We start from the raw sequence: 72,089 nt of genomic DNA, 5'->3' as shown, positions 1-72,089 counted from the left end.
TCTAGGGCCAGGGGTCTACTTCCTCACCCTCACCACCACCACCATCGCTCCAAGTTAAAGGTGGTGTTTCTTTTTCCATCTCAAAACAAACTAACAAAACTTTGGTGTTCTCAGTGCAGGCAGGCAGCAGAGCAAAAGGCAGAACAGGAGCAGTGTGGTCATCTTATAAAGTCAGATTGATCACTTGATTTGCATAATTTCCGGTGACATTGTAGAGCACCTAGCGCTCTGGCTTTAGTGATAATGTGAATTGGAATGATTCATAACATTTTTTACAACTTTCTATATTTCCTGTAAATTCTGGGATCAGAGGTTTCGGGCTGTTGAGCACAGGTCAAACCCCACCTCATCGCCCTCCCCTAAAAAAAACATAGCCTGTAAATGAATTTGGGAAGAGTTCCCAGGAGGGGTGAGTGCGTCATATGAGAAGAAATATAATAATTTAGATACAAATTAGATACACAAACTATTATGTACAGGATAATCTTTTCAAACCTATTTTCAGCAGATAAAGAGATAAAAATGTTGAAATATTTTTTTTAAGCTTCATTACTGGGTCTAATTTAAATAGCTAAGAATGGAAAGCTACTCAAATGTCAGTATGGACTTTTCAGGGCATCTGCTCCTTGAACTGAGCAATTAAATACCATTTATTTTTACTTTTTTTTTTACCTTATTCTTTTACATAAACCTGATATAAAAAGTTCAATGTTTTTTTTTTTTAATAGCTCGGCAAAAAAAATTGACTGAGTGAGTGATGCTTTCAATACTGTGTACAGCCTAAGTTACCAAAACACAAACTATACATGTTAAGGTGTGTGGATGGGCGACACACACAAGCAGAGAAAAGAATGTAACCTAGCAGACGAGATAGCTCACGTTTAAAACTGACCCATAGGGCATGTTTTGCCTATATCACTGATGAAGGCAGGTCATAAAGCCTGTATGCAAACAGTGCTGTAAACTCATCCACTGAAAAACAGGCAACATAAACTGCTCTTACTAAGCATTTGGCTGACAAACACCCCAAGCTCCACAAGGAGCTGGAAAGTCAATCAGTTAGCACAGTTACAGGGTACAAAGTGCAGCTGTTTGAGTTATTAATGAAATGTTCTTTTGAGAATTTAGTTTTTGTAACTGGGATAAGCCAATTACTTATCTTGTCACGTGAACTCACAAAGTTTACATTTACAATTTCCATCACAAATGGTGTAGCCAGCATGTAGCTAGCATGTAGCTATCATGTAGCCTACTTAATCATTAAAATAAATGTGAGCTCATTTTAACAGTAAAGAATTGGGTCTACAACTTAACCTTAAATTATGAATGTTACCTACCGATCAGTGCATATTTTACTAAAACATATCTGTGTATCTAGCTTTTAGGGGTGTACAGGTACATAATATTTATGGTTCGTTTCACACCTCAGTAAAAAAACATATTTTGGTATGATTTTAGTATGGTGGGTGGAGTAAAAAAAAAGAACGTTGTGCAACACACAGAATGCTCCATGTGCTATATGACAGCAAATTTAGTTGTAGTTTTGTGTTTTGTGTTAATGCATCATTTATACTGGGGTCTTTTATTTTGACATGGGATTTGATGGGAGTTTTGAGTTGTGTGGGGTGGTGCCATTGCAGGTCTCTGTGTGTTGTGTGGATTGCTCATGCTTGTAAACTGGATTAAAAAGTTGATAGTCCAGTTCATTTGCTCTAGTGTGATTTTTCGTTAGATACATCCTTTGGTACAAAGCAAGAGTTTATTTTAAAACTTTTCCCCCTCAATTAATATGGTCTGTACTGCAGTAAGCGGTGAAATGTAATCTGTGAACACACACTCTTACTTTTTTCTTGTCTTTTATGTTTATTGTTGTAAAACACAAATTTGAATACAAAATGAAGTAAAATAATAATAGTGTTATAAAGCTGTGTACTGTTTCAAATCACCAAGTGAGAGCATACATTAATATCTACAGTTGGCATGGCAGACTATAAGCGATTTGTAGTTACACTGGTGCACTGGTGTACAGCTACAGTTTCCGGGTGTGACTCACCTGTGGACTTTGGTTCCGCATTACCATCTATTGGTTTTCGCAGGTTTTTATAAACAGCATGTACCTTTACATATACATTTGTTAACAAGTTGAAGGGAAAGAAGCATGTGGACTGACATGGTAGAGTAATATTACAGAATTCTTCACAAATATAACTGTTCAGCTGTACATGAGAGCAGAGGTCTGCACTCCTGTGGGAATCCTGCGGGACTTGCTGGACCTCTCTGAATGTTTTGCGGTGTGGGACAGAATTTAATTGTTATTGGCGGGAGATGAGTTTAATCAATTCACATCGAGCGGGACCACATATACATGTGGAAAAATACAGTAAATTAATAAATAGTCTAGAAAATCATAATAATCATGCAAAAAATCCAATTTCAGCATCTCCAGTTCACCTGAAGGCATGTGTGTGAAGAAATGCGACAGGGCTATTTAGCGCTATATTGCTGTTTTGATAAACGCATAAGTACATTTTAAGCACTAAATTAAATTAATTCAATTCATATTAGGACTGCGGGTGGGAGCGGCAGAAATGTTTATGTGGAGGGCGGACCCCATTCAGTGTATATTAAATTTATTCTAAAGCAGCTATTTAAGTTTAAATGGCTACATAATATTGTTTTAGCATTGAAAATTAGGATTAAACTCTTTTGAACCTGCACTCATGCATTGTAATGTAGGGAACACAGAGCCACTGTTATTTTTCACCACAAATTTTAAAAGAAGCAATTTCATATTTCAGAGTGGCAAACTAAATTTACAGCACGCTCACTGCCAAAGCTTCCGAGACCTTAACTGCTTTTGATTGCTGGCTGTTCTTTTAGTGCTTTCTTTGGGCTCCTGTAACACACAAAATATTATATCTCTCAATAAAATTTTACAGCTTTATCCTGCCTATCATTTTAAAACTGAAGTTGATTTTCAGCTAAAAAACCCAACTTTACTAGAGTCTTGAAGGAGAAAAGGGAACACTGCCCTAATCTAGTAAGTGTCCTCCTGTTCAATCTGCTTCCATTAGTGGAAGTACAGCATAAATATGGCCCTGTGGCTCATAAAAGGGTCTGGCTGAGTGCCTGCTCTTCACAGGCCGTAAATTCGGCTGACATCGACGCACTGCTCTGTTCTCCTACTTTGTGCCAAGATCACTTTTTCCTTGAGGTGGGACATGCAGAAATCTGTTCTTCACCAAGCTGCAACATCAGTGTTACAGCCTTGTAAATGACTTACAATGATGGGCAGAACAGAGTTCCAATCAAGAGATGAATAAACCTAAACCTCAGGGATAAAAGACAGACAAGGACAGACAAGGACAAAAAAGGTCAACAAGTCACATTAGTAGTTAGCTTTTAGCTCTTAGCTCGTTCACGCTGAGGAGACTCTGCTATTGGCCAAAGTTTTCAAAGCACTTGCACTGATTGTACAAGGCATCCCCTATGAGGAACATGAAAAATGATACGTCTACAGCAACCTGAACTGGTCAAAAACACCATGTTTGGAGGTTTGAACAGGGCAGTAGCAGAACATTTTTGAGGCCGATGTTGTAAATGGTGCTGCACTGGCAGCCACTGCAGTAGAGATAGGTCCAGAACTCAACATGTGGCTTTGATATGCCTGTGGCTTCTGAGTTATGTAGAACTTGGGATTTGTGAGGAAATATCGGTTGGACCAGAGCAGCCCAAATACTTTCTCCGTGAGAAAGTGACCATGAAGGAAGAGTGAGCTTCACAATTTTTTCCCCTCTGTAGTAGGTTTGCATCCTCACATGGCCTAGAACATGTCCAGCATTAGCAGTGAACTCTTTCTTCTGATTCTACTCGGCGCAAAGTGTGTGATTTTCACCTCATATCAATGCAGTGGAGCTCTTGTGACGTTCACATTGCAAACTGAGACTCGTACAACTCACCAATTAAAATGTGCATAAGTTAAACCATATTTGTTTAAATGTGTTGATAATGTGTTGATATGAACATCATTAAACCTGAAATTAAACATTGATTCATCTTACCACAATACACATTAACACTGTGTGATAGAGATATATAGTAAGGAAGAACTACTTTATTACTGTACTTAAGTAGTAAAATGCTGTATCTGTAGCTATTGGAGTATTAATTTTACTTCACTACTGTACTTAAGTACTAAAATCCTGTATCTACTGCCATTGTGAAAAAGTTGTGTATTTAAATAGTGTACTATATGCAGAGTAATTAAAGTAGACATTTTCTACTTATCCTTTTTTTATACATTTTTACCTGCTTAATCTGTATTTCAGTTTACTTTGAAAAATATATACTTTATTTTGCTGTGCTAATTTTGTATTGGTGATGTACTTAATAAAAATATGTGCTTAGTATTATTTATAGAACTGTGCTTTTTAATGATAAATCTATACTTTTACTAAATGTATCTACAGGAGCCTATATTTCTGCAATAAAACTGTACTTCAGTAAAATTTGCTGAATTTTGCTGATGTTTGCAGCAATGAGCTTTTGTTTTTACCAGTTTATATACACTCCTCAAAATGAATAGGATGTTAAATGTTTTAATCACACCTTTAACATGTTTTTGATGTTCAGTTGGATAAGTCACACAATTATACTTAAAATGCATTAAACAGGGGCGAAAATAACATACGACTAGAATACTGAGTATAAATTTATTTAGTGCATATTTGTAGCATTTTAAATACAAATATTAAGTATATAAGTACAAATTAGTATATAGTACAAATTAGTGGTTCCTAAAATAACATAATTAAGTACAGACCTATTTCAGCAAAAATGAAGTATACTTTTTTCACAAGGGTGGAGTATTATTTTTTTTCCGACCTCCTTTACTTCCTTACACTGAAATTCCTCTTGATTCCTTGAATTGTTTATTGATATGCAGTGTAGAGGGAGAAAGTAGAAGTTAATTTCTTATGCAAAAAAACATTTTTTTAGGAGCGTTCAAAGAATTTTCAAATGCATTTATTGACAAACTGGAGATCCTCTGCTCATCTTTACTCATCAAGCACTCAGCTTTTAATGGGTACTTGTTGCAGGCCTGAAATGCTGGGATGGATGAAAGCATATATTGATTAATTAAATTAGAAAACATTGAGCAGACATGTAATGTATTGGGTTGATACTGTCTACAATCAAATAAAAGCGTAAGTAAGTGAGAGGAACCCTTTTTTATATTTGCATTTATCATACTATCCCAATTCTGATTTTGGGTTGTAGATGGAATCTGTAGACGGATTATTCTTAAAAATTGTGTTGAAATCGTATGATAGAGCATAGAAAGACCCATTGAAATGCCTTATATTTTTCCTTCTCATACCACTTTTGTTTAATCAGCAATGACATACTATATATAATGTGTGTGTGTAGTGTGTGGGTTTGTGTGTGTGTGTATGTGCTGGATGGCTGTACAGCAGGCTGTAGGCTGTGGTAAAGCCCCAGCTGGGCCGGGCTCAGGCTGTGTCCTGCTGCAGTGATGCCCTGCTGCCCGTGGGCTGGAGCTGCAGGTAGCACAGCCGTCCTGAGAGGGGAGCGAGGGGATGAAAGGCAGGCACACAGATGTTGCTCCTGCTGGGGTGCGATGGCCCAGCCAGGAAATGTCATGTTCAGCAGCTGGTGTGAAGCCTCTGCTCTTTTCTGTCCCTCCATTCCACCCCTCTCTCACACACACACACACACACACACGCACATACACAGGTATTTTAATATTCTGTCAGGATATGGGGTACATATCTGGGGTATATATACTGCTTGTCATTATATGTAATAACTTAATAAAATATAACATTAAAAAAATCATGTTTAATGAAAAAACATTGGTATATTTACACAGAAAGACATTTCAGAAGATAATTTACCATTTCTGGATATCTTCAAAAGTTTGTACATGGTGGTGAAAAATGGCCTTAAATATCATGTTTTGTTTTGGAATTGTGTGTGTGTGTGTGTCCTCAACCCAAAGTTCAGAAATTAGAATTACACTATCAGTATGTGCAGGTAAACCCTACATACAATCACTAAATACTGCATACATAATGATATACAGTACATTAAGTGTCTCTTGTACAACAACAGCTGTGGCTTTACACAGAACATGTTATATGTGTATATATATGATAAAACTGTATCTGTCCTTTCTGTGTTGACATAGCATTTACAGTTTACAGTACAGCAAAACAGTAAAATTATAAATGTAAATCCTGTCCAAACTTATGCAATTATACTCCTTAAAACAGTAATGTGTAACTTTGTACTTCTGAAATGAATAGATGCAATTTATTGAAAAGTGTAGCCTTTTCAATCTGTCATCAAAACATCAAACCTTTACAGACTGAATTTATACATAACAGCATTCGTGAGTGTTAGACTGTCTGTCCCATTATGTGGTGCTGTTTGAAGAAAATGTTCTGAGACATGCACACCCTATGGTTCAAATATTGATGATTATTTAAGTTTAAGTGATTTATTTTAAATGTACCAAAATGACTGAGGAAAAACTATAAAAGAAATGTTAAAAGAAAATAATTGACTTCCATTTAAAGTTTTTTTCTCTGTAAAGTTGCTTTTTTTTGCATAAAAGCAAATATCTACATAAATGTGCATATGTCTGCATGTACACAAACACACTCTGATCACATACTAATATGACACCAGGTTCTCAGCTGTGGCGGCTTCAAACTTGTGTTGTGTGAGCAGATGTGTGTATAGATGCACTGGCCTGCTGTGTGTGTGTGTGTGTGTGTGTGTGTGTGTGTGTGAGGGAAGTTTAGAGATGCTGTGTAGGTCATAGAGGAGAGTCAGTAAGTACCGGCGTCTGTGCTGCATGAGAGAGAGAGAGGGTGGCAGCTGCACCAAACGCACTCCACACCACCTCACCCACAGGGACAGAGATACAGAGAGAGAGAGAGCGAGGAAGAGAGAGAGAGAGAGAAACAGCATCTGTCTGACTTTCCCCACGGGCTCATGCCTCCTACTGCACCAGCCTGGCCGGCCTGGAATGCTATAGTAACAAGGTCACCTCTCTCTCTCTCTCTCTCTCTCTCTCTCTCTTTCTGCCCTGGCCCGGATATCTGTGGCCTCTGTTTAACTGTTTAACTGTTGCTACCAGAATCAGTGTGTGTGGCAGAGAACACAATGCAGGCAGATGTTTAAAAGCTACTGGGTTCAGTAAAAGGTGGCCTATTCCTTTTACTTTTAAGACTTTTTATAGTATTACTGAAAATACTTAATGCTCATAAAATTGTATACAAATGCTTTTCTCAGCACTGTATGTAATATATTGTATGATATATTGTGGATATATTGCTATGGACCTCAGCTAAGTATTTTGTTGCCGTACAAAGAAAAACAGGTCTTCAAAACAGCAACTTTACATTAGAGAAATAAAACCTTCTTAACTTTCAATATAAGTCAATGTAAAAGGAGTTTATTTCACGTCATTTTGGAGGGTTTCTATTCGTCCATTTATCAAGATTTCATTAAACAAAGTAACAGTTTGTGTGATAAAATTATCTATTAAATAAAAAATATACAAAAATAGAGATACTTGTTTTTCGACAATATACACTTTTGTTTCATTGTTTGTGGAGGTTAGGTGATTGGTCACATCTGGGCTTGTCTTTTGTTGATTACATCATCGCTATCATGCAAAAAAAAAAAACCCTTACATGTCAATTTTTGCAGTTTTGCAATCTGTGCCATTTATGCTGAATAGATCAATAGAAATGCATCAAAATAAGATTAGAATTTTCAATCAAGAAATCAATTAAATAGGACCTGCCTGACAAAGTAAAGTAGACCAAAAGTCACTATAGACTATATAGACTAGACATCATATTAGGAACAAATGAGAAAGAAAGTAAACAAGATCTGTTATAAAGCCATTATAAAGCCACATAAGACTCCTAACTCATAACAACATCCAAAGAACTGCAGGTTTTACTTGCCTCAGTTAAGGTCAGTGTTCATAAATCCACCATAAGAAAGAGACTGGGCAAAAGTGGCCTGCATGGCTGAGTGCCAAGCCCACAACCATAGCTGAGCAAAAAAACATTAAGGACTGTTTCAATTTGCAGGAAAACATCTTGATGATCCATGAGACTTTTTGGAAAGCAAATGTAGATTATATCTAGACAGATTTTTGATTGTCTGGAGAGTAAAAAACCCAAATGCAATTACACTATAATTTGTATTGATGCATCTCAGTCTGGATGCTCTGGGCATTCAAAAATATAATATCAATATAATATCATCAAGTCCAGAATGATGAACGTACAAGTGATGCTGTAGTATTGCTACGTGGTTACTGACACCTACATTGCTACCACAGCAACTCATACAAAAAGGTTTATGATGTCCAGACATGCAAATCCAGTCTGATTACTTGTCAGTAACAGTGCAGGCATTCACCTCAAATCATCTGATTTGAGAAACAACACAAATTTGCCTGCAGTCTGAACACAGCCCAAGAGAACAGTTCACATGCTTATGAATCCTGAATGAAGAACATTTTATATTTTGTATTCAAACCCATTAGCTAACATCAATACATCAGTGCAGCCAACCTAGACTGGTGCCAATTTGTCCTGCTATAATGATTTAATGGACCCGTGTTAAACAGTGATGGTGCATCAGGACTACAGATGCATGTTAAGAGAAGGTTTGTGTGGTGAGCAGACAGTAAGGCACTTTTCTCCCAGAGTCTCCCATGAGCCCCCATCTGTTACTGCAGTGCCACTACTGCTTCAGAGGGTACAGGGCCCAGGAACACACTCAGATACTGCTAACTTAAACAATAGCTTAAAGCGAATGTTCACAAAAATGGAAAAAAGTTTTCTTTTCACTACAAATGTAGTTAATCAACCAATACATGCATGCTTCTTTAGTTATGTACTGTAGCTATAAGAGGCTAATGGAATGGAAGGCTACCGTATACTGCACCAATTACCATTGTGCTGTTGTGCTAACTGCATGCTAAACCAGCACACACTGTGTCTGTAATCATGGAGTGGAAACAACTGTCACAGACAGAATAATGTTCCCTTTCCTATGTTAATAATGTTTCTTTACCTGATTAATGTTAGCCAGCACAGAGTTAATATAATAATATTGCTAAATAGGGTTCCCCTTTATGAACATTCAGCTGTTCAAAGATACTGTGCTAACGGAAATTGCAGTGGTTGGTATCCCATTTCTAGCTAGCACATGCTAGCTTCATTCTTCCAGGACTGGTGACAGGTCCTAGGAAAGGGTTGGAGGTTAAAAATACATGCATAAATAAAAAAAATCTAAGAAACAATGATTATATGAGAATGCAAAAATTTTGCTTACCAGTTGCATTTATTAGATAATAGTCGAGACCAGGGACAGTTGTAATACTTTGAATTCCTCCAATTAGAAACACGTTAAGAGGGCCCTCATTTTTCAAATGAGTTTATTTTTTTATATTTATTAATTTATTTATCAAATTACTTTTTATATTATTTTTTATTTTGATTCCCATGTTCTTCGTTTATTATTATTATTCTAATCATTTTATATTATCTTTTTCTTCATAAGAATTTTTTTCTTTTAAAAAATATTTTTATTTACTTTTTATGTCAATTTTTATGGTCTTTTTCTTTCTTTTTTTTGCATATTTTATTCATCTATATTAAATGTCGGTTCAAAATTTGGATTTCTTTTATTTATTTTTACTATTTTGTTCCTTTTTATTTCTAATTTCTTATTAAATATTTTCAATCCCTTTTAAACTGTAAATGCTAGTCAGCATTGTAAATGAGGGTCACCCTCAATGTATTAATACGTGAAAATAAAGGTTGATTGGTTGATTAATATTCAGTGTTGCAAACACAGCTTTTACAAGAACAATAAATAGAATAAAGAATAAATAAACAGACTCTTCGCTCTCTCGCCGCCCATGTTTCCGGCGGAACGTAATCTCGTTGCACTGTGTACCTGTACTCAGATGTAACGACAATAAAAGCCTCTTGACTTGACTTCCCGACTTCACTAAAGTGTGTTTTGTGTCTGAATTCAATCAGATCCTTCAAATAAATAAAATGTTCAAATATACAGTGTCTTCACAGAAGACTAGAGTTTGTTAAGACTCTTGATTTCAGAAGTTACATCAATGGTCAGTTTGGTGTACAGGGATTTTCCTTTCAATGTAAAATCTCCTTCCTTTAAAATGCTGTGTAGTCCAAGACTAGGCTTAATCTCTGTCTGGGAAATTATCCCTTGAGTGAGTAAGTGTCTACAAACAGAAAATAGTGTTTATAAGCACCTTCTAAAGCCTATAACCTTATAGAGCTTGTAAATGTTTCTGTCACATGTCTGAGCTCTGAGCAGTTCATGCTAGTGCACAGAGTGTACTCGGGCTGTTGGTGGGGTGGAATGTGGAGGTGGTTGAAGGCCGTGGAGGGAGGATGCAGGGACCAGTGCGCCTGCTTGTCTCCATCTGTAGCTAGAGCTGGTAATTATAGTTGGGAGAGGCGCCCGCAGCGTGATGCCAGCTGCCAGTGGGATGGCCTAGGCAGGCGCGAGCAGACTGGAGTGCGAGCCCAGAGCCAGCAGAGCTCCCTCGGCTTCGGCCGACAGGACCATCAACACCTGCCAGTGAGCCGCTGGGCCACAGATGGCCTGCGCTGCCTGAGGAGGGAAGAGAGAGAGACAGAGAGACAGACAGAGACAGACCGAGAGAGAGAGATAGAAAGAGAGATAGAGATGAACAGAGATAGGGAGCTGCTAGAGGATAAGCATGTGACCTGACACAGTTTAGTAATAGATTTACTCTAATATTTTGCAAACATATACAGTTTGTGTAATTACTCCTATTACTCCTACTCATCAAAGCTCCAGTAGCAGTCCTCCTAGTCTGATTGTTTAACAGAGACATTACAGCACTCACCTAGAGAGCTCCTTTGATATTGTGCAGCAGTTGTTCCCTCTTCTGGATACATGAAGGTAGTGCAGGTAATGTCCAGAAAGAACTCCAAAAGCCAAGGGTTCTCCATGCTGTTCCTGCAGTAACACATCTCATCATAGACAATATACAGTACCAGACAAAAGTTTGGTCACACCTTCCCATACAGTGTTTTTATTGTTTGTTTGTTTTTTTAATGAATACTGAAGTCCAGACTGAATACAGACTATGAAGGAACACATAAGAAATCATGTAGTAACTCAAAAGTGTTAAACAATCCAAAATACTCTCATTTAGGGTGGTGCTGTTAAGGTAGGCTGAGGTAACTCTTGGTCTTTATTTCCTGGGGCGATCCAGATGAGGGCCAGTTTTATCATCAGCACATTTTTGATGGTCTTTGCGACTGCACTTAAGGGTGCTTTCAAAGTTCTTGAAACTTTTCAGGATGACTATTTTTGTAGTGATTTTTTCACTTTATTTAGTTGAGGAGTTACATGGATTGTAATATGGATTATTGAAATTAGAACATTACTCAAAGAGTGCTAGTCACTGTATACCATCTCAACCTCTTCACAACACAACTAATGCTCTCAAACACATTAAGAGAACAAGAAATTCAAGTAATTAACTCTTGACAAGTTCAGCACAGCTGTTAACTGAAAGCCATTCCAGGTGACTCTACCTCAAAAAGCTGACTGAGAAAATCCGGACAAGATATGCACAGCTGTCATCTAAGCAAGATGTGATACTTTAAAATATTTAAAATATAAAACACATTCTGGTTTGTTTAACACTTTATTGTTTACTTAAAAAAATCATATGTACCAGATTGTTTGTAGATTTGGCCATTCGTAAACTTTCTCTTCTCTCTCTGTTGGACCTCATTTTGAGAGATTGCATGAAGGACTACCAAATACAAACATAACAGCTGAAATTAACTGGAACAGGAAACACCTGGCCATGAAACTGCTTATCACTTATTATTTATTATTTTAGTTTATGGAATTGGCCTGGTCTTGGACTACACAACATTTTGGATGGGTTACTTTCCAATGAAAGAAAAATATCCAGAAAACTGCCCCATATGCGATATTTTTACTAAACCCAGCAAGTTCAAGTTAGAGTCCACACTACAATCTACTCTACAACTACATTTTTGTTACTTAATGTAATATCTATTGAGATGCCATACAGAGACAAAATTTACAACAATCAAGCAAAAAGATAGACCTGGCTGTATATTGCCTTTTCAAATTGAAGCAAACAGCTACACACCCTTAACAGTGTTCTATCTGTTGCATTTGCAACATATAAAAGTAATAAAAGCTTGACTAATGTTCAAATACTGAAAATCGTACTTGTTATTAAGCAGAAAAAATGTACATAGGTATTAACAAAATATTAGATGAATATACAACACAAATATAAGATGTAGAAAGAAACACATTTATTTTTAATACTTACAATTACAGTATAGTAAAAAAATATTTATTTTCTTTTTTTATTTGTTTGTAATACTGTTACAAATGACAACTGCAATTTTAACTGCATTTGTCTGCATGTTCATCAGTGATTACAGCTTACCAATATGCTATGGTATATGTGTTGTTAAGTATTAACAGAGTTTTGGTATATGGAGCGCGCCTCAATTACAAGCTCCTCCCCTTGGCCATATATATACCTCCCTGTTTCCCCTCACCTTTGTGACGTTCAACCTCGCGTGACTGCCAAGTTACCTGTTTTCGAAGTTCACCGTCACTCACTCACCATGGATCTGGATCTAGTTGCCTCGGACTCGGAGTTGTTTTCCGGCTCCTCGTCCGTTGCTTCATCCCGCCCCACTTCAAGGTTGCGATCCGTCGTCTCCGTGCCCGATGCCCCTGCTATTTCGGCGGTTACCGGCTCCCAGGTTCGGCGAGGCCGTTCCCCAGCCCGACGTGATCGCTCCCCATCCCGAAACCACCGCTCCCAGGCTCGGCGTGGCCGCCCCCCAGCCCAGCGTGATCTCTCTCCGGCGCGGCCGCTCCGGCGTGGCCCACCCCGGCTCTGGACGTTCCCGCCGTTCATCTCAGGCCTCCCCTCCTCCCGCACGGCGCTCCCAGCGTGTATCTCGCCGCAGCAGCTCCCCTGTGGCCTCCACCTCCCGTGCGCTGCTTTCCCCATCTCCGGCTCCAGCCCGCTCCATGTCTGAGTGGACCGTCGCTGGTTTGCAGAAGGTCCTCAGGGACCGCAGGATCCATTTCTCCCGTTCCGCTCCTAAGAGGACCCTCTTTTCTCTCTTACTCTCCTCAGACGCCGCCATCCGAAGATCCCCTGCGCGGCTTCCGCGAAGCCGCGATGACGTCACCTCAACTTCACCCAGGCGGCGCGGCCGCCCCGCCCACACTCCCTCCAGCCGCTCCACCCCCCCCGCCGGTGAGGCGGGCCCCTTCCTTTCCACCCGGCCCATTACCACTCTTTCTTCTGTCTTTTCCCGCCTTTCTCCTCCCTTCGTTGCTCCTCTTCCTTCTCTCTCCTCTTTGCCCCCTCCTGAGTTTTCCGCTCTTCCCGCCAGTGGCCTCGTTTCTTCCTTTTTCCCCCCCGTTTCTGTTTCCGCCCCCTTGGTTCCCGTTCCCGCCCACAACCCCCCCGTCCACCGAGTTCCTCGAGTTCCCCAAGCCCCCCATGTTTCCCCCGTTATTGTTCCCTCCGACCCACCTGTTCCCCATGCTCCTGTTCCCTCCGGCTCACCTGTTCCCCAAATTCCACGAGTTCCCCAAGCCCCCCGAGTTCCCCAAGCCCCCCAAGTTCCCCAAGCCCCCCCTGTTCCCCCTGTTCCCATTTCCTCTGATCCCCCCCAGGCCGTTCAGCAGCTAACATCACTTTCTCTTCCTTTCACTCTCTCCTCAGGTGCTCCGAGTGTTCAAGCTGCCCAGCCTCTCCTCCCCACTCCTCAGGTCCACGACGGCTCCTTCTCCCTCTCCACCGCAGCTCCCGCCGGTGCCCGCTCCTTCTGCCCTCCTCTGGTTCAGCCATCTCTACGCCAGCGAATCCTGCAAGGTGCGGATGTAGACCTTTCCTCTCTCCTACGTCCATCAGCTGACGCTGCGGCGCCCCGCCTTCTCGATGTCGGGGCGTATCGCTCACGCTCGGATCTTCTGAATCCCGCGCCTCCAAGATCTTTACCGTGCCTGAGTTCGCTCTCACGTTTTCTACCTTCCGCGATGTTATCTGCGCTGTTTTCCCTGCCCGCCGGCAGGAACTCGATGATTACCTGTCCATCATCCTTGACATGGCTGTGCGATACGGAGGATCGGGATTTTATGAATACCATCGCCTTTTCTCCGCACAGGCAGCTGCGTGCCTGCAGCAATGGAACATCGCTACCTATTGGGGCACCCTGAATCTCGAGCTTTATTGCCGTATTTTCGCTGGCCGTCCTTCCCTCTCCTGCGAACTGTGCGGTCAGCCGTCACACCCAGTCTCAGCCTGCTCACTGGTGATCTCTGCTCCTGTCACCGCTCCTTCTCCTGCCCCCCCCTCTCTCCTTTCACTCCCCTTTGCCGGTGCACCTTCAGCTGCACCGCGTCTCACTACCTGGTTCTACCTAGGAACCTGGAACTACCTGGAACTACCTAGTTCTCGCGATTCGCGCGGAAGGCGCCTTTATTTTCTTGGAAATCAGGCCGTGTGCAATAATTTTAACGCGAACGGGTGCCGTGCATCTTCGTGTCGTTTCCTGCACATCTGCTCTTATTGCGCTCAGGCTCACGCCCGCCCTTCCTGCCCCCACCATCCCCCCAGGTTCGGGCTGACTGCTCCGCTATCTGTCAACCCCGGTAAACGTACCTGAACTCGCTGCTTGCCTGTCTTCTCACCCTGACCCTGTATCGGTACGCTACCTACTCGATGGTTTCACTTTCGGTTTTTCTCCTGGGCTCGTTTCATTGCCGGACTTTTCTTTCTCGGCTCCCAAACTGTCAGCAGAATCTGAACCCGACGTTGTCTTCTCTCTCCTCGCCAAGGAGGTTTCTGATGGTTTCATGGTCGGCCCCTTTTCCTCTCCCCCTTTTTCTACTTTTCGGATTAATCCCATCGGCATTGCCACGCGCAAATACTCGGGGAAGAAACGCCTCATCATTGACTTATCCGCTCCCCATGGCTCTTTTGTTCCTTCCGTCAATAGCCTGGTGCCCAGCGACGAGTTTTCTTTGTGCTATGCCCGCGTTGATGATGCGATTTCCCTCATCAAACTCGTCGGACGCGGCACTTGGATGGCCAAAGCAGATATCGTCTCAGCTTTTAAGGTCTTACCCATCCATCCTGACTTTTGGCACCTATTTTGCGTGCGCTGGAAGGGGCGTTACTACTTCGCCACCCGGCTCGTTTTCGGCTGTAAGAGCAGCCCCAAGATATTTGACTGTTTCGCTGAGGCACTGTCCTGGATCCTGCTCAACGTGTGTCGCATTCCCTATGTCGTGCACCTGCTGGACGACTTTCTGGTCCTCGACGCCACGTCTTCTCCGCCCGCTCGTTGCATCACCTCCCTAGCATCAGTTTTTCACCGCCTGGGCGTTCCGCTGTCCGCCGAAAAGACCGTTGGTCCGTCTACATTGCTCGAATTTTTGGGGATTTTGCTGGACTCTGTCAACTTACAGGCTTCTCTTCCCCGCGATAAGCAAACTCGCATCTCCCAAGTTCTCTCAGAGTTTCTGCAACAGCCTCGTTGCACCAAGCAGCAGCTCCTGTCGCTTCTCGGGCATCTGAATTTCGCCATGCGCATCATCCCACAAGGTCGCGCTTTTATTTCCCATCTCCTCCTCCTCGCTTCTTCAGCTACATCCTACTTTCAGTTCGTCACCCTGGATGAGGCTTGTCTAGCAGAGATACGTTTCTGGCTCCTACTCCTCTCTCATTGGAATGGCATTTCGTTTTTTCTTTTACGACGCAGTATCTAATCCTGTTGATATTCATCTCTTCACGGACGCCGCACCTTCCACAGCCTTTGACGGTTTCTACGACGGCAGATGGTTCGCCTCCCAATGGCCTGCCGAATTTTTTCAGCTCCCCTTGGATCTTTGTGATTCATCCGCGCTTCGTGAACTTTACCCCATCATCGTCGCTGCCCTGCTATGGGGACACGAATGGACGCGATGCGTCATTTTCACACACTCTGATAATCTAGCCGTAGTAAACGCAATCAACAAGGGTCGGTCAAATTCCCCGTCCTTAATGCCATTGCTCCAGAGGCTCACGTGGCACTCCATCATGCATCAGTTCATTCTCAAAGCTGTTCACATTCCTGGTTCATCTAACCCCATTGCTGATTCTCTGTCTCGTTTCCAATTTCAGAAATTCAGGACATTGGCTCCACTCTCAGACCCACATCCAACCCCAGTTCCACCTTATTTGGACACCATCTTCCCGCTGCACACGCCTTCTACAATTTGACTCTCCAATCCCAGGACCTCATTCTTAACGCCGTTTCCCCCAACACTCTTTCTACTTACTGGACAGGATACTCCTTTGATCTATTTAGCACGGCCAACTTCCTCACCTTTACCAGCTCCCGCCTCTACATTCGATCATCCTCCCTCAAAGTTTACCTGTCAGCTATCAACTTCTTTCATAAACTCCTCCATGGCTCACCTCATCCTTTCGTTAGTCATCCTCAGATCACACTGCTTTTAAAAGGCATTAAAAGGAGCGAACCTCCTCTCACTCACAAACGTCTTCCCCTAACCTCTCACATTCTCTCCTGCTGCCTTTCCACTCTACGTTCCGGACAATATTCTCCCAACATTTCTCAAACCTTAGAAGCTATGTTTTTTGCTAGCTTTCTTTGGTTTTCTCCGAGTTTCAGAATTTACCACTCCTTCCACCACTCATCATCCCTCTCTCCACCCCTGTCTGTCTGATATCACCATCCTGGACACCGACACCCTCATTTTCAACATCAAGAGAAGCAAAACTAACCAATTTGGTATATATACTCCAGTTTACATATTCAGACTTCATTCATCTCTCAGTCCTTACGAACCTCTCCAGCTCTACCTCCGGTTCCCCTGCTACCAGTCATTGGTTTCATTATCACCTCAAGAACGTACTCTCCCTCAGTGGATTTAACCCCGCACATTTCTCCGCCCATTCTTTCAGAATCGGAACAGCCACTACAGCTTCTCACCAAGGTTTACCTGACCACACCGTTCAGATCCTCGGCCGCTGGTCCTCCCATGTCTATCACAGCTACATCCGCACTCACGCTCGAGACCTGTTCACTGCCCACAAACTTCTAGCTTCTGTATTTCCTTAATTCCATTAACTTAATTCCAAACTATCCCCCACGCTGTTTCCTAGAGCGCGCATACACTGAACATTTCGGCAAGCGTGAGAAGGAACACATTTCAAAATAAAAGTCCCCCCCTTAATATCACGACATTATGCTATGGAGTGGTATTAAAAGGAATCCACATGATATCACATGTTATGTCTCATATCACATGTCAATTTCATGTAGTCCTGGTAGTACACAAAATAAAAGCCCTGTAAATTATAACAATTATGTTAATTAAATAATAATAATACTAATAATACTACTACTAATAATAATACTTGTATGTGTCACTCACTTAATAGCAGGGCATTATAATGTGTCATTTCAAAATAAAGCCCCTTTAAATTGTAACATTTATGTAATTTTACACAATGTTTAGACTGTTATTAAAAGAAATCTGTCTGATATCACAGTTCAATTTCATATAGTCCTGATAGTACACCAATTGTATGTTTCACTCAATATCAGAACATTTTGATGTGTCATTTCAAAATAAAGGCCCTTTAAGTTATAACAATATTTTATTTCAACACAATGTTTAGACTGTTATTAAAAGAAATCTGTCTGATATCACAGGTCAATTTCAGATAGTCCTGATAGTACACAACTTGTATGTTTCACTCAATTAATATCAGAACATTTTGATGTGTCATTTCAAAATAAGGGCCATTTAAATTGTAACATTTATTTAATTTTACACAATGTTTAGACTGTTATTAAAAGAAATCTGTCTGATATCACAGTTCAATTTCAGATAGTCCTGATAGTACACTACTTGTATGTGTCACTCACTTAATAACAGAACATTTTGATGTGTCATTTCAAAATAAAGGCCCTTTAAATTATAACAATATTTTCTTTCAACACAATGTTTAGACTGTTATTAAAAGAAATCTGTCTGATATCACAGTTCAATTTCATATAGTCCTGATAGTACACTACTTGTATGTGTCACTCACTTAATAACAGAACATTTTGATGTGTCATTTTAAAATAAAAGCCCTTTAAATTGTAACATTTATGTAATTTTACACAATGTTTAGATTGTTATTAAAAGAAATCTGTCTGATATCACAGCTCAATTTTATATAGCCCTGATAGTACACCACTTGTATGTTTCACTCACTTAAAATCAGAACATTTTGATGTGTCATTTCAAAATAAGGGCCATTTAAATTGTAACATTTATGTAATTTTACACAATGTTTAGACTGTTATTAAAAGAAATCTGTCTGATATCACAGCTCAATTTCATATAGTCCTGATAGTACACTACTTGTATGTTTCACTCAATTAATATCAGAACATATTGATGTGTCATTTCAAAATAAAGGCCCTTTAAATTATAACAATATTTTATTTCAACACAATGTTTAGACTGTTATTAAAATAAATCTGTCTGATATCACAGTTCAATTTCATATAGTCCTGATAGTACACAACTTGTATGTTTCACTCAATTAATATCAGAACATTTTGATGTGTCATTTCAAAATAAAGGCCCTTTAAATTGTAACATTTATGTAATTTCACACAATGTTTAGACTGTTAATAAAAAAAATCTGTCTGATATCACAGTTCAATTTCATATAGTCCTGATAGTACACAACTTGTATGTTTCACTCAATTAATATCAGAACATTTTGATGTGTCATTTCAAAATAAGGGCCATTTAAATTGTAACATTTATGTAATTTTACACAATGTTTAGACTGTTATTAAAAGAAATCTGTCTGATATCACAGTTCAATTTCAGATAGTCCTGATAGTACACTACTTGTATGTGTCACTCACTTAATATCAGAACATTTTGATGTGTCATTTCAAAATAAAGGCCCTTTAAATTATAACAATATTTTATTTCAACACAATGTTTAGACTGTTATTAAAAGAAATCTGTCTGATATCACAGTTCAATTTCATATAGTCCTGATAGTACACTACTTGTATGTTTCACTCACTTAAAATCAGAACATTTTGATGTGTCATTTTAAAATAAAAGCCCTTTAAATTGTAACATTTATGTAATTTTACACAATGTTTAGACTGTTATTAAAATAAATCTGTCTGATATCACAGTTCAATTTCATATAGTCCTGATAGTACACTACTTGTATGTTTCACTCACTTAAAATCAGAACATTTTGATGTGTCATTTCAAAATAAAGGCCCTTTAAATTATAACAATATTTTATTTCAACACAATGTTTAGACTGTTATTAAAAGAAATCTGTCTGATATCACAGGTCAATTTCATATAGTCCTGATAGTACACAACTTGTATGTTTCACTCAATTAATATCAGAACATTTTGATGTGTCATTTCAAAATAAGGGCCATTTAAATTGTAACATTTATGTAATTTTACACAATGTTTAGACTGTTATTAAAAAAATCTGTCTGATATCACAGTTCAATTTCAGATAGTCCTGATAGTACACTACTTGTATGTGTCACTCACTTAATATCAGAACATTTTGATGTGTCATTTCAAAATAAAGGCCCTTTAAATTATAACAATATTTTATTTCAACACAATGTTTAGACTGTTATTAAAAGAAATCTGTCTGATATCACAGTTCAATTTCATATAGTCCTGATAGTACACTACTTGTATGTTTCACTCACTTAAAATCAGAACATTTTGATGTGTCATTTTAAAATAAAAGCCCTTTAAATTGTAACATTTATGTAATTTTACACAATGTTTAGACTGTTATTAAAAGAAATCTGTCTGATATCACAGTTCAATTTCATATAGTCCTGATAGTACACCACTTGTATGTTTCACTCACTTAAAATCAGAACATTTTGATGTGTCATTTCAAAATAAGGGCCATTTAAATTGTAACATTTATGTAATTTTACACAATGTTTAGACTGTTATTAAAAGAAATCTGTCTGATATCACAGTTCAATTTCAGATAGTCCTGATAGTACACTACTTGTATGTGTCACTCACTTAAAATCAGAACATTTTGATGTGTCATTTCAAAATAAAGGCCCTTTAAATTATAACAATATTTTATTTCAACACAATGTTTAGACTGATATTAAAAGGAATCTGTCTGATATCACAGGTCAATTTCATATTTCATTTCATAATTTAAAGGGCCTTTATTTTGAAATGACACATCAAAATGTTCTGATATTAAGTGAGTGAAACATACAAGTAGTGTACTATCAGGACTATATGAAATTTAACTGTGATATTAGACAGATTTATTTTAAGAACAGTCTAAACATTGTGTAAAATTACATAAATGTTATAATTTAAAGGGCCTTTATTTTGAAATGACACATCAAAATGTTCTGATTTTAAGTGAGTGAAACATACAAGTAGTGTACTATCAGGACTATATGAAATTGACCTGTGATATCAGACAGATTCCTTTTAATAACAGTCTAAACATTGTGTTGAAATAAAATATTGTTATAATTTAAAGGGCCTTTATTTTGAAATGACACATCAAAATGTTCTGATTTTAAGTGAGTGAAACATACAAGTAGTGTACTATCAGGACTATATGAAATTGAACTGTGATATCAGACAGATTTCTTTTAATAACAGTCTAAACATTGTGTAAAATTACATAAATGTTACAATTTAAAGGGCTTTTATTTTAAAATGACACATCAAAATGTTCTGATAGTAATTGAGTGAAACATACAAGTAGTGTACTATCAGGACTATATGAAATTGAACTGTGATATCAGACAGATTTCTTTTAATAACAGTCTAAACATTGTGTAAAATTACATAAATGTTACAATTTAAATGGCCCTTATTTTGAAATGACACATCAAAATGTTCTGATTTTAAGTGAGTGAAACATACAAGTGGTGTACTATCAGGACTATATGAAATTGAACTGTGATATCAGACAGATTTTTTTTTAATAACAGTCTAAACATTGTGTTGAAATAAAATATTTTTATAATTTAAAGGGCTTTTATTTTAAAATGACACATCAAAATGTTCTGATGGTAATTGAGTGAATCATACAAGTAGTGTACTATCAGGCCTATCTGAAATTGAACTGTGATTTCAGACAGATTTCTTTTAATAACAGTCTAAACATTGTGTAAAATTACATAAATGTTACAATTTAAAGGGCCTTTATTTTGAAATGACACATCAAAATGTTCTGTTATTAAGTGAGTGACACATACAAGTAGTGTACTATCAGGACTATCTGAAATTGAACTGTGATATCAGACAGATTTCTTTTAATAACAGTCTAAACATTGTGTAAAATTACATAAATGTTACAATATAAATGGCCCTTATTTTGAAATGACACATTATAATGCCCTGCTATTAAGTGAGTGACACATACAAGTATTATTATTAGTAGTAGTAGTATTGTTAGTATTATTATTATTAGTATTATTATTATTTAATTAACATAATTGTTATAATTTACAGGGCTTTTATTTTGTGTACTACCAGGACTACATGAAATTGACATGTGATATCAGACATAACATGTGATATTATGTGGATTCCTTTTAATACCACTCCACAGCATAATGTCGTGATATTAAGGGGGGACTTTTATTTTGAAATGTGTTCCTTCTCATGCTTGCCGCAATGTTCAGTGTATGCGCGCTCTAAGAAACAGCGTGGGGGCTAGTTTGACCAAGCGTTTTGAAGTGGGGGCTGGCTTGACCGCAGTAGAATAATCTACCGCTCTGGCTTTAGTGATAATGTGATGTGGGTTTGGTTGGTGAGTATGGTTTGTAACATTTTTAGAATTGTAACGATGCAGCACATAAAACAATTATTAAAGTTAAAGTATTAAACTCACTGAAAATATATAATAAAGTAAAAGTGGAAGTAGGAGAAAGTTAATACTCCAGTAGAGACAGATACAGCATTTTAGCATTTAGGTAAAGTAGTTCTACTTGGTTACTGTACATCTCTGCCTAGAGCCGTTTATAGAATCTGCCGACTCCCTTCAAAAAACTATAAGACGTTTATAAACTATGATTTTTATGATATTGCTTCATTGCTTCATATAAACCCATTCATTTTAGACCTTCAAGTGGGTACCTTATTCTCCTCACAAGAGATACTTATGTTCTTGTGACAAAACATGCTTTTGGAGAGCAGCCAGATGAGTCAGCGAATTGTGGGCCTCATTTATACGTTTTTAATCTTGATTTAAGTATTAATATGCGTGAGGAAGGTTTTTACGCATGTACCTGCAGTTCCGTGCTTTAACACATGATGTCACTAATTCCCGCTCCCTCTGCAATCTTCTGAAGGGATACGCGTGCCTCAAATCTAGATTAAATGTACGCCCGTTTTTTACGCCATATATATTTTTTATAAATCACTGTTCTTGCGTGAGAGGTTGCGCACGCACATTTCAGCCCTGTTTTAATGCGTACGCACCCTCTCACGCAAGAACAGTGTTTTAACCCTTGTGTGGTGTTCGGGTCTGTGGGACCCGTTTACATTTTTTATCAAAGGAAAAATGATACCATCAAATACTAGCTGCGGTCCAATCTGAAGGGAGCTGCCTAGGTAGTCATTGCCTTCAAAGGCAGCTCCCTCGTTCGGCAGCATTTTCACCCATGAGGGATCTTATAAGGCAGCGCGTTCGGGACACGCAGCTACTATTTCTAACTCAAACTTATTGGCTTTGGGTCATTTTCTGTGAAGAACATATATCAGAACACATTTTTGATGAACACCCCCCCCTACACATTTAAACTACATACAGGATGTTCGGGTCTACTGGACCCGGGGCTAATAAAGGTGTTTACTCTGTTCTCCTCCTGTCTGGGTGTGTAGTTTGTGTGTGTTTTGTTTCTGCCCCTGTTGTTCCTGTACCAGCTTGTAATATTGTTGAAGAATTAAATGGATACCTGTCAGAAATTGAATGCTCTTTTGCCCAAAAAATGAGCCACCATGCATAGCTGCCCAGTGTGATAAGAATGCGACTAGGATTGGCGGATGGCAGTTTCCCCGGTACAGGACATCAAGTCTTTTTTTTTGAGCTTTTTATCCCAGATTCCATCCTAAACATTATTCTGAATTGCACTTATTTAGAGGGAAGGCCTGTTTTTAGAGAAAAATGGAACGGAGTTGGACCTATTCCATAATTTTGCAGAATTTAAAACATTAAAATGCAGCGGGTCCACCAGACCCATGAACACTGTCTGAGTAACAAAAATATGAACACCATACAAGGGTTAAACGAGCGTACATTTAAGCAAGGTTTGAGGCACGCGTATCCCTTCAGAAGATTGCAGAGAGAGCAATTACATGTGCAAGAGTCTCAGTGGTGTGTGGTTTGGTTGGAATACACGCACACAACTCCTCACATGCTATTCTCTTGAGGCTGTGATCTAGCCAACCTGAAGTGGTAACTTGCCTGAAGCAACAGAGTAAAACTAAACAGCAGTAGAACTAGACCAAACTGCACGTGAAGGGGGCGGGACTAAGATTCAATGCCAGAGTCTTTCTTACAGCCGCCCCCGAATTGCTGAGGCAATTCGCTCAAGAGAAAGACTCAGAATGTTTTCAGGTGGACGATGGATGATCTCCATTGCTGTCGGAGTCAGGAAGGGCAGGAAGGCAGACGAGCCGGGCCACTGGACGGGTGTAGACTCGGCCCTTTACCTGGACGTCTGCTGACCGCACCCGTCCATCTGCACTCTGATGAGCTGTGATGACTTTCCCAATAGGCCAGCTCGCTCTTGGTAGCTGTGGGTCTACCAATAAGACCACTGCGCCCACAGCGAGGTCCTCTGTAGTATCGTTCCACTTATGGCGACACTGTAGAGTGGGCAGATAATTGCGTATAAATCTTGCCCAGAATCGGTCAGCCATGACTTGACAATGCCTCCACCTCTTCCGCGTCAAACCTTTGTCCATTGGGTACACCACCTGTGGCAACGCACCATCGGGCCGCCCCATCAGAAGGACATTAGGTGTCACAGGGTCTTCATCAGCAATACTAGACGAGGTGTAGCCCAAAGGCTTAGTGTTCAGGATGGCCTCAACTTCTAGTAGAACTGTACGAAGCACTTCCTCGGACACTGACTGTGCACCTATCACGGTGTATAGAGCATACTTTGCCGATCTAATCTCCCGCTCCCAAACCCCACCGAAATGTGGGGATGCAGGAGGGTTGAAATGGAAGGCAATCTTCTGCTTTGCCAGGATCTTCTGCAGTTCTGGAGTCATGCTTGCAAAGGACTCGCGTAATTCCTTCGCTCCGGCCTTGAAATTGGTACCTTGATCTGAGTAGACCTCTGCAGGGGTCCCTCTGCGAGCGATGAACCTTCTGAGAGCCATAAGATAGGAGTCCACGTCAATGCTGGGTAAGAGGTCAAAGTGCACAGCATGGGTAGTGAGGCATTTAAAGATAACGCCCCACCTCTTTTCTGTTCGGCGGCCAATCTTGATCTGGAATGGCCCGAAGCAGTCAACACCAGTTGAATAGAACGGTGGCTGGAAGAGCCTTAGTCGAGCTGCAGGTAGGACGGACATTTTCGGCACTACTGGACGAGCTTTCCATCGGCGGCATTCTTGGCACTGGTGCTGTATGCGTCGGATGGCCTCTCTCCCACGCAGAACCCAGAAGGTGCGCCTCATCTCCGCAAATACGCGCTCAGGCCCTGGATGACATAAGCGGGAATCATAATCCTGAATCAGGAGCTTAGTAGCTGGATGGGATGGATCTAAGACGATTGGATGGATGGTGCTGGGATCCAGCGCCTCTGCTTGTCGCAGTCGTCCTCCCACTTTGATAATTCCGACTTCGGCATCCAGCTCAGGCGAAAGGGTAAGCAGCCGACTGCTCCTCTGGACAGGTTTGCCAGCCCGAAGAAGGCGTAGCTCCTCGGGGAAACAGTCCTGTTGCATTTGCATGATGATCAGCGTCTCCGCCTGCTGGTAGTCAGACACAGTTGGGACTATAGATGGGGCAGCCGCCCCATTAAGCCCCTGGATAGTGGAGTCAACCAGGTCCGTCCAGCAGGAGTACTGCCTAGCAGTGGTGACGCTGGATGGTTCAACTGTGGACGTCAGGCCACAGAAGGTAGACTTACGGTACTCTGCTGAGTCTGGCTCAGGTACTGTGTCAGGCCTCACTGGCCACTCCTCTGGGCCCTTCAGGAGGAAAGGTGGCCCTTGAGACCAACGGTTTGACTGGGCCAACTCTCCCAGAGTCTTGCCTCTGGTGATGTCGTCCGCGGGATTCAGGGCAGAGTCTACGTAGTGCCAGCAACTGGAGTCAGTAAGCTCTTGGATTTCGGACACGCGAGTGCCCACAAACACTTTAAAACGACATGACTCAGATTGGAGCCACGTCAACACTGTGGTTGAGTCGGTCCACAGAACGATGCTGTCGATGTGCAGCGTGAGCTCTTTCGCTAGCAAGCTGGCTAGTTGTGCTCCAGTGAGGGCTCCGCAGAGCTCCAGTCTTGGCATCGAGGTCTGCCGGCGGGGAGCGACTCTGGATCTGGCCACAAGGAAGGACAGTTGGACTCTCCCTCCGATGTCCTCTGACCGTAGGTATGCGACCGATCCATAAGCCCTCTCGGACGCGTCAGTGAAGATGTGGATCTGTCTTGCATGAGCGTTGGCTTGAGCTGTGACGTAGGGACGAGGCAAGGATATCTGTGGTAATAGCTGAAGCTCTGCTTCCCAGTCTTTCCATTCTTGCTGGGGAATGAACCAGGATTCACCCTCCGTCGAAAGGTCAGGGCCTAGTTTCTTCACTGATCCTGCTTTGACCAGCTTACTGATGTCCTCGCAGTATGCCTCCGCCTGCTGTGGATCTCTGGCCAGCCTCTTCTCTGTGTTCCTCAGGCTGGGCATAACCGCCTCCTTGGTGGCCTGAAAGAGGGGCATTTGGCGCTTCCGAAGCAGGGGGGTGGCATAGCGTAGGATGCCCTCGATTTCCACTCTGGTTGTCCTTGCTTCCAACAGAGCCACGGCCTCCGGGTCTTCCTTAGACCGAGTGACGACTTTGTCGCTACGGAATGGCAGCACATCCATCTGCCACAACTTCTGAACATTAGTCATCAGCTCCGTGGTCTGTGGAGAAACTGTGGTTAAGAGGCACTGCTGTTCTGGTAGAGTCTGCTGGACTAGCCTAGTGGGGCCTTGCAGGGTCCATCCAAGTCGGGTGTGGATAGCCGCAGGCCCCCCGGGTGGTCCCAATCTCACTGGCTCAATCGGTGTGAGTAAGTGAGGGTGGTCAGCACCTATGAGTACGAGGGGCTTAACCCGGGTAAACTGCTCAAGAGGTAGACCTACCAGATGCTTGTACTTCTTTTGAAGGGATGTGACTGGGTAGGAGCGCTCAGCGAGATTAAGGTGTGGTGATGTGATGGCATGTGTGACTTTGAAGCTCCTCTTATGCTGACCAGCTGGAGATAGGTGGAAGGAAACACAGGCTCCTCTGAGCACCTGGACATCCTGGACACCTGGACGTCTTATGGTGCGAAGATTGAGTTCTTCTGTAGAGCCCTCTATCCCCAGCTGTCTGGCGGCCTCTGGCAGGAGCATTGTGCGCTCCGAGCCGTCATCTAACACGGCATATGTCACCAGATTCCGGTTGCGATACCAAAGCACTACTTTGATGACCTTCAACAGGACCCTAGAGGACTCTGATGGGCGGTCTAGGTAGAGAACATCTGTGGTTGAGCTGTCTGCGCTGCTCCCATCCTTGGGAGGCTCATCAGTGTCTCTCTTGTTGACCTCATGAAGGACCTTTAAGTGTTTGCCTTGACACACGTCACACAGCTTCTTTAAATCACACTGAGCAGCCTGGTGGTTCCTTGCACAGCGCCAGCATCGCTTGTTTCCTTTAATCCACGCAGTCACTTGTTCCTTTGTGAGCTTTTGAATGGCTTGGCACCTATTCAGGAAATGCTCAGAGCTCTCACAGTACGGGCAATATGACTTAGCTTTGCCTTTTTTCTGTGGCGGCACATGCAGCCTAGGGGGGTCAGTGAGGGGGGATCCCTCGGCTCCATGTAACACTGACATAGATGATCGATTCTTCTTCTTCTCAACTCTTGAGCCAGACTGCCCCTGATATCTGCTCTCTGGCTGGACCTCAGTGTCTTGGCACCAGGACTCATATCTTAGCCACTCTGCTAGATCGATCAAAGAGTACGTGGCTTCTGGCTTCCGTATCATGGCACGGCGGAAGTCAGCTCTCATTTCAGATGGGAGCTTTGTAAGTAGACGAGCAACGTGTGTGCCACATCTGAGCTTCACCTCTCCTTCAGGCCCCAGGTTCTGGAGCATGCCAACGAGAGACTGGACTCGTAGAGCAAACTTCTCGAAGGCTGCAATGTCTCCACGCTTCACCTTCGGTGCCTCCATAACAGCAGCTATTATCTTGAGAACCACATGGCGGGGCTGGCCGAATTTCTCATCCAACGCTGCCATGGTGTCTGAGTATGGAGTAGGCGAATTTAGGTAAGAATCAGCTATCAGACAGGCCTCTTCAAGTTTCAAGTGGTCGATAAGGACCTGATATTTAAAGAGCTCTGTGCTGTCTTCAGGTAGCAAATTCTCTAGACTTATCTTAAGTCTTGCGTACTCCACCGGATCTCTACTCTTGAAAATTGGAATTTTCGGCTTGGGTCCCCTATACACCTTCTCCCCAAACGCAGATGATACAAAAGACTGCTGGGCACCCAGATGTGGAGATGATTGGCCTGCTCGTGGGCTAGGCGATGAACTGGAGTGTTGGCCAGGTCCATATCGGGCTCTGAAGTTTGAGGGACTGAAGACTGGGGAAGGCGTAGGCGTTCCCATGGTTGGCGGTGGCGGAGCAGCTGCGGGCCTGCCAGGGTGCTTGGGCCCAGAGAAATAGCCTGTTTGCTGGGTGGAAGGCGAGCTAGCCATTGGCGTTGATCTTGAGGCAGCACTCTGCTTTAGTAGCTGTAGCTCATTCATCATTCTGTCTATTGCTGAGACCATTTGACCTTCATCGTAGCCTTCTGACTGTGGTGGCCATGGTGTGGGAGGGGGTGGCCAGTCACTGTAGTCCTCTCCTTCTCTGTCTGTGGCACGTGGTGCTGGAGGTGGAGGAGGGGGTAGATCTGGCCACTCTTCCTGTCGATGCTCTGCTTGAGCATTACTGAGGGTTGTCACTCTCTCTGTAAGCGACTTCACTTTTCTAAAAACACCTTTAAGTTCAGCCATACTGTCTAGTATATGCTGATGAGATAGCTGAAGTTTCATGTTCTCAATGCGAATCTCCTGTAGTTCAGCTCTGCATGCATTGACTGAGTCACTGCTCACATCATACTCAGCGCTGGATGGACGGGGCATCCCAGGCCGTTCACGCTGCCTCTCATGTCCTATGGCATGCAAGTGGGGATGTTCGTCCTCTTGTTCGCCGAGGGATGAATCCCACTGGACTTGGCGCCTGGGATATGAGGTGTAAGGGCGTGTGGTGGGTGTCATCTCGACTGCTCCCTCCATGTTGGATGTCCACTCCCTCCCTGGTGAGTGCATCTGCATCGCTGTCGGTCCACTGGGATGTTGCCTATAGCTGGCTGCATCAAGCTCATAATCTCCGAGGTAGGCAGGGAGACGGGTCTGCCGCTTAGGACGAACTGCTTCACTGCTTTGTTGCATCTTGATCCCAAATCAACAAAGAATCCGGCTCGAAGGACCTCAATGTTGGTGAGGACCACTAAAGGACTGTATGTGCAGGTTCTAATGATGGGATGTGTGTTGTATGGGGGGTGTCGGTCAGAACACCATGAAGCAGTTGTCTCCTTTTCATTTCTTTATTAAACTTCACACTTCAATTAAATGTGCAAGAGTCTCAGTGGTGTGTGGTTTGGTTGGAATACACGCACACAACTCCTCACATGCTATTCTCTTGAGGCTGTGATCTAGCCAACCTGAAGTGGTAACTTGCCTGAAGCAACAGAGTAAAACTAAACAGCAGTAGAACTAGACCAAACTGCACGTGAAGGGGGCGGGGTTAAGATTCAATGCCAGAGTCTTTCTTACACTATCACCTCTGCAAGTTTGGGCAAATTTCACTGTATTGTTTATATTATTATTATTATTATTATTATTATTTTATTCATGTTTAAAATTAAATTTCTCATGATCTCATGATCTCTACAATTTGAAAGAGTCTGTCCTAAGCTATGACTCCTGCAAGTTTGGGAAAAATTCACTGTATTGTTTATTTTATATTATTTATTTATTTTTATTATTCATGCTTAAAATTAAATTTCTCATGATTTTTCCATAATGCCAAAAGAGGTCCACTTCCATATGAAAGAGTCCATCCTAGGTTAGCTCCTTGACAGTTTTTAAAACTGCCGGCGTACTGTCAGCAGGCTCCCTGACAGTTTTTAAAACTGCCGGCTTACTGTCAGCAAGCTCCCTGACAGTTTTTAATACTGCCGGCGTACTGTCAGCTAGTCCCCTGACAGTTTTTAATAGTGCCGGCGGACTGTCAGGAAGCTCCCTGACAGTTTTTAATACTGCCGGCGTACTGTCAGGAAGCTCCCTGACAGTTTTTAATACTGCCGGCATACTGTCAGGAAGCTCCCTGACAGTTTTTAATACTGCCGGCGTACTGTCATCTAGTACCCTGACAGTTTTTAGTAGTGCCGGCATACTGTCAGGAAGCTACCTGACAGTTTTTTTTTTTTGTACTTTATTTTTATTGGCACTTTAAAAGAACAAGCAGGCATACTCTACACCAGATAATTCCAAAAATTTAAAAAGAGAGAGGTTACATAACATCTACCTTCAGTCCTCATAATCTACATTATTAAGAAAAAGGTCCCATTTCCTCCAGAGTCCGTACATTCTTACTTTCTGCAGTCTCAAGGTTAGGGTCATACATTCCATTTGCTGAATCTCTTTAACTATTTCCATCCAGTGGATTATTGTTGGGGGTGCCACTTGAAGCCACATCCTTGTGATAGCTTTTTTGCTGGCAACTGTGAGAATTCTGAATAAGTATTTGTCCTTCTCTCGCCAGTCATCTGGGATAAACCCAGGTAAAGAGAGGTAAAGTTATGTGGTATGTCCAACTCTAAAACTGTGGAAACTGCATCCCTGACCTCTCTCCAATAAGGGGTTATCACTGGGCAGGACCAGAAAATGTGCGTATGGCCAGCATTTTTTTCACCACAGTTTCTCCAGCAAGCTGGGCTTCTCTTTGTTTGCTTCCTGGTTTGTTTGGGGGATATGAAAAAACGGATAATAGATTTCCAACCAAATTCCCTCCATGACCTTGCCAATGTTGTTCTAGGTTGGGAATTGCAAATCTTTCCCCATTCCTCCTCTGTAATGTTCATTTCAAGTTCTTTTTCCCAGCGTTTTTTAATATAGCTGGTTGAAGTTTTCATGGAAGACAAGACAGCCCCATATATTTTAGCAATCATTCTGTCCAGATTTCCTTTTTTATATACATCAACAAAAATCTTTACCAAAGGTGACACATCCTTATCTAACTTTCGAACTTCTGTTGCAAAGTAACTTCTAATCTGTAAATACCTGAAGAAGTCTTGTTTTTCCAAATTAAATTCTAATTTTAAGTCTTCAAAGCATTTTAAAGTATCCTTCTGCATCATAACGCATAATGATGTAATACCTTTAGTAGCCCAATGCTTAAATCTTTCATCTTGCTGGGCAGGTTTAAAATGTATGTCATATCCTGGCCAAGAAAGCCTTTTTATGTCTCTATGTAGTTTATATTTAATTATCATATCTGACCAAATCTTAAGTGGGACCCCAACCCATTGACTCTGTTGTTGTTCTAAAGATTTTATCATGTTTATACTACTCAGAACTGATTGCAGTGGAAAACCTAGTGAATCGGTCTCAATGTCTTTCCATTTGGCCTTATATATAGGGCTACACCAGCATACTATAAATCTCAACTGGGCGGCTACAAAATAATTCTTTAAGATAGGTAAGGCCATTCCTCCACTATCCTTTGGAAGTTGTAGAGTTGCATATTTGACCCTAGATTTTTTCGCATTCCAGATAAATGTGGCAATTTGCTTATCCCACCTTTTAAATTGGCATTCTGGAATTTCTACTGGTAGAGATTGAAAGAGATACAGTAACCTTGGCAGAATATTCATCTTAACCGCCTCAATTCTACTACTGAGATCCAAGGGTAACAAGGACCATCTACTCAAATCCTCTTTTATTTTAGCAATAATCGGGGTATAATTTATTTTATATATATATCTCCTAAGTCTTTTGGTAAATTAATTCCTAAATATCTAATTTGTGAGGAAGTCCAACTAAAATTAAATTTGGATTGGTAGATTTGTGTTAATGTACAATTATATAATAGAGCTTGAGTTTTATGCTCATTGATAACATAACCTGAACAGGATCCAAAATATTTTAGAAAATCCATAAGAATTGGTATGCTAATTTCTGGGTCCTGCAAGAACAGAAGTACATCATCTGCATACTTACATATTTTATGTTCCACCTTACCTATATGAATTCCCCTCAGATCTTTATTCTGTCTTATTGCTTGGGCCAGAGGTTCAATGTATAAGGCAAATAGTGAAGGGGATAAAACACATCCCTGGCGTGTGCCTCTTTCTAACTGAAGTCTTTTTGAGAAATGGCCATTAATCTTAACTATAGCAGAGGGCAATGAATACAGAGTTTGAATGCTTTTTAGACTTGCCTCATTGAATCCAAATTTCTCTAAAACTTGATAAAGATAGTCCCACCCAACTGAGTCAAATGCCTTTTCAGCATCAAGGCTAAGTACCACAGCCTTTAACTTCCTTTGATTAATAGAGTCTAAAATATGCAATGACCTTCTTATGTTGTCCTGTGCTTGTCTATTTTGTATGAAACCCGACTGATCATTATCTATTAAATCTGATAATATTCTTTGCAGCCTTTTGGCTAAAATAGAAGCGTATAATTTATAATCTACGTTTAAGACCGAAATCGGTCTATAGTTGGCTACATCTATTTTATCCTTACCTTCCTTCGGTATTACAGATATCATTGCCTCATTCCATGAGGGGGGGGATTCTGCTTTTTCTAGGACCCAATTGAAGCATCTAAGTAACAGAGGAGTTAATTGTTCTTTAAAAGTTTTATACCACTCCGAGGGGAAACCATCTGTTCCAGATGATTTATTACCTTTCAGATTACTAATAGCCTCTAAAAGTTCCTCAGGTGAGATTTCTGATGTTAAAAAAGAATTTTGTTCTTCGTCAATAGTTGGAAGGTCTATAGAGTCCAGGAAACTCCTCATCTTATCAATGCCTGCATTCTCTGGTTGGGTATATAATTTCTGATAATATCGCTCAAATGCCATTAAAATCTCTTCAGGTTTAGACGTTATTTTCTTTGTTATTGGTTCTTTTATCTTTAATATATTATTTAATGACTGTTGTTTCCTGAGTTTCCAGGCCAACATTTTAGTAGCTTTTGGACCCTGCTCATAATATCTTTGCCTGGTAAATCTGTACTTTTTTTCAATCTCATCCTCGTAAATTTGATTAATTTCTTGTCTTACTTTTTTTACTTCCAGGAGTAATTTAGAATCTTTGGTTTGACTATGTTCCCTTTCCAAATGTTTTAATGTAGTTTGCAGTTCATTCATTTTAGCCAATCTCAGCTTTTTTATTGTTGACATCCTCATTATTATTTTTCCTCTGAGCACAGCCTTTGCAGCATCCCATAATATTGTGGGTGAGACCTCCCCACTATCATTTTGCTCCAAATATACTTCTATCTCATCCTTAATAAATGATATAAATGATGATTCATTTAATATGCCTACATTCAGTCGCCATAGATGATTTTTAGCTGGGCTGTCAAGAGAAAGTGTAAGGTAAATTGGACTATGGTCCGACAAGTCCCTCTGACCTATTGTACATCCTTTAACCCTCCATCTATCCACACCAAACATAAAAAATAGTCCAATCTGGAGTATTCCTGATATCGTGTAGAGTAAAATGTATAATCTCTTTTTGAATAATTGACATCTCGCCATATATCTATCAGTCCTAGCTCTTGGGTTATTTTCCTAATCCTCGACATTTTTAATGGCTTACTCCTCTGTTTATTTGTACTATCAAGTTTCGGATTTAATGTTACATTGAAGTCCCCCCCACATACTAGTATTCCTGATGCCTCAGTAGCGATCAAGTTGAATACTCTGCCATATAAGGCCCACTGTTCATCTGGAGGAGCATATACATTACAAAGGGTTACCTCATTATTGTCAATTTTTCCTTTTACCATAACGTATCGCCCTTCTTTATCTTTGGATACCGAAATACATTCAAAATTGACCGAGTTTGAAATTAACGTTGCCACTCCCCGTCTGCCTTGCTTAAAGGAAGAGAAAAGGGTATTTCTATAAACAAATTTTTTTAATTTTTCATGTTCACTATCAATTAAATGTGTCTCTTGGATCATAATTACATCAATCTTTTCCTTCTTCATTTTAGCTAATATTTTTGCTCTCTTTATGGGACTGTTTAAACCATTAACATTCATTGATATTATCTTAAGTTGACGATGCATGTCCTCTAAAAATAAGAATCAAATATTTAAAGTTACCTGCGAAAAGTGCCATGAACAGAACATTTTTAAATTCAAACAAAATCTGAAAAGTAAATACACAAAACAATGAGATTTCCAATGTCAACTGACCATCGTGGTCTCTTGCCTCTGAGAGAGAAGTCCACAGAAAGGACCCCCTACAAGAGTGGTTGTGTAGGAAAAACACTCCTACAAGCTAACCAATGTTAAGAAACTCCCCAAACGACGACTTAGTTTATCAAAATAAATACCAGGATTAAGCGTTAAACTTTGTACTTCTGCGGAAAACCTTTTACGGCTTATGACGGAATCTTAGTTGAGTATTTAACACTTAATTATCATGTGGGTCCCGTCGGAAGCCTCTCAATTTTTCTCGAATAGTTGCTTCATGCAGGTCGTGGTTACCCTGCTGTACTCCTTGCTGGTGTACTGAACGGCGCTGTGACTTTTTCCCGTCCACAGTGGACCAGGGGAGAAGCTTTTCAAGTTTATTTTGTAAAGACTGAGGCTGTGTTTTTACCCGGTAACCCGACTGGACCCCTCTGTTTTCCAGGTCTTTTGCCGCTTCGTCTGCACTTTCGTATGTGGTTGCCCCATCTTCCCAGAAAACCCTCATACGTGCGGGGAAAGGAGTCTGAAAACGGATCCCCTTCCCTTTCAGCGCTTTTCTAATAAGGGTGTATTCTTGCCTTTTCTTTAAGACCTCCTTGGCGTAATCATGGTCGAAATATATGCGTTGGTTCTGATAGTGGAGTGGTTTTCTCCATGCTTCCCTCAGAACTCTTTCTTTCACTGTGTACTGGAGAAACCCGACCACGATTGATCTCGGAGGGGCACTTTGGGGCGGCCTTGGCGCTAAAGCCCGGTGAGCTCTCTGGATACCTAGCGGGGTCTCAGCTCCCTCCAGCAGCGTCGACAGGAACTCCTCCAGAAAAGCCTGTACAGAGGAACCTTCAGCCCCCTCCGGTATTCCAGATATGCGGATGTTATTTCGCCTCGAAAATCCCTCCAGCTCAGTTAGCCTGCTCTGTAGGACTCTCTGCTCTTTTAGCGTATGTAGCAATGCTTCTTTAGCCGCTACGTTCCATGTCTCGGCTTCCCCAATATGTTGTTCCGCCTCGGATATTCTCGCGGAGGCTTCCTGGGTTGCCTCCGTGGTCTCATTTAACTTCTGAGAGATATCCTTCTGTATTTCCAGCAGTTCCGCTCGCATATCTTTCTTGAGTTCATCTCTGAAGACGGTGAGTGCTTCACGAAGTTCACTGCTAATCACCTCCTTCATCATTCCCCTTAAGGGCTCCTCTGTTAGCTGCTGTGCGCTAGCTCCCACCTTAGCCTTCTCCTCCATCCGAGTATTTGTGTCTTCACTCACCGTCTTAGGATTTTGCTTCGAGGTGCTCTTTCCTTTATTTCCCCCCGACATTTTGCACGTTTACTCTTCTCTTTTTTCTTCACTTAATTTCTATATTTCAGGGGGGAAAAACACCCGTCGCTTGGGAGCTCTTTCTTTATGCTGCCATCTTAGATCCCGCCCGACTGGAAACGCCCTACCTGACAGTTTTTAAAACTGCCGGCATACTGTCAGCAAGCCCCCTGACAGTTTTTAGTAGTGCTGGCGTACTGTCAGGAAGCTACCTGACAGTTTTTAAAACTGCCGGCATACTGTCAGCAAGCCCCCTGACAGTTTTTAGTAGTGCCGGCGTACTTTCAGGAAGCTACCTGACAGTTTTTAAAACTGCCGGCGTACTGTCAGCAGGCTTCCTGACAGTTTTTGAAACTGCCGGCTTACTGTCAGCAAGCTCCCTGACAGTTTTTAAAACTGCCGGCGTACTGTCAGCTAGTCCCCTGACAGTTTTTAGTAGTGCCGGCATACTGTCAGGAAGCTACCTGACAGTTTTTAAAACTGCCGGCATACTGTCAGCAAGCCCCCTGACAGTTTTTAGTAGTGCCGGCGTACTTTCAGGAAGCTACCTGACATTTTTTTAATACTGCCGGCGTACTGTCAGCTAGCCCCCTGACAGTTTTTAGTAGTGCCGGCGTACTGTCAGGAAGCTCCCTGACAGTTTTTAATACTGCCGGCGTACTGTCAGCAAGCCCCCTGACAGTTTTTAAAACTGCCGGCGTACTGTCAGGAAGCCCCCTGTCAGTTTTTAGTACTGCCGGGTACGTGCCTGGCACTGCCGGGTCGATGAAAAAGTGGCTGGCGGGTGACGTCACGCAGACCCACCACTGCCGCCTGTCTCCCGGCAGGCAAAGATCCAACCCCAACTGTTTGGACGTTTAACTATGACCACAACTTGGAGGACAATATGCAGTTAAACATTTGATCTTCGGACTAGGTAACTTTTTTTGGACGTTATGGTGACAGGTGCAGGAAATTGACATTATTAAAGAATACATATCATTTTTTATTTATAATATATCAACATCATTGTTATAAATATTGTTAATCAGTATGAATATAGACTATTTGATTAAGCGTCATTTATTAATAATTATTTATTATTAATTATTTAGTAGATTATATTTTTGTATCTATTTAATTAATTAACGAATTTAGGTATTTATGTATGTATTTTTCTATTTGAAAATGCAATCTGTGCAGAAAATTGTTAGGTTGATTTTAACCAGTCAACACCACTCTGATTTGCTGAGACCGCACTGATCACAACCATAGACTGTATATAAGTATAGACAGCACGACAGGGGTTGAAAAGTGAAGCCACAACGTCTCTTACGCCCTCTGGTGGCTGGTTTCAGTACAGCTTTTAACCCTAAAGCCTATTTCCATTCAACTGAATGAAAGATGACGGAATTTTAATCTAAAATTACACATCCAGGATTTTTTTGGAAAGTTGATTTCTGTACATTCTGCAAGCCCCACTCCTTTGTTAATAACCCCAGTGTGTTTTTTTTTTTTTTTTACAGTACCCTCAGGAAAACTTTCTCTCCATTTTTTTTTGGTAAGTGGATCATTTCTCTCCATCAGTTCATTAGTATTCATACTGAAGATCCATGCGGTTCTTGACTCACTTTCCAACTCGCGTTTTAGGTTTCCAAACCAAAGATTTATTTCTTTACAAAATAATACACAAGAAAACTGAACAAAAAACGATTAAAATGCTTATAAACAGAAAACTAGGTACTTATATTCATGTTCCTAATTCCTAAATCCTAAAACTGCGGTCAGAAAAGGTGAGGCTCCTTTGGCTTTTTACTGCTTGTCTTGTTTTTTCTCCTGCCCAAAAAACACTGTAATTATCCGAATCTAACCACCTACAGGTGCCTAGTGGTAACACACATTTCTAATGCCGTTACTGTTATACTAATACTGTCCCTTACACATACTTCGTTCTTCTCCATAATTTTAGTATTTACGTTAGGTTTTTAACCTAGCCTTAGGTACTTAACGATAGTTAACTAGGTTAGCCAACTCAGGTTAGCTAAGTAAAGTAACTAAACTTGTTTGGTGAAAATTACGTGGAGTGACTTCCTGACTTTCCCAGGTAACTCAAATATGAGCATGCTGAGGTTTGTCTCATGGAATGTACGTGGAGCTGGTTCGGGGGAAAAGAGGGTAAAAATTGCCCATCGGTTAAATGATTTAAAGGCTGACATTGTGTTTCTACAGGAGATACATGTATCTAAAACATCTGCGCAAACATTCTCCTTTCCACAGTTTCCTCACACATACTCAGCCTGTTATAACTCCAAACAAAGAGGTGTAGCTATATTGATTAACAAAAAGTTAAACTTCACCATCAGAAACACTATATCAGACCCAGAAGGCAGATTTATAATACTTAATTTATGTATTCAAAATATTAATTTTTGCATTGCTAGTATATATGCGCCAAATGTTGATGACCCCTCCTTCTTTCATACCTTTTTCACTTCACTTTCTGATCACTCTGACACCACACTGGTGATAGGAGGAGACTTCAACTTGGTACTTAATGAAGAGATTGACAGGCTCAGTACAGCAGTGAGTCAAAGGAACTGGCAGTCTGCAGACATTCTTAAACAGTACATGAAGGATTTTGGTCTATGCGATGCTTGGCGTTCACATCACCCCACTCTGAGAGAGTATAGTTTTTTCTCACACGTACATAAATCTCACTCTCGCTTAGATTACTTTTTAGTTAGCCGCTCTATGTTGAGGGAAATCACAGACACTCAAATTCACCCTATCATTATTAGCGATCACGCACCAGTGTCTATGTCTTTGACACGGAAAAGAGTTATACCACCAGCTAGGAACTGGAGATTTAATACATCATTACTTAATGAACAAGATTTCATTAATTACTTCAAAAAAGAGTGGGCTATATATTTAGAACATAATGACCTTCCTGGAATATCGCCATGTGTTCTTTGGGAAGCAGGGAAGGCAGTAATGCGGGGTAAAATAATATCTTACTGCGCACATAAGAAAATTAAAGAAAAAACTCGTGTGTCAGAATTGGAACAGAAAATAAAATCATTAGAAACAGCCTATGCTGCTTCACCACAAGAACATATAATTAACACCCTGCGGAAATTAAGATTGGAACTAAATGAAATCATTGATAAAAAGACACAATTTATGTTGCAGAGGCTGCGTTTGGAAAACTTCGAGCATGGAAATAAATCTGGAAAATTCCTGGCAAACCAATTAAAACTAAATAAAGAAAAAACAGCTATTTCTTCAATTAAAGACTCTGTTGGTAACATTACTCATGACCCACAGGAAAATAATAAAAATTTTAAAGACTTTTATGAGGCATTATACTCATCACAGATTAATCCATCTGATGCTGACATTGAAGAATTTTTGAAAAATATAAATCTACCTAAACTAGATGAGGAACAGGTTATGACTCTTGATTCACCTTTTTCATCTTCCGAATTCTTTAAAGCAATACAGGATCTCCCAAATAATAAAGCTCCAGGTCCAGATGGCTTTCCTGCAGAGTTATATAAAGAATTCTGGTCTGTGTTAGAACCCATTTTTTTTAGAATGGTCACTCAAATCAAGAAGGACCGCATAATATCTCCAAACATGAACTCTGCCAACATTACCTTGCTTCTTAAACCAGGCAAAGATCCAACACTCCCATCCAGCTACCGCCCAATTTCGCTTATAAATGTAGACCTTAAAATAATTTGCAAAGTTCTTGCAAGGAGGTTAGAAAAAATCACTCCATCCATTATACATTCGGACCAAACAGGTTTTATCAAAGGCCGGCACTCAGCCGATAACACACGTCGACTAATAAATGTAATAGATTACTGTTCCATTAACAAATTAGAAACCATAGTTGTCTCTTTAGATGCAGAGAAAGCATTCGACTGGGTAAATTGGAAATTTCTGTTAGCAGTTCTAAATAAATTTGGATTTGGTCCATCCTTCATAAACTGGATTGAAACATTATATAGCTCTCCCAATGCACGGGTTAGGACAAATGATCTTATTTCACAAAGCTTTAGTCTGCAGAGAGGCACCAGACAGGGCTGCCCGCTCTCTCCCTCACTTTTTGTATTTTTTATTGAACCACTAGCAGCAAAAATACGACAAAGTATAGATATTAAAGGAATTCAAACAGAAAATACAGACCATAAGATAAGCCTTTATGCTGATGATGTATTACTTTTCCTTAGGGACTAAAGACAATCACACTCATAGATAAGTTCTCATCTGTATCAGATTATTCCATTAACTGGAGTAAATCAACAGTTCTACCTCTGAATTGTACATTTCAGAGCACTACGTCACTACAGTCGGGCAACATTAAATATTTAGGTATACATTTTTCCCCCAAGCTATCAGACCTGATACGATTGAATCATACTCCTCTACTAAAAACAATAGAGGACGATCTCACACGATGGAATTCTCTACCTATATCTCTTATTGGGAGAGTTGCTACTGTAAAAATGCTGATTCTACCTAAAATCAATTATTTGTTTTCATTAATCCCTAATAAAATTCCTGCTGCTTGGTTTAAGTCATTAGACTCAAACATTTCAAAATTTTTATGGAAAAATAAAACATCGAGAATAAGTCTGAAGACTTTACAGAAGCTAAAATGCCATGGTGGTCTAGAACTACCAAACTTCTATCACTATTTTTTAGCCAATAGATTGCAATATGTTACAAGTTGGATTAAAACAAACCCTTTAGGCAGCCCTTGGCTGGACCTAGAACAAACACTCAGTGGAAAAGTGAAAATCTCCGACTTACCTTTCATTAGCTCCAGTATTAAACACTATAGCTGCTTTAAAAGCCTAAACATAAACACCACTCTGACAGCTTGGTGGGAGTTTTTAAAGATAGCTAAGTCTTCACTAATACCATGTAAAAGGACACCCATTTGGAACAACCCAGATATATGTCAGGAAAAAACAGTTATTAATTTTTCGCAATGGCAAGAGAAAGGAATTAAGAACTTAGAACATGTTATACAGGAGGGGACCTTTATGTCATTTGAAGATCTTATTTCAAAATACGAAATTAGCAGTAGCAAATTTCTGGAGTATCTACAATTAAAGTCCATTATACAAGCACGATTTAATTTAAATAAGCTAACATTAGAAATCCCAGTATTGATAAAAGAGTTCATGAATCTCTATACTCCTAAATTGTTATCAAAAATATATAAGTTATTATCCAAAATTAATGATTCAATATCCCTCCCAATTACAAAATGGGATCGAGATCTCTCCATGAACCCAGATAAGAACTTTTGGACACAGATATGTTTAAACAATTTCAAAATGACGAAAAGTCCAAATTTACAACTCATACAATACAAAATGCTCCATAGAACACATTATACAGGGCATAGAATGTTCCAAATGGGCCTTAGAGAAACAAATATATGCACTAACTGTTCGGGCAATCATATTGAGAATTATATACATGCTATATGGTTTTGCATGCCTGTTCAGAGATTCTGGAAGATGATATGTGAAGACTTATCTACCTGGTTTAATTGCAATATCCCAGCTTCACCCAAACTATGCATTTTAGGTGATGTAAGTGAACTAAACATGGAAACAAATATATTGCACATAGTTCTCACTGTCTTATGCATCGCTAAGAAAACTATCCTCATGAAGTGGAAATCAAAAAATGATTTATGCATAAATCACTATAGAAATTTACTTTTAGACCACATTAGTCTGGAAAGAATGTCTGCAACCTCAAAAAACCAATTGGCTACATTTGAATCTCTCTGGTTCCCACTGATCAGCTCCATCACATGATGGGGGTGGGCGGCTATAGTCGTGTCTCCTGGTGCGTCCGGCAGGTGGCTGGGGGGGAATCGGGGGATTCGGGTGTCTGATGGCCCTTGGACTGGGGACGGTGGCTGCCGCTTGGTGATTTCTGTGTGCGGGCCCTGGTTGTTGGTGGGGGGGGGCTGGATGTATGCTCTTGTGGTCTTGGGGTGTGGGTCTGGGGGGCCCGTGGTGGTGGGTGCTGGCCCTGTCCGGTTGGCTGGGTTCCCCTGTGGCGGTCGGGGTGCGGAGTCCGGGGCCCTGGTGCCCGTGGGCGTCTGTCGCCTGTTTGGGTCCCTCCCTGCGCTGGGGAGGGTCTATGCCTCTCTTGGGCGCGCCGTCGTGGGGGGTGGTGGTTTGGTCCGTGTTGGGGTGTCTGGTTGGCATTCCGGGATTCTGGGTGCCCTCCCTGTGGGGAGGTAGGGGCGCTCAGGTGGGGAAGCGGCAGTCTCCCACTTAAGACCGGTTGGTCCTGGGCTCAGGACCACTGTGTGTGTATGAGAAAGAGTGGGATGTTGAGTGTAAATGTGTCTGTGTGTGTGTGTGTGTGTGTGTGTGCGTGTGTGTGCGTGTGTGTAATATCTGTTGTCTTTTGTATGTGAGTGGGGTGTGTATTTATGTTGTATTGCAGTGTGGGGATGGGGGCGCTGTCTTGCAGAGCGGCGGTGTCCTGGGGCCGTAGCCGCTCTACACCCTGGACTTGCCTTCCCTGTACTGCGGTTGGGTGTATGGAACTGGGTGCCTAGTGAGCCAGCAGTAGTTGGCTCTCTTCCTCCGGGGGGTAGTCCTCTGCCCCTCGGTCCTTTCCTGGCCCTTCCCCGACTCCTACTCAGTCTAACATCGCATTACACATACAAACTCATCATACAGCTTACACACATCATATTACACATAGGGTTTTGGGGGGCAGGTGCTCCCTGCTCCTCAATTTTATTTTTGCATTTTAGACATTGAGGGCCTTTGGGGGGGCAGTGTGGTTGGGTGCTGTTATTCAGTTCTCATATTACAGCTGTCCCTCCAATTTTAATAGCACTGTAGCTTTCATTCATTCTTCTCATTATACACATTCATATCACTGCAACATGCTGGGTGGGGGAAGGAGGGGGGTCAGGTCTTTTCACACCCTGGTTTCGTGCACCCTGCCTGGGGTGTGGGTCGGGTGGTTGTTCGGGGCCGGGCTGGCTGCTTCCCTAGGTTGCCGCTGGCTCGGTACTGGTGCCCGCATTAGGTGTCTATGTATGTTCTGTGTGTGTGACTGGGGTGTGTGACTGGTGTGCGTGTCTGGTGTGTGTGACTGGTCTGTGAGTGAATGTGCACGTGTGCGACGGGTGTATGTGTGACGGATGTGTGTGTGACGGGTGTGTGAATGTGCATGTGTGCGTGAACAGTTGGTCCTGGGTTTGGGGCTGACTGAGCATGGACACCTGTGGGACATGGTTGCGTAGGGCGGGTTTTTGCCCTCCCTACCGCTCCACGCTGCTCTCCGCCGATCGTCACTGCCGTTCCTGGGGGGGTGGGCGTCCGTGGGTCCATGGGTGCGTGGCCGGATGCCCTAATGTGGTCTCTGGCCCGCCCCCTTGGTGGCCGTGGCCTGGGGGTGGCTTGGGCCCCCTTGGCGTGGGAGGGGGGGCCTGCCGGGTGTCGGGCTGTTCCCGGGTGCTTGGGATCTCGCGGGCCGCATGCTCGGCTAGTGCAGGGGGTGCTGGCCTGCCGGAGGGGTGGGCTGCTTGCTTCCTTTGGCTCTCTGGACTCTTGCTCTTTGCCATGGGGGCTTCGTCTGGAGTCTCCCCCGTCCTCATCTGGGGTGTGCACATGGTTACCATCGGGATGTGTGGCCGCGGGTCTTCTGGGCTCCTAATGGGCTGTGGATGGTCTGGGTCCACTGGGTTCTTCCCTATCTGCCTCTGGATCGCAGGGGCATGGTGGCGGTTTCTTGCCTCCATTGTGGTAGGCATTTCATGACATAATCCGTAACACATGACATATTTTTGCAAAAAACAATAGAATAGAAGTAACTGTGCGTGTGTGTGTATGTATTTATGTGTATGTATTAATATGTATGTATATTTATGTATGTGTGTATATGTATAAGCATATGTATAGTTAGATATGTGAGTATGTGTATATATGTATGTTTGGTTATTTTATGTTTATTTTATTTTATTATTATTTTTTTTGTTTGTTTGTTTTTTTTTTTTTTTTTTTTTTTTCTCTTTTCTTTTTCTTCTTCTTGTACCCCCCTCCTGTACCTCACACTCCGATCCTTCCAACCCTGAACTCCCACAACTATATCCACACAAAATATATATATATATATATAAAAAAAAAATAATAATAAAAAAAAAAAAAAAATAATAATAATAATAATAATAATAATAATAATAATAAATAAAATAAATAAATAAAAATAAAGTATTAATTGTCCTCCGAAGAGGGGGGGTGGTGGTTGGGCCAAAAAAAAAAAAAAAATTACGTGGAGTGGGCGGGGTTTGAGCAGTCACACGGCCCCGCCCCCCGCCTCCCACCTCTGTCACGCCAGTTCTGGCTCCAATTTGCCTCGACTGCCTCTGCAAGCGCAGGCAAGATGGCAGCTTCCATTTCGGCCATATTTTGGCTTTAAAACGCCTTAATGAGAGTAAATGGGGACCGTCCAGTCCATACTTTTATACAGTCTATAATCACAACCCAAACTCCACAACGCGCCAAGCAGCACATTTTTAGTTGCTGCGGAAGCACAGCTCATTTAGGCTCAGCTCAGCTCACCTCAGGACTTGTTGTGCTACTAAGATATAAGGTAAGTTCGACCAGGTCCTTTATTTTATGATCATGTATGTGTTTGTAGTGTCTTACACCACCTGCACGTGCTGGCCTTGCCTCTCTTTCTAGGTAGTTAGCTAACGTTAGTTGTCTAAGGATAGCTAAACATTGCCATAGTTTAAATGTAATATGAATTGCATTTGAAAATGAGCAGATTTTTAAAACTGGTCTTATGAATAAGCTAATTTGAAATAGTTTTTTTGTGGGAAAAACCTAGATAAAATAGCTTAATGACGAAGTGTGAGAAAATTAAAACAGCACAATATTTTTCCTCAGGTGTAAGCTTAGCGCTGTTAGCTTAGCATTAGCTCAGTGTTCGTGTGAAGAATAAAAACGTTATATGTAAATTTCATATAAATAAGCCAACTTGTTGTTGAAATTGTTTTGTTAAAATACTGCACATATTTCTGGTCAGGTGTTAAAAGTGTATCCCCGCATTATATTAGCATTAGAAGTAACGTTAAGTAACTTACATGTAAATATTATGTAAATACGCCAATTTTAAATAGTTTGTTGTTGGAAAAATTCAATAAAAAAGCCTAGCGATTAAAAAAAAACCTTGCAAGATTAAAACTGCACATATTTCTCGTCTAGAGTTCAATGAATGTGTATTCCCACCATTAGTTTAGCATCAGCATGAAGAATGTAAATATTATATAACGTTAAATAAGCCAACTTTAAATAGTTTGCTATTGGAAAAACTTAATTAAAATAGCCTAGGGGTGAGACAAGGTCTGGAAAGATTAAAACAGCGGAATATTTCCAGTCCAGAGTTAACTGTGTTTTTGTAAAAGTGTATGGCTCCCCCGCTGCAAAAAGCCTGCAGTGTGTGGAGCGGTAGAGCTTAGATCGGGCCCAAAAATCCAGCCCGACCCGGCCCAAATCCATGCACTTTCTGCCCGAGCCAGACCCGACCTTCTTCTTCTTCTTCTTCTTCTGTTGAATTAATGGCAGCCAGCACTCCTGTCATTGGTGCATTACTGCCACTTACTGGATAGAACATGAAATGCTGAATTCTAAATCCTATTAATCAGCCCAGATAATTTAAGAAATTTAATCAACTTATATGTGTCCTGAATCATACTATGTATAGATAGATTCCCTACTGCCCGAACTCCTCCAAACACCTCTTCCCTTTGTATATCATAGGCCACACACTGTATTAAGACATGTTCTATAGTCTCTGGTTGAGAGCAATACAGACAATTGCCATCCGGATGTTTACCAATTCTGAACAGACTCTGATTCAGTCCACAATGTCCTATACGTACCCTGGTAAGAGCCAACTCTTCCTGTCTATTTTTACCTCTAATTATTCTCTGTCCTACTAACCTTTGAAACTTATAAAGATGCCTTCCTTTTTGTTCCCCATCCCACATACCTTGCCAAGTCCTAGTTACATATTTTTTAATGAGCAGCTTAGCCTCCTGCCTGCTTAAGGGCACTGAAACATTAATAAAGTCCAGCGTAAGGGCTCGCTTTGCCAACATATCAGCACATTCATTGCCCTCCACCCCCACATGAGCTGGTACCCACAGAAAGCCAACTGATAAACCCAAATGCTGTAATCTGAGAAGGATCATGAGGACGTCATAAATCAGACCCGACCTGAGCCATAAACTGTCCTTCTGAACCCGAGCCATTTTTTAGTAATTAGAGCGTTAAAATTGAGCTATTTAAAACATTTTCGGGCTGTTTGAATTAGCGAAATCTGTTAAGAATTATGTTAAATAACCTTGCGACGCTGAAGAAGCATAGACCTATTATTATTTCTTTTTTTTTATTCGCTTCTTTCTTTCTTTATTCCTTGTCTGTTGTACAGGCAGTGTGAGGTTGGTGGATGGTGGCAGTCGCTGTGCTGGGAGAGTGGAGGTTCTTCATAGAGGGCAGTGGGGAACAGTGTGTGGTGATGACTGGGATATGAGTGATGCTGCAGTGGTGTGTAGAGAGCTGGGCTGTGGAGAAGCTGTAGATGCACTGGGCAAATCTCATTTTGGATCAGGATCAGGACCAATCTGGATGGATGATGTGGACTGTAGTGGATCAGAGTCTAGACTGAAGAACTGTAGATCACCAGTATGGGGTAAACATGACTGCAATGAAACCCACAATTCTGGAGTCATCTGTTCAGGCAAGCTACACTATGTTCATATAATATGTGCACTGTATTGAATAGACATGTCCACTTCAATGTTATGTGTTCTAAACATTAGGTCATTTTTATTTCCTTCTGTAGTCACAATAATATACATTTTGATTAGGGGTGTCCTGTGCTGGAGTTATCTGTTCAGGTAAAACACTGTAAACAGGGACTGTACATTATCTGCCATGTAGGCAAAGTGTACAGCACATATGATTTTTCTTTTTAACCCACCCTAAATCCTTGTTGATTGCCAAGGTAAATTGGTATGTTTAAACTGAGCAATCACCAAACTGTGCTGTACACTGGAATTCTCAACCAACAATTAATTTACTGATTTTTTTTTTTTTTTACTGATTTCATAATTTTGCTGATCCATATTTATTTGTTTAATGTAATTCATAGCTTTACTGAACTTATTTTGAATCCTTATACTCTCTTTAGTTTTTTCCAATGCATTTATGAATCATTCATTGTGCAATATTTAGCATCATCATGCTTAATCATTTATCATTACTGATAAATAAGCTTTCTTTTTTTCATGGTAATTTTTAGGAGTCCTGCTGGTTAATGGCTCTCGCTGCTCTGGAAGAGTGGAGGTTCTTCATGGAGAGAGCTGGGTCACAGTGTGTGATGCTGACTTTAACCAGCAGGATGCAGAGGTTGTGTGTCGAGAGCTGGGCTGTGGTTCTCCTGTGAAGGTTCTGGGAGCAGCTGCTTTTGGTAGAGGGGAGGGTCCGGTGTGGTCAGAGGAGCTTCAGTGTAGAGGAAACGAATCACAGATTCACTTCTGTCCAAAATCATCTTCACTCAAACACAACTGCTCCCATGATGATGATGTGGGACTGGTGTGTGCAGGTAAGTGTTTTTCAAAAAAATGTTTCACATTTTTACTCTTACTAGTTCATAATTCGGTAAATTTTTCTTGTTCTTATTTTCTCTTACACAGACAGTGTGAGGTTGGCGGATGGTTTCAGTCGCTGTGCTGGAAGAGCAGAGGTTTTTCACAGAGGACAGTGGGACTATTTGTGGTGCTGGTGCAAATTTCATAGCGGGTTTTGTCATGTGTAAAGAGTTGGGCTGTGGAGAGCCGTTTAGGACTGATGCAGCTGTTCCAGGATCTGCACCGATCTGGATGAGTCATGTGAAGTGTACTGGATCAGAGTCTACACTGAAATACTGTGGATCATTAGGGTGGGGTGAACACAGCTGTAATCATAATATGGATATTGAGCTTACCTGTTCAGGTATGTTTTAATTAGACAAAAACTGTAATACGTACGTATTACATGTATTACATTTGTGAACTTTCTGAGAATGTTTCGACACATCATAGACAAAATCAAATCAGAGATCATATGATGGAATGTCACTGTTTTGTATACCTATTCCGTATTAAATATTCTATTACATAGTAAATTCTGACAGTTACAGCTAATGTGAGAAGCAGTGATGTTTTTTTTTAACATTTGCTTTGACTTTTATTTAATTGCTGAAAATATTAACCCAAGATATTGTCTAGTCAGTTTCATTTTGTTTGATAAAATTTAATTTAATAAAAAAGGGTCTGTAGTACTGATTTGCTAGAGCACAACATTTGTTTTCAAAATTATAACCTGAATGAAACAAAATGCATTAGTCCTTTCCACTTCAGACAACTTCTCAAACACTTTATGTGCCAAAACAAAACCAGTCAACACACTGTAATTAGAAACATAGTGCCATTTCCAGCTTAACAATTTAGTGCTGGACGATATGACAAAACTTATGTCACAATATATTAATTTTAGTCTATGTGTTATCGTTTTGATATAAATGTGTACAGCTCAACTGAACAACTTCCTGATGTGTACATTATCACACACTGAGATTGCCAGACTATGGTATTCTATACCACTCTGCTGTTTCGCTTAAAAAAAATCAGTCAGTAAAGATGCTGTAAATACTGTACATAGGCCTGGACAATAATTCGATATCGGTATTTATCGAGATAAGAAATGTTTCAATAACGGTGATATCATTTTTGTGGTATATCGATATGTATTATTTACAGATCTGTCACGGACATGCGATTTACTGGCGTCAGCTCGCCGCACAGCTGAACACAATCAGCTTCCGTAGCTGGACTATCTCTGTGCGTGATGACGTAATCACATAGGCACGTAGCCAGATAGGCTAGGCTAGGCTAGATTTGGCTAGGCTAGGCTAGGCTCGGGTCCGCTACGCATCTAAAATGCCTCGCGCTGGAGCCAAACGGAGCCGGCACGAGCGGATCCAAGGTTAAGGTAGGCTCGGTTTGCATCTGAAATGTTCCGCGCTGGAGTGGAACGGAACGGAACCGAGCCTAGCCTAGCCTAGCCTCGGGTCCGCCCACGGGTCCGCTCGGTCCGCCTACGGGTCCGCTTGGTCCGCCTCTGGTTCGCTCGGTCCGCCCACGGGTCCGCTCGGTCAGCGGTCAGTTGCGGGTCCTCTTTGTCAGCCGCGGGTCCTCTTGGCTCCCAGCGCGGGACATTTTTGATGCAAAATGAATGCCCCTGCCGCTTCCACAAGTGATTAATTGAAGGAGGGAGGTCTAATTCAGTGGTGAGGATTTGGTTCGACTCTCGGAAGGTCTGCTAAACTTCAGTTTGCTGCAAATTGTGCCGGAGAGTGGAGCCGACCAGCAGCGGTAACGTTAAAACATCTAATCTGTTCCACCACCTCAATCAGTTCCACTACATACAATATTTTCCTTATACTGGCTGAAGCACTTTTATAGCTTATGTTGTAAGTTATTTAAGTTATTTAAAGTTTATGAATCCTTTAGGTTTGTTTATTTGACGGGGATATCATGTTCCTTTTATGTTCATAAAGAGTTGTATTTTGGCTGAAGCACTTTTGTAGCTTATATTGTAACTAAGTTATTTATAGTTGATAAAGCCTATAGGTTTGTTTATTTGACGGGGAAATTTTGTTGCTTTTATGTGTATAAAGGCTTCTTGTGTTCTTTATCCTAGTTGGAACACTTTTGTTTTGATCTGTTAAATTTGTTTACAAAAGACTAAGAAGCTCTGCTTCTATCCTAATTTTAAGTTATTTTTTATTGGTAATAGTTATATTGGCTTATGTTTGATAGGGATGTCATGTTTTAATTTTGCTATATGCAAATAAAATTGAGCATTGATTTATCTTGACTATTGTTTATTTCTTAAGTATTATAATGTTTTCGTGAAAGGAGGTTTCAAAGACTTAAATTAAGTAGACAGTAGTAGGTACTAGGGGTGTGCCATATCATATATCACGATATTATACTCTGAAATATCGTGCCACATCACTCATCCCTAATTATCACATCAGGGTACTAATTTTTTTGCTGTTTTAAGCAAAAGGAAAAACTCACACATTTCTAATTTCCTATTAAATATTTACTAGAGACAGATTATATCTGTAAAGTGTCATTTATTTTACTTTAATACTGGATATATGGAGATATTTGGAGTGCATTATTATTATTAGTATCATGTAATTCTCAAATATTGACTTCTGTTATAAATCTTCTGAAATTATTGTTTTTTTAAAATATCTTAAAGGTGTGCAATATCATATCGTATACAATAATAAAAAAGTTTTTTGTTTTTTTGTCATATCGCCAAGAGTATCGTTATCGCGATAATACCATGAAATATTGTGACATTATTTTAGGGCCATATCGCCCACCCCTAGTAGGTACATATTTCCATTGCAGGGATTCTTAGCAGTTTTCTGAGGCCTTCTAAGTATTTATATCGATATCGGAATTATATCGTATCGACCGAAATTAAGGAATATATCGTGATATGAATTTTGGCCATATCGTCCAGCACTAACTGTACATATCTTAAAAAAAATGTTATAAATTGATGCTCCTTTATTCGTATGCAAATTACAAAAAATGTCACACATGCCAGATATTCTAGGCTACTCTAAAATAGTTGACATTTTTACATTTATTATTACAATAACAGCTTAAATGCTTTGCTGTGTAATAATAAAATATACCAGCCCTGCTTAAAATGATTAAAAATAATATGCAAATATGGACAGAATTAAGATATCAAATATGGACAGAATTTAGATATTTAATTATATTTTGACCAACAAAAAAAGTCAGAATAAAAAAAAAATATATATATTGTTTTTCTATAAATCTTTTGTTATGATTTTCAAAATGGCGGATTAGCCACTATGGCTATTTGGCGATGCCAACTGTTTTCCTAGCTAAATTAATCTGTATTATTAACATGGATGAATTGGATAGATTATGTGGTTTGATATGATATGTGAACTGGGATCTAGCGTCGGAGGTCAGAGGGCACAAAGTAGGGTAATTAATGAGCAGTATTTTTGTTATTTGTGTTCATTTTTTTTATTCATTAATGAAGTGAACATGTTAATTTGACAACTCTAGTATTTTTTCATCTCATTACTAGCCTTCTGTTTTGTTTAGCATTTGTCTATTATACAAGTCTTTATTTAATCTGATTGTGAGAGAGAGAGAGATTTGACATTTTTGCATTACACACAGATCACAGGACATCCAGACTTGCTGATGGTCCTCATGTTTGCTCTGGGAGAGTGGAGGTTTTTCATGGAGCGTCTTGGTTCACAGTGTGTGATGCTGACTTTGAGCAGCAGGATGCAGAGGTTGTGTGTCGAGAGCTGGGCTGTGGTTCTCCTGTGGAGGTTCTGGGAGCAGCTGCTTTTGGTAAAGGGAAGGGTCAGGTGTGGTCAGAGGAGCTTCAGTGTAGAGGAGATGAATCTGAGATTACTCTCTGTCCAATAACCTCTTCACACAAATACAACTGCTCTCATGGTAATGATGTGGGACTTGTATGTTCTGGTACAGCATAATATGTGATATTATCGTCTAACATTTCTATATATAATATACAGTATAGGAGAGAACTTGCTCTTTTACGAGTCTCTTGGTTGTAAATTCAGGTCACACTCAGGCTCGGCTGATGAACGGCTCAGATTCCTGTTCTGGTCGAGTGGAGCTCCAGTACCTCAGTGAGTGGGGTACAGTGTGTGATGTAAGCTGGGATATGAGAGCTGCCAGTGTCCTCTGTGCTCAGCTGAAGTGTGGGAGTTCTGTGGCTGTGTTGGGGTCAGACTGGTTTGGGGAGGGGAGTGGCCGGATCTGGGCTGATGTGTTTGATTGTCAGGGAAACGAAACACACCTGTTAAAGTGTCCCATTTCATCATGGAGTCGAACTGCATGCTCTCATGAACAGGATGTTGGACTCATCTGCAGTGGTGAGCTTTTAAGAATCTTAAACATTCTTATCAACGGGCTGTAAAGTGATTTTAGGAGGAAGTGCCCTTATAATGTTTTTATATATATATTTTTTTTACTTCACTTCAATTAATTTACTAATGTATCTCAGTTTTGAACATGTATATACATTTCCATAGACAATTTTGATTTCTGAAAATCAATTTCTAATTTTGCTCCATATATAGCTCAGCTAATGCAGCAGTACCTGTAAAAAAACAATGTGTTTAATTTCTAAATCTGATTTATTTCAAGTGCTGTAAAAACAATCTTATTAAGCCTGTAAAATCTAAAATATATTTGTGGTACTTTCAGGTTCTTCTCTGGCGTCTCATGAGGGTGTAGTGAGATTGACTGGAGGGATGGAGTGTGAGGGGGAGGTAGAGGTTTTCTTCAGGCAGGACTGGAGGAGAGTTCTGCTGGACTCCTGGAGTGAGTCTGAGGCCTCTGTGGTCTGCAGACAGCTGGGCTGTGGTTCTGCACTCAACACCTCCAGCTCCTCTTCATCCAGTCCTGAACACAGCTACATGTGTGTGACGGGTTTCAACTGCTCTGGGAGTGTAGCTCATCTGAGGAACTGCAGCAGCTCACAAGCAGTTAACTGCAGCTCCACAGTACAGCTCTACATCACCTGCTCTGGTACATTTAATTCAAATTATTTGGAGTTGTAGTGAATAATGCCTGTTGTTAGGGGGAAATTGTTTTATTTTGTTTTATTGTAAGGGTTATTATAATTATTATGAATCTGAAATGAACCAATCATCATGTGACTACGGGTGAACTAAGAAATCATACTTTGAACTGGTTTCTCTTAATTTTAGGCTACAGCTCCATCAGGCTGGTTGGTTCTGGGGGAGACTGTGCTGGAAGGCTGGAGGTTTTCCACAGTGGATCATGGGGGACAGTGAGTGATGAATTGTGGGATATTGAGGATGCGCAGGTGGTCTGCAGACAGCTGCAGTGTGGAGTCGCCCTCAGTGCTCCAGTACCAGTACCAGCCCGGTTTGGATCTGGAACTGGACCCATATGGCTGAATGAGGTGGAGTGTGAGGGGAACGAGGCGTCTCTGTGGAACTGCAGATATCAGCTGTGTGGAGAGGATGAATGTGGACACAAGGATGATGTAGGAGTCGTGTGCTCAGGTACAGTGTGCTGATTGCTGGTGTTCTTACATTGAACACTTCACCTGTCAGACCTCTAAATTTTCTTTTCAGTGCTGAAAGTGGGACTTAGTTAAACTGTTAAAATAAGACTTGTTAAACCAATCTAAAGTTGTTACCATGTGGGTCAGCCAGACCTCTTCCTGTACCTTTTTTTTTTCTTGTTTTTTTGAATGTGTCAGAATGTATCTAAAGGGCAAACTAAATTGTTTCAAATTGATCTGTATTTTGGTGTCTTTTTTTAGGTATTATGATAAAAGTGCAGTTTACTACAAAGTCAGCAGTAGAGTGCAGTAACACATTCTCTTCTAACTTTACTACAGACTAAGACTTAATTTATTCTTATTTTTGCGCCAATTTCCAAAGCTTTCTTTAAAACAAATATATTCAGGTTTTTTTTATTTATTTATTTATTTTTTATACAATATACACTTTTTTGGGATCCTTTTCTGTTTAAAGGCCCTGGCACTGCTAACTTTTGTACCATTTGAGCACACTGGATTTTGTACCATTTCAGGTTATGAACTGGGCTGGAGAGCTTAAAAAATGGCAAAAAATGGGGGTGTTCTAAAACTTTTAACTAATAGTGTAGATTCATTAAGTTTGTTTTAAACTACATGAAAACTCCAGGGTCTAACATAAAGCATTTTCTCTCATCAGAGTATAAAGAGATCAGACTGACTGAGGGCTGTGAGGGGAATCTGGAGGTGTTCTATAATGGACCCTGGGGGGAATGTGTGTAACAATGGGATGGATGTAGAAACAATTGGTCTCATCTGTCGGGAGCTGAACTGTGGAAGATTTAAGACTGAGAGAGCTACCAAAGCACGAGTGGAATCAGCTCCTAACAGGCTGGATGATGTAAAATGTAGGAAACATGACTCTACTCTGTTTCACTGTCCATCTTCATCCTGGAGTCAGAACAATTGTGATAGAAGCAGTGAGGTGAATCACATTACCTGCTCCGGTATGTTGTTTTTCTTTGTAGTAGATGAGCATGAGTAAAACAGTTTTTCATGGAAAGTTGTGTTGAAAGAAAGTGTTGTGGTGACCGGATCACCCTCACCTTTCCTCATCCTCTTTCCCTGTGTAAGTGTATACAACCTGAGTAAATATAAAATAATTTTTAAATAATCATTTTATTTATTAAGGGAAAAAAAATATCCAAACACCCCCTAAAAAATAAAATGTGATTAATTACACTTTTTGGATAGATGAGTATTCAATTTCACTTAACTCAACCAGGCCTGATTACTGCCAGACCTGTAGAATCAAGAAATTCTTTAAATTCCTTTATTCCTCATCATTTAAAATGAGGTTTTTTATGTTTACTCAGGTTATCTTTGTCTGATGTTAAAGTTTTTTTTAATAATCAGAAATCATTAATGATCAGTATATCTGTAGGGGGCAAATACTTCTTCATGGCAATGTATGTGTGCAGGATTGCTTGAGATTTTTTGGGACTACAAGCTACACCTTGCTGTGCTTTTTACACTCATCTGGTCATGCTGGGAACACATTTTAATAAAAAGTGTAAAGTGTATCAGAAAAAATTTACATTTGTGAGTGAAATAATAAGATATTTTACATTGAATTACATTACATTTGGCAGATGCTTTTGTCCAAAGTGACTTACAATAATGGTGTACATTTACTAATAGGAGCCTGTTCTGTCCGAAAATCGCACTGAAAAATTGTTTTTGTCATTGCTGGAATAGTTCGGTGGGGTTAGAGAAAAAGAGCAGTCTGGTGCAGCTTGAAGTTTCCTGTGCGCCCTGTTAGAATGCCTGGTGTTATTTGAAAATCAGCACAACCAGACATGAAATGAGGGGGTTTGCCGCTCAATTGAAACTCTCAATTGTTATTGCTGAGATCATTATTTTAGTAATGAGTTTAGTAGTATTGATTTGATTTTTGTAGTATTTATAGCATGTGTCTCCATTTCTAGGAGAGAAGAAACAGCTTGCATTTGAAAACCTTCAAAAATTCTTCTTATTTCCAAACCAGGGTCAGTGCTCAAGTACGAATATTTGACTACCACTCCATTCACTACTTGAATAAGTATACATATTAATCAGATTTGTTCGTGCCTACATTCTAACTTGTTTTGTCAAATAGTTCTAAACTTCCCTTTCCATCAGTTGATCTTTGATTTGAGTGAAAACTGATTAAATAAAAACACTAATGCAGTTTGCTGTAGTTTTGTTATAAAAATGTAATATTATTCATGTGTGATGTAGATTACATGCCTATTAGGTTGAGAGGAGGAGAGGAAATCTGTTCTGGGAGGTTGGAGGTGTATCATAATGCTGAGTGGGGGTCTATATTTGCTGATCTGTGGGACATCAGGGATGCTCAGGTGGTCTGCAGGCAGCTGGGTTGTGGGCCGGCGCTGAGTGCTAATAGAAGAGCTGTTGATGGTTCTGGTGGAGGAACTATCTGGGTGAACAGAGTGAAGTGTAGAGGGAATGAGATTCACCTGTGGGACTGTCCTCATTCCCTGAAGATCCACACTGGCTGCTCCCACAGTGCTGGAGTCACCTGTGCAGGTGTGCGAGAACGTTTTTTAATCTAGTATTAACTTCTCTTAAGATAACTATGGTTATGTTAAGCAGTGTACTCTGTATTTCAGTCAGGTTCAATATTATTATTATTGTGCTCCTCTGACCTGTAAAAGGGAGAATAGCATTTATATTATGGCTGATTTAGGCTCACAACACTGATAAATACACTAAGTAACATTGGCAGACAATAATGCAACAATATTTTTGAAAATACCTACAATATTACCATATCAGCCATATACTTCTTTTGTTTCAAAGACAATAAACACAAAAACAATAAATACCATTTCTTAAATAATGCTGCTCTAATCTCTTTCTCCTTCTGTAACCTCTTTTTCTTGACCATTTTTATGATATTTCTTTCAGACATATTTGTCACATTACCTTTTTCATCTGAAACAACTACAACTTACACCACAGGTACTCTTTTAATTAGTTCCTTTGTGTGATTTTTTTTTTTTAAGTTTAAACAACACTATGCAGTGTTCAACAGTGTTGTTATTCTGTGTTTTCAGTACCAGCACAGCTAACAGAGAAAAAGACAGTCCCTCCTTCAAAAAATCCATCATCTAATTTTCCATACATCTATCCAGTGTCTCTCCTGGTTCTGGGATCTGTGCTCTTCCTGGCCTTATTGCTTCTGGTTGTGCTGTTTTATCAGAACAGAGTGCTCAGGAGAGGTAGGGAGATTTAGAGATCATCAAAAATCCACTTTCTGTACTTTCTATAATCATCATTAGTCCTTCAATCTGTCATCAGTCTCCTCTTCTACTGAACTGACTCCATGTTTCTTTCTTTCTCTCTCACAGTGATTTCTAAGGCGAGGAGGAAGACTCTGCTTGAGGCAGTCTATGAAGAGATTAACCATAAATGTGTCACTAACAGATATACTAAAAGAGGTAAATTATATGTAGAGAGTTTCACTGAAGGCAGTCTTCACACAGTATGTAAAGTGGATCTAAGGTCAGATATCAAATAGCAATTCTGAGTGTTTAAATGACTATAAATGAAAAAAATACATGCAGTAAATCAATTGTAGCATTGTTACCTTATCTTACAGGTTCAAAATAATGTGTTACTCCACTGACTATAATAGGAAGAATTACATATCTGTTACTATCAATTCAGGCCTGTACTGCTGTTAAAAAGCAGAGGAAAGGGATGGGGTTTGTTAGCCAACTTTCCCATTTCACCTTAAATGGTGCAAGAGACAGCAGAGGCTGCATCATTTAAGGCGGAACAGAACAATTAAATAAAATGAAAGCTAATCCAAGCTCCCCATAACAGGAATTAAGAAATTGACAATTGTTCCTTAATCACCAACCTTTCTGAAGACATACAATGCCATAAAATTAGCTAGGTTACTGAACCTTAGTGCTTCTGATGACGTATCTGGTGCATGAAGTGTTGTCCCAATTCTTATGGGGAGGATTTCACCCTTTACACTCAAAGAATGGTTGGGGTAAGTGGTAGGGCCATGGGGTGAAATGGGATTGGGCTTAAAGCCTCATCTCATTTTCAGACTTACAAATAATTTTTTTTGCTGTAGATTTTGATTAAGTAATTGAACTTTGGCATTCTGACTGTTCTGATCTCCTTTAACAGGAAGTTTTATCTCTGAAGATCAGCATTCAGGATATGAGGACGTAGATGAGGAGCTTCTCTCAGGTAAGTTGACATATACTGAATGTGTGTTAGAATTTTTAATGCAGAAGAAAAAACATATATATATATATATATTTTGTTTTATAGAAAAAAAGTTCCATGCAATATGTGTAGGGTTCTGAAGTGTTTTTGCAGTTAGCATCAGGCTTCAGGCCGATAAGACTCACCCCTGAACGGGAAAATAGTGAGCGTGGTTAGCGGGTAATGCTAATGCTAAATTCAATTTATCTTTGACTACTCCAGTATATCCATGTCTGGCACAAGTTAAAAACAATGTCTTGCCTACTGTACAGTTTGTAATAGTGATTTTAGGATTGCCCAGGGGTAACTACAGGATTGCAAAAGGCATGTTGAGGTGAGTTAATATCCTTTGGTGTGTGGGAGTTTTTTTTTTGTTGTTTTTTTTTTAAAGGGACACACTTTGATTTGTCAACCAGTTCTGATCGCAGAGGGCGACAGTACCAATACATTGAAAACCCCTTAGTATTTTAAAAGTTTGAGTCTTTGAGTAACAGTGTCTTGCTGCCATCATCCTGATGCTGCTGTTCTGCAATGCATTTTTTAATTTTTACAGAAAACTATGGCGAGGTCTATGATGATATCATACCTGCTGAAGAGAGCCCACACATTACAACAGGTTTGGATATTTTAATACGTACGATTTATTGTGGACACATGGTAAACATGCAAATTATATTTGCTTTTCACCTTAATCAAAAATATATCTATATATGTCTGTGCAGCATACATTATTATTATTATAAGTGTGATTTTTTTCACACCTATAAAGAATGTGTCTTCTTTTTTTTTTCATTTTTAAAAGCACACTGAGCAACATGTTTCAGTTAATTAATGCATTTCATACTGTTTTAGATAAATAAATTAATCATTACAGAGAGAATAAAGGTTTTCTCAACCACCCTTGTGGTCCCATGGGCTCACAAGTTCCTGGCAGCGCCAGAGTCGGCCCGTTTCTCATTATAGATTAAGCAAGTTTGGACTCTTGTACTTTGTCAGAACAAACTTGGTAAGTTCGGCTCACGAGTGCATACTGCAGAGAACAGGACTTTTATTTTGTAATTGGAACTGCTGTGATCAGTAGAGTAGTAGGTGCATCCTTAGATGCATTTCCACAAACATACCCTACACCCGCCTCACAGGGCAGACAAACCGTCTTTGTTTGGTCCATCGCTCACCGGCCTTGCTGTAGTTCACAGGGAACCCACAATATTCCCACACTTAATCAGAGTTTCTGTAATCAGGATTAAAACTAGTTTTATATACTCTGTAAAAGCATGAGAAACACAAAAAAGTTGTTTGTATGTGTAGTTAAAAGAAACTGTGACTTATCTTCATGGTGGATGTTATGTGTTTGGATCTGCTGTCTGCAGGTGCAGCTTTAATGCTGTATTTTGTGTGTTTACTCTCTCTGAAGTTTGTCTCCAGAAGGTAGCTGACTTTGTACCTTCCTTTGCCCATAGACACACACACACAGACACAGACACAAGGAGGTGGAGCTGTGTTAATTAGTGCTGACGCTTTTTAAAAATATGGCGAAATGAAAAAAAAGCTTCTTCTGATTTGTCACTGAAAATGTTTGATAATTTCCTCTCCTCTTTCTAATAAGGTCATAGTGAGTGTGATTGGCGGCTGTGGGGAATCTCTCTCTCTCTCTCTCTCTCTCTCTCTCTCTCTCTCTCTCTGTCTCTCAGGTTCTTGAGTCTTATCTGGCTGAGTAGAGGTAAAGCTTGTTCTGCTGCTGAGTTGAGCAGTGTGTGTGTGCAAGAGATGGACATCCGAGTTCTACTCATTTTTCTATACAGCATATTTAAACTAACTTTGTGGACTGTATGTATACTGGCCTCTTTTTCTGTTAGGATGTTGTTGGAAAGGCAGTGAATGGTATAAATTCCTTTATCCTCGAAGAACTTAACTACTTTCTCCACATCGGGCCGGGGATTGTCATGCACCGTGAGAAACCACGGACTCACTGCGCCAGCGTAGGGTCTTACAATGGGTTCAAGGATTTCATCTCAATACCTAAGAGCAGGCAGGGTACTGTTGTCTAACCTGTAGAGGCCTGGGCATCTACAGGCCTCCCCAGACCATCACTGATCCCCCACCAAACCAGACATGCTGAATGATGTTGCATAAAGTGGCATTTAATTGAAAAGTATATATTTACTTTTTGATCTTACATTCATGTGATTTACACTTTGCTATCATCCAGTCAGCCCATTTTAGTATTGCTATAGAAGTACAAATTAGTGAACAGATTTCTTATGATCTCTAAATGGGAGCTTTTGATGTCCATGATTTGGTTTAAATGTATTTCAGCCTTGTTTGAGTATTATTATTTGAGTATAAGTGTAATTATTCTCTGATTATCAGTGTGTTTGTTTTTTTCTCCATGCAGACAGTGTGAGGTTGGTGGATGGTGGGAGCCGCTGTGCTGGGAGAGTGGAAGTTCTTCATAGAGGACATTGGGGAACAGTGTGTGATGATTACTGGGATATGAGAGATGCTGCAGTGGTGTGTAGAGAGCTGGGCTGTGGGGAAGCCATAGATGCACCACGGAGAGCTCGCTTTGGATCAGGATCAGGACCGATCTGGGTGGAATATGCTAACTGTGCTGGATCAGAGTCTTCACTGAAGAACTGTAGGTCGTATGATTGGGGTAGACAGAGATGTAATCATGATGAAGACGCTGGTGCTGTTTGTGCAGAACAACTGTTAGTTGTTTTATATACACCCCTGTAAAAAAACTTCTTTGTAACATGAAAAGTTTAAGCCTGAACCTAAATTCACTTTCATACACTTAATAAATGGATTATTACAGAGGTGGTTTTGAATGCTTTGGTTTAGAATTAGCAACTAAGAAATAATATATATATATATATATATATATATATATATATATATATTTTTTTTTTTTTTAAAATCCTTGTATTTCAGTTAATGAAAAGTGCAAAATATAAAAAATCACTGCCCCATATTATTTAATTCCCTTCTATTCAAATTAACCTCCCAGCCCTCCCAATGCTGTGTGTTAATATTAACGTACATGTTCTCTTTGCTCTTATAAACACATTGTAGAAGTCAGACTGGTGGGCAGATCTCGCTGCTCAGGGAGAGTGGAGGTTCTTCATGGAGAGAGCTGGGTCACAGTGTGTGATGCTGACTTTGACCAGCAGGATGCAGAGGTTGTGTGTCGAGAGCTGGGCTGTGGTTCTCCTGTGGAGGTTCTGGGAGCAGCTGCTTTTGGTAGAGGGGAGGGTCAGGTGTGTTTAGAGGAGCTTCAGTGTAGAGGCAGCGAATCACAGATTCACTTCTGTCCAAAATCATCTTCACTCAAACACAACTGCTCCCATGATAATGATGTGGGACTGGTGTGTGCTGGTAAGAGCTAAATGGCTTATGTTTTAATTTTGAGATTCAGTCTGATTTTTCAGATTTCTACATCTTTTCCTCTCTCTTTCTCTCTCTGTTGTACAGACAGTGTGAGGTTGGTGGATGGTGGCCATCGCTGTGCTGGGAGAGTGGAGGTTTTTTATAACAGAACATGGAGATCAGTGTGTGGTAAACACTGGGATATAAGAGATGCTGCAGTGGTGTGTAGAGAGCTGGGCTGTGGGGAGGCTGTATTTAAAAATGTTCAGTTTGGACCAAGATCAGCCTGGATGGATGATGTGAACTGTAGTGGATCAGAGTCTTCAGTGAAGCACTGTAGATCAGCTGGATGGGTGGAACAAATTTGTAATCGACTTGCTGGAGTCATCTGTTCAGGTGAGCTCTCCTAAATCTTAAAATACTTGTCGTTGGAATGTATATCAGTTGTGCACAATTTATTTATTATAGCATTTCTTCCTAATCTGCCATAATCATGACCTACTTTCACCTATATTAACCCACTTTTATTTGGTTAAGACCACTAGATCAGTCACTGTTTGCTCAATCTCAGACCTGGTTTTGCGTTTAAAAAATAATGTGGCAAATTACTGTATAGAAGAAAACTATAAGCTGTAATAAACCTAGTTAACACTTATAATACAGCCTGTGTTTTAGAGCTTAAGTTCCCATAACTTACAGTGTGATTTCTCTGTATGAACTAGCACATACAAAATACTTACCGGGTCTTACTAGTACTTAAATGTAGGTAATAACTTGATATACTAAGTCAAATTATTAAAAAAGCAAATTATTATATGGAGATGAAAAGTGATTTTCACTATAAGACAATACTTAATTATAGAAAGACTATTGCTGTAGGCATGATGGAGAAATACATTTTTGTAATCTTTCCTTTCTGGTAGAAAATAATGGATTTCCATGCAGAAGTCCCATTCACAAAGAAACAGGCGTTAATATTTTTTAGTTAATTACAGTTACACCTTAGTTCAGTGGTACATGGACAGAGTTTTTATCTTTATATATTTTAAGCAGTTAATTAGTACATTTGTTTGTGTTTAGTGCTTAAACTGTTAATTGACTCCATGTGTAAGCCCACACTGCAGTTTTTCACTGTCATCAGTTCTTCACTAATATTAGTTTCATCGGTCCTACAGTAGAACCCTGTGGAACTTCTTAAGGTTTCCAAGTACTTAATGCTGTGTGTTAATGTTAATGTACATGTTCTCTTTCTCTTATAAACTAATTTAGGGGTCAGATTGGTGGGCAGATCTCGCTGCTCTGGGAGAGTGGAGGTTCTTCATGGAGAGAGCTGGGTCACAGTGTTTGATGCTGACTTTGACCAGCAGGGTGCAGAGGTTGTGTGTCGAGAGCTGGGCTGTGGTTCTCCTGTGGAGATTCTGGGAGCAGCTGCTTTTGGTAGAGGGGAGGGTCCGGTGTGGTCAGAGGAGCTTCAGTGTAGAGGAAACGAATCACAGATTCACTTCTGTCCAAAATCATCTTCACTCAAACACAACTGCTCCCATGATAATGATGTGGGACTGGTGTGTTCTGGTGAGAGCTACATATTTTATTTATTTTTTCTTTTTAGAGTCTTGATGAAAAGATGTTCTTTTCTTAGTGGTCAGTGTATAATGTACTTCATGAAACATATTCTTCTTAATTCTTTTATTGATATAGTCCATATTTGTGCATGCTGGAATATAGCACATGTGAATAGCATTAAAATGAAGTTTTACCAGATTTTAAAAGATGCAAAATGATGTTTGAGTTGTGCATTCAATCTTTCTCTTTCTGCTCTTTAGAAAGTGTGAGGTTGGTGGATGGTGGCAGTCGCTGTGCTGGGAGAGTGGAGGTTCTTCATAAAGGACATTGGGGAACAGTGTGTGATGATAACTGGGATATGAGAGATGCTGCAGTGGTGTGTAGAGAGCTGGGCTGTGGAGAGGCTGTAGATGCACTTAGTGGTGCTTACTTTGGATCAGGATCAGGACCAATCTGGATGGATAATGTGGAGTGTAGAGAATCAGAATCAATACTAAAGAACTGTAAATCAGCAGGATGGGGTAAACATAACTGTAATCATCCTAAAGATGCTGGAGTCATCTGTTCAAGTGAGTTACACTAAAAACTTAGTATGAACTTCTGTAATCAAAAAACCTTTTAACCCACTGCATAATGTTTATTATATTTTGATCATACCTAGGAGTCAGGCTGGTTGGAGGTTCTCACTGCTCAGGGAGAGTGGAGGTTCTTCATGGAGAGAGCTGGGTCACAGTGTGTGATGCTGACTTTGACCAGCAGGATGCAGAGGTTGTGTGTCGAGAGCTGGGCTGTGGTTCTCCTGTGGAGGTTCTGGGAGCAGCTGCTTTTGGTAGAGGGGAGGGTCAGGTGTGGTCAGAGGAGCTTCAGTGTAGAGGAAACGAATCTCAGATTCACTTCTGTCCAAAATCATCTTCACTCAAACACAACTGCTCCCATGATGATGATGTGGGACTGGCATGTTCTGGTAGGTATTTCACTTCCTTTTGTCAATTTCACACAAAACACTGACAAAAACACACATCCACCAAATTCAGATAACAGACAGGTGACGGAGACACAAATCCACCAGTTTGATTGATTTCTGTATTGCACAATATTATGAAAAAAGATATTAAGACATTAAAACATTAAGAAACCTTTAATTTGATTTGTCATTTATGTCCTTGAGGGCTAACCAGACTTTTTAAGTTTACAAGGAGTGCTGCAGAGAAGTCAAAAAGCAAAAGTTTTATACATATGAAAAAATGTTTAGACTTTGACTATGTTGAATTGTTTTTGGTGACCATTTTAAAAGAAACTTACAAAGTCTTATTTTTTTTATCTAAAACTACAAGTATGTTTTTTTTTTTTTTTTTTTTAATGTCTACCATTGATTTACAGGCAGTGTGAGGAATAATAAATTATTTCATTTAGACTAAGATGAGTAATATTTAAGGAACTACACATACAGTGTGTAATGCAACATGTCAGATGTGTGGCATTCCTAATGTGCTTTCACTAATGTGATTTTGCGATGTGGTAGAGTGCTGATCGTGGGTCCAACAGTATCCAGCACTTTTTAGTGGATTAGTGGATTGACCTGTCAATGTGTTTAGCCATGGCATAGCACATCGTTCTTCTGACTAGCCTTGTAATCTGATGCTTTCTTCTGGGTGCAGTGTTTTTTGATGATCAATGTACACAAATACTATACTGTAGGTGACAAGCGAAGACTTGTTGGTGGTCCTCACGCATGCTCTGGGAGAGTAGAGAAGCTTCATCGGAATTCTTGGCTTCCAGTGTGTGATGCTGACTTTAACCAGCAGGATGCAAAGGTTGTGTGCAGCTGGGAGCTGGGCTGTGGTTCTCCTGTGGAGGTTCTGGGAGCAGCTGCTTTTGGTAGAGCAGAGGGTCAGATGTGGTCAGAGGAGCTTCAGTGTAGAGGAAACGAATCTCATATGTACCTCTGCCAGACATCTCCTTCCTTGAAACCCAACTGCTCTCACAACAAGGATGTGGGACTAAGATGCTCTGGTATGATGAAGTATGTTTGTAAAAGATTTAGATTAGTACTAAACTGTGAGCAATTAGTTTGTAATTACTGTATTTTTTTTTTATTATTGTATTGTATTATTGTTGCCTACTGTTTTTCCTCTGTAAATTCGGGTCACACTCAGGCTCGGCTGATGAACGGCTCAGATTCCTGTTCTGGTCGAGTGGAGCTCCAGTACCTCAGTGAGTGGGGTACAGTGTGTGATGTAAGCTGGGATATGAGAGCTGCCAGTGTTCTCTGTGCTCAGCTGAAGTGTGGGAGTTCTGTGGCTGTGTTGGGGTCAGACTGGTTTGGGGAGGGGAGTGGCCGGATCTGGGCTGATGTGTTTGATTGTCAGGGAAACGAAACACACCTGTTAAAGTGTCCCATTTCATCATGGAGTCGAACTGCATGCTCTCATGAACAGTATGCTGGAGTTATCTGTAGTGGTGAGATCTTACAGTTTGCAGTATAATAAATAACTGAAAGTTTATTACTCCCTCATTTTAAGCCAAGTAATATATTTTTTTCTCTTCAGGTTCTTCTCTGGCGTCTCATGAGGGAGGAGTGCGGTTGTCTGGAGGGATGGAGTGTGAGGGGGAGGTGGAGGTGTTCTTCAGGCAGGACTGGAGGAGAGTTCTGCTGGACTCCTGGAGTGAGTCTGAGGCCTCTGTGGTCTGCAGACAGCTGGGCTGTGGTTCTGTACTCAACACCTCCAGCTCCTCTTCATCCAGTCCTGAACACAGCTACATGTGTGTGACGGGTTTCAACTGCTCTGGGAGTGAAGCTCATCTGAGGAACTGCAGCAGCTCACAAGCAGTTAACTGCAGCTCCACAGTACAGCTCTACATCACCTGCTCTGGTAAGCATTGCACAGTTAATAAATGTATAATTTTATTTGTATGTATGATAACATGCAAAAGTGCCTCTATTATCCATATTTTTGAACATTTGAGAATAATTATTTGGCAAATATGAGTACATATACACAACACATATCTTGTGAAAGGAGTTTGAAAACATCTTTTGTATTTGTGTAAATTTTAGGTACATCTAACACAGTCCACAGCTCCATCAGGCTGGTTGGTTCTGGGGGAGACTGTGCAGGAAGGCTGGAGGTTTTCCACAGTGCATCATGGGGGACAGTGAGTGATGAATTGTGGGATATTGAGGATGCGCAGGTGGTCTGCAGACAGCTGCAGTGTGGAGTCGCCCTCAGTGCTCCAGTACCAGTACCAGCCCGGTTTGGATCTGGAACTGGACCCATTTGGCTGAATGAGGTGGAGTGTGAGGGGAACGAGGCGTCTCTGTGGAACTGCAGATATCAGCTGTGTGGAGAGGATGAATGTGGACACAAGGATGATGTAGGAGTCGTGTGCTCAGGTACTTCGTATCTTGAATTGCTCAGTTTGTAATGATCTTGTAATCAAGTACCAATGCCCTATCTATGTACAACTGGAGGTACATTTTGAATAATTAAAGAAGAAACTTTTGCACGTTTAAATCAATGTGCATAACTAGCTAGCTATCTTTCTCCCGCCAGAGTATAAAGAGATCAGACTGACTGAGGGCTGTGAGGGGAATCTGGAGGTGTACTATAATGGAACCTGGGGGAATGTGTGTGTAAATGGGATGACTGATGAAACGGCAAAATTGATCTGTCGAGAGCTGAACTGTGGAAGAACTGGCAGTGAGTCTTGGTCTAAAGCAAGAGTGGAATCAGCTCCTAACTGGCTGGATAATGTAAAATGTAGGAAACATGACTCCACTCTGTGGCACTGTCCATCTTCTTCCTGGGGGGAGAACAGGTGTGATAATCGCAATGAGGTTGCTTGCATTACCTGCTCAGGTAGGCAGATATGATGAGGTGTTAAAGACTTTAAAGAACGCTAGAACTAATGTAGTTTGTAATTGGAATTTCATAATATTTGATTTTTTGTCCTACCACAGAGAATGGAAATACACTAGATTTGACAAATTGGCTGTGTGATTCATCTCCTCATGAGAGACCGTGCTCAAGTAAGAAAACTTATCATTATCAAAATGATCATGTCTTTGATAAACTACATTTTCTTTCTTTTTGACTGCATGTTCTGCCAGCATGCTTTCACTAATAAGCAATTCTTGTCTTTGCTCGAACTGTTTTATTTGTAGTTTGCATATTTTTTTGCACTTTAACATATTTTAGATAACACTTCTACAGTGATATTTTTTAACAAAGGTTTAGAGAGGGATTCTGGGTAATGGAGTCCATCAGAGTGTCTATGTAAGTCTGAGGAATTCAGGTGTGGTGGATGGGGGTGGGTAATATGGCCCTAAAACAATATCACGATGTTTCATGGCATTTATCGCGATAACAGTACTCTTGGTGATATGACAAAACACTGAATTAAAGATATTATTTTAAAAATACACTACTGAAACAAAATAAAAATTAAATTCTGTTTTTGCATATGATATGGCACCCCCCCAAACTACGATATAAAAAAATACAAGACTTTTTATCAGATGGTAACAGACATCAGTGATCAAGAAAGTCATGATACTATTAATGCACTCTATATAATCTATATAATTAATAATAAAGTAAAATGAATAATATTGGACAGATAAAAACAGCAACCCCAGTGGTGCTCTGCAGTGGTAATTAGGGGTGGGTGATATGGCACGATATTTCAGGGTATAGTATCGTTTTTTGCGTTTGATACGATATGGCACAGCTCTAGTGGTGGAAATAACAGGTGTAACAGACAGCTTGCTGAAGACAGACAAACTACACTCTATTAGAAGCAATATCTTATTTAAAAAAAAATATTAGTTTAAAAAAATCAACTGTTTCAACTAAAACGGTAAAACAAGGTAAGTGCTTTTTTTTTTTACTATGGCTACTTCTGTTTTTTTTTCTCCTGCTCTCTTCTGCTTGTATATATTTTTCATCTTACAATGCTTTTTGTGGTTTACCACATCTCTATAAGAACATATTTCATCATACAGTATATACGACTGTTGTAAATGTTTGTAAGACTTTGATGGATAATCATTTTTTTCCCTCTGGTGTGTTTGTAGAGCACATTCCTCTGAGGCTGAGGGGAGGAGTAGGAAGCTGTTCTGGATGGCTGCAGGTGTATCATAATAAAACATGGGGGTCTGTATGTGGTGACCTCTGGGACATCAGGGATGCTCAGGTGGTCTGCAGGCAGCTGGGTTGTGGGCCGGCGCTGAGTGCTAATAGAAGAGCTGCTGATGGTAATGAGATTCACCTGTGGGACTGTCCTCATTCCCTGAAGAACCACACTGACTGCTCCCACAGTGCTGGAGTCACTTGTGGAGGTCAGAGGAACAGACACAACTGAATATATTTGCCTCCTAACTGTTACAGAAACTTTACACATGCTTGAGAAAAATACTTACATCACATTGTTATTTTATGCTCACTCACTAGGCTTCCTGTATCATACTTTGCCTTTAAATAATAAAAGAGGACAGATGGGACATTTTGCTTTGCAAGGTCAGGGACCACTTTTCTCCATTGTAAACAGGCTTGATAGCAACTTCGGTAACTATTGTTGATCATAATGTTGGTCACACACATTTGGTTTCCATCATTTAATAATTGTAATGTTTTTGGGAAGGATAGAAAGTAACAATAGTGAGAGTCTGTATGTGCTTTGCACCAGTCTGTCTAGATCATTCTGTGTTTATAGACATTTCATATGTCATCTTCCATAATATTCATCACAAAATTATTCACATCCAATAAAAGGACTGTGTTCATGTATAAATTGTCTATACATTTTGTATATTTGTTTTTTAGATTCTCAACCACAGACAAGAAGAATCATACTTCCACAAACTCCTCCACCAGCTGTTCCCTCCATCTATCCAGTGTCTCTCCTGGTTCTGGGATATGTGCTCTTCCTGGCCTTAGTGCTTCTGGTTGTGCTGTTTTATCAGAACAGAGTGCTCAGGAGAGGTAGGGGGATTCAGAGATCATCTACAATCCACTTTCTGTACTTCCTCTAATCATCATTAGTACTTCAATCTGTCATCAGTCTTCTCTTCTACTGAACTGACTCCATGTTTCTCTCTGTCTCTCTCACAGTGATCTCTAAGAGGAGGAAGACTTCAGCTGAGCCTGCCTATGAGGAGATTGACACCAGGCTCATCCCTAAAAGAATTACTGTCTCAACTGAAAGTAAGAGTAAAATGTTTTTTTTTTCTCTCAAAGCAGAAATGTCTGGTCTTTACAGAAATAATGTAGCAGTTAATCAAATACTTGTCAGATAACTCTCTTTTCATATTGTTATATTTTAGTGTTTAAATATTTAGTGTTTTTTTTTGTAGATTTTCTTCCTTTGTTAATAAATTACACCAATTTATCTATCTTTTCTTCCCACTGAATAATGTTCTGAATAATGTATCTTCTCATTCAATAAAATGTATTTATAAAAGCTATTGGATAAAAAAACTTTTAACAATAATTTTAGTTTTCTTTGCTTTTTATTGTTCTATGTATTGCTCTTTTATTGCAACTTTAATATTCACTATCATAGGGCACTACCAGTATTTTCAGTTTCCAGTAGAGGGCAATGTTAGACTTTTAGACCCTGTGGATGTTTAGTTTCTGTAACAGTAATGCAAGATGATTGACAGGGATTATTTTATTGTTTGTGCATGGAGTTTCTGTAGGTTCACATGTGCTGTAGGTACCAAATGTGTAGCACCTCAAACTATCAAAATATGTTACTGTGCCTGTTTACTTTTTTGAGACCAGAAAGTCTCTCAAACCCACATTTACATTTTTTGTAACAAATAAATAGAAAACACAGACACAAGCAATAACAATGAAAAAAAACACTTATTTAGAAAGCAATTTACAAAGCTTTGATCTGCTCTCCTCCTCTTTACATCCTGGAAGCCTCCTTCTGCTGATCTTCCTCTTTCGGGTGGGGATGGAGACGGTGGAGTGGCAAGTGCTGCTGCTTGAGCTCCAGGACACTGAAGATGCTGGGTCTTCGGGGACTGGGCCTGAATTTACAGAAGAGAAAGATCTGTAGATTTACTTTCACATAGTTACTGTAGTCCTGTAATAGTTTATCCAAATAAGAAGATCTACAGTTCTCCATAGTTCATACATTTGTCGCATTAACATGCTTTTAGCTATTTTGTATGGGATCCTGGGCAAACCCCTGATTCAGCACTTCTCTCATACCATTTTATACACTGCCTGTATTTGTAATTAATGTACTAAACTAGAAATGTCAAAAAAGTAACCAAATAAATAACTTTACTGCAGGATACACACTATAATGATGAAATAATAGAATTAGTAAAACAACTATTTTTTTTAAACAAGCAAGCCTGGATGAAAATGTTCAGAACAGAGAATTAAGAATGACAAGTATTTAAAATTAAGTACAGATACAGTCCAGCATTCATTCTGACAGGTGACTTTAATTTAGTTTTAGTCTTTTGTTTGTCACACTTTAGTCATTTAGTCAACAAAACATTTTAGCCTGGTCTAGTCAAATAAAAAGTATGTATTACATTTATGTTTTTACTGTTTTAGATGTGTATTGTTTATTGCTAATATTTATTAAAACACCAGCTTTTAAGTTGTGTTTCATTTAAATTGAGCACAAGCTATTTAAAACAAGGTGTATGTATGGACATATTGACAATTTAAAGAACAACTCCCAGGTTCAGATGATGCAAAAATGAAAGACAACCAAAACTGAGATAAAATGGCAATACTGCTAATTGACATTCTTAAAACTACATTTCATTTTAACAGTTTCTCAACTAGAATCTCTCCTTTACTCACAGCTAAATTGGTGTACTCTCATTATATATATGTATATGATATATATGTGTGTGTGTGTGTGTGTATATAATAAAATAGCATTTTAAAATCTAAGAACTTGCTGACAAATATGATTCATCTTTATTCTGAAGTGCTCAGAATAGCAGAGGACTGACAGCTTAGGTACCATACTAATGCATACATAACTACATAGGTAGTTAGTTATCTATATTGTAATAAGTTGTTCACAGTCATTACATTGCAAAAAACTAAATCTTAGCAAGTGAAATTATCTAAATTTAAGGCAATAAATCTTATTTTCTTCTCTGATAAGACTTTTTGTCTTACTAAGCATGGTGTAAGTGTTAGATTATTTTGCTTATTTTAGGGATAATTATCTTAATCATTCTTACTTAGAATTTGTACCTTATTTTAAGTAATTTGAACTCAAAATAAGCACAATTAAGCAGCAATCAAGTTATTCTGATTCTTGTGTCCATAAACAGTGACTTTTTTGCTTGATTTAGGTGTTACTTCACTCATTTTGAGACTTTGCCATTGCTTTTTTGTAAGAAATCTTACTAAGAAAATTTTGCTTACCCGATTGGCAGATTTGTTTTGCTTAATACATATATTTGTCTTAATTTGCATATATTTTATGTCTAGTTTTTTTTTTTTTTTTTGCAGTGTAGTGTAAACTGCACTGTGATGTTTTAAATTAAGGGATGAAATTAGTCCCCCTGTGTTAAAAAAAAGCTTCTTTTACCCGGTGAAAATAGTCACACTTCCATTACATTATGCTAACATTACTTTGTTTTAAAGCAACTGACCTATAAAGATAGTGAGCCAAATTTAGGTCGAGCCAAGTTTATGAAACTACACACTTTTACTGCAGTACAGATTTACACTCTCTACTTAATAATCCATCTCAAAAGCAGAAAAAACGTACTTTATACTGGGAGGCTATATCGTTAAATATAGGGAGTATAGGGAATGTTTTCTTCTGATTTTGAGCTGGACTTTTTAGCAGGGTCAACATTACTGGCTTTCAGGAGCCTAATCTTTAAATTCTTAACAATTAGCTATATTGTAGCGAAGCTGCTTTTATATTCCGTTCACTGTGAATTCACTGTTCTGTTCTGTGCTGGGCTTGTGATTGGGGTAGGGGGAGGGGCAGAGCAGGAAAGCGCGTGTGTGTGTGTGAAGGGAGAGAGAGAGAGAGAGAGAGAGAGAGAAGAGCTGCCCGTGAGTGTGTGCTGAGAGTGAGAGCTAGAGTTAACCAGTTAGCACTAGCCTTTTGTTATTTTTCGTAGTGATGGGCATAACAGCTCTTTTAGATGAACTGAACCATTAGAATAAGTTCACTAAAAAGATGGGAGACGGAAAGGTCTCCCGTTTTTTTTTTACAAGTGTTGTAAAAATATATATAAATAACAAATATTGAAATATGTAACTAAATGTTGGGTTTATTATACGATATCGTATAATAAACCCAACATTTAGTTACATATTTCAATATTTGTTATTTATATATATTTTACAACACTTGTAAAAAAAAACAGGAGACTTTTCTTATTATGTTATTTGTAATGTGATTTATATATATAAATCACATTACAAATAACATAATACAAAAAATAAGTATGAACTTCTGCAACATAGATATTACATTAAGAGCAAAATTAACATAAAAAAATTACATTCAGAAGAAAGTATCAACTTCAATGTGCAATCAAATTGAAAATAAATAGCGTAACTGTAGTGCAAAACAAAAGGTCAAGAAACTAAAATAAATACATATAAATAAAACAAAGACACATCCATACGCTCACTGTTGTGGGTGCAGAACAAATTAAATCCAAACAGGATCATCATGATAAAGGTGGCCTTATACCCTTTACTTCAGAAACTTTGTCTATTGGTTATGAATATGCTTGTTATACAACTATTATTACTAATAGTAATAATATTATAAAAAAATAACCACGATAACAATATACGTTATTATTACTATTACCAGGCCTCAACCTTGTTTTTCTTTCTCGAGAGCGCCAGCCCTGATAACAGTTCAGTGAGTGAAGGAATCACTGAGCATTGAGCAAGTTTCCTCGCAATTAGAGTCTCCGCCACCAGATTCGCCGGTGATTCAGTGATTCACAGACCACACAGCAGTTCCCCTGCCGGCCTGTGGGGTCGCTGCTGAGCTTAACTACTGAACTGAGAAATTAACGAATCAGCTGGGGAAGTGATTGGATTCAGTTCGTTCACTCAAATGCAACACAACACAAATTTTTCGGCGTGGTTGCGGCCTACAGCAACCTGTGTTCTAAGTTAAGTCAATAAAGCGACTTAAACTGCCTACTCGGTCCTTCTTTCAGAGTCCAGGCGGACGCTACAATATATTTAAAACCCCTTCAGTCCAGTAACAGCTGTGTTTATTTGTTTTTTAAAGTCAATGGTTAGCACTGGTTGATCTCAGTTCATAATATTGCAGCAAATATCCAGCACAACAAACCCAGCTTTAAACCCAAACCATCGCTGTATAAACAGAGACAGAGGAGAAGTTTT

At 40.1% G+C, this 72,089-nt stretch overlaps 1 protein-coding gene and 3 pseudogenes across 1 annotated transcript; all 4 read left to right on the top strand.

Moving 5' to 3' along the window:
* The first annotated feature begins 14,703 nt into the window (after positions 1-14,703).
* On the top strand, positions 14,704-16,474 carry LOC125804523 (uncharacterized; annotated as a pseudogene).
* Positions 16,475-16,500: 26 nt separating this feature from the next.
* On the top strand, positions 16,501-17,276 carry LOC125799018 (uncharacterized; annotated as a pseudogene).
* Positions 17,277-46,628: 29,352 nt separating this feature from the next.
* Positions 46,629-70,201, top strand: LOC111197170 (scavenger receptor cysteine-rich type 1 protein M130-like). The gene is made up of 15 exons (XM_049483247.1): positions 46,629-46,930; positions 60,250-60,540; positions 61,414-61,716; positions 61,968-62,276; positions 62,369-62,671; positions 63,406-63,921; positions 64,257-64,580; positions 64,766-65,101; positions 65,262-65,567; positions 65,669-65,737; positions 66,785-67,048; positions 67,161-67,226; positions 67,533-67,691; positions 67,821-67,913; positions 68,637-70,201. The coding sequence occupies exons 2-15, from the start codon at positions 60,435-60,437 to the stop codon at positions 68,648-68,650; spliced, it is 3,168 nt and encodes a 1,055-aa protein (XP_049339204.1). The 5' UTR covers positions 46,629-46,930; positions 60,250-60,434; the 3' UTR covers positions 68,651-70,201.
* On the top strand, positions 50,953-60,030 carry LOC125804521 (antigen WC1.1-like; annotated as a pseudogene).
* Positions 70,202-72,089: the final 1,888 nt, after the last annotated feature.

This window comes from Astyanax mexicanus, chromosome 1 (assembly GCF_023375975.1).
Source record: "Astyanax mexicanus isolate ESR-SI-001 chromosome 1, AstMex3_surface, whole genome shotgun sequence".
Classification (NCBI taxonomy): Eukaryota; Metazoa; Chordata; class Actinopteri; order Characiformes; family Acestrorhamphidae; genus Astyanax; species Astyanax mexicanus.
Note: the sequence above shows the minus strand (reverse complement) of the source record. Positions and strands in the feature narration are given on the sequence as shown.

Excerpts from the sequence above, each read along its gene's own strand:
- LOC111197170 (XM_049483247.1), top strand. The coding sequence starts at position 60,435 with ATGGATGATGTGAACTGTAGTGGATCAGAGTCTTCAGTGAAGCACTGT. Across the intron at positions 61,717-61,967 it reads TGTGGGACTGGTGTGTTCTG|AAAGTGTGAGGTTGGTGGAT; the intron begins GTGAGAGCTACA and ends TCTGCTCTTTAG. Across the intron at positions 67,049-67,160 it reads TGCTGGAGTCACTTGTGGAG|GCTTCCTGTATCATACTTTG; the intron begins GTCAGAGGAACA and ends CTCACTCACTAG.